Below are 72,089 nucleotides of genomic sequence, written 5' to 3'. Positions count from 1 at the left end.
GCCACCATTTCAAAATTGCTTTGTGAGGAAGAAATTTGAGACTGGAGGGAAAAAGGTGGGAAAATGTGGTGGCGGTGGACCTCGTGGCGGTGGATTGTGGGGTAATGGGTATATGGGTTATTCGGTTGATGGTTGGCAGGCAGAAGAGCAGTAGGTAGAGAAAAGAAATTGGTTTTTACATATAGCACAACATTTGTACATAAAGACCTTTCTTCGAGCATTGCTTATGGTTGACCTGATTTTTTCTACAATGAATAGTAGTAGTATTCGTGAGAAAAGTAGCTGTGATAGAAATTAGAAAATATATTCATTTGATGGCTCCTCTGGTTAAGAAAGATTTATTTATTAGAAATATTATTTTGTTATGAAATGCGTGGACAGGACGAGGATCGAGTTATACTAAAAATATTCCAAATCCATTCAAACCGGAAACCGCCCTTGCGTTTTAAATTAGTTTCTCTGGAGGCATCCTGTTCTGGAAGTCGGTGTTAAAAAATTTAGTTTTCATTGAATTTTACCAAACTTCGCTGAAGTCTTTGTGGTGGGGGGGATTTATGAGCCGCCGCGGAGGATTGACAATTGGTGGTGCATTCACATGGCCACTGCCATTGGCATGAATGGGACCCAGGCGAGCAACAAGTGTGTACGGGCGCACCAACTGGTTATATACTTGCTCCCATGACCAAATTTGTTTAGTTGGTGGACGACAGTATTAATTAAATATTAAATCTACTTGCCTTGTTTCCCATTAAATATTATTATTTTTATTATTATGACATTATTATTATACAACCTAAAAATTGTTCAAGTTGGATGGCAGTTAGAGATCTTCAAAGCATGTTTGCTTTGTTTTCGTAGTCTAAAGCAGCACAATTTTTTTCCTATTTTTAAAATAAGTTCAGCATAAAATTTTTTGAAATAATTTTCAGAAATCGGTCTACCAATTTTCTCTTTGCATACTCCAGGGCTGTGTGTGTGTTTTTTTTAATGTGTATATAATTTTAGTTTTTTCAAACATGGCCTGGATATTGGGGGGTTAGAAAAAATGAAGGAAATAGCGGCACCTAATTTAAGCATGTTGTGTGTGTTTGTTTTTCTGAAACCTAATTTAGGTAAACAAAACCATAATCTTTATCAGTAACAGTTTGCGCATATCTTTATCGGATTTCATAATTAAGAAAATAAAAATCACACTCCTTTCATAGCCACGGAATGAAGGGGGGCTATAACCTATAAGTGTGGGTGGCTAGTATTTTGGTGGGCTTTCACAATAATAATTATTCTATTCAAGGAAATGCAAATTTTTATGAAAATCCTAGACCGCACCGAACTTTGAATTGAAGCTCCATTACTCCTCAATCAATCAATCAATCATTAGAAATGTGCTGGGTTTGGTTAATTCCCCTGTAACCTCTATCTAGTCTAGCTTTGTAAATCTGCTTGCTGGGGGGTCAGGCTTCTCGGATTTCACGTCCCGCAATTTGTGCTGTAGCTTAAATAAATAAATAATGGTTAAAACAATTCCGCTAATAAACCGGCGACAAGTTAAAAAAAGCCTGCCGCAACCGCAAAGCCAATGGAGCCAGCCAGCGTCCGATACTCTATTATTATATATATATATATATATTAGCATTTTAATATAAAAAAAATGGAAAAGCGGTCAAATAAAGAAAGAGGAGGCACGGCTACTTGTCTTTCTCTTGTCCCCTCCCTGTTTCTCTCCCTTCTCTTCAAAGACAACGCCGCGATTTCCGACATTCAATTCATTCCCACTGCAACTGCAAGAGTCTAGCTACCCGACCCAACCCGACTGGACCCAGTTCATAAAAGGCTTTCTCAATAAATTTTTTTTTTTTAAGTAATAAATTTATATTAGCTAAAAATCACCATCATTTTATGCTAGAATTCTGTTTTTGGCTCCAAATTGTAAGCCCAAATGAGGAAATAGGCATAAAATCAATTCTACTTCTTTTTTTAAACGTGCATTAATTAATATAACAAACTTTTTTATCTATTCAATTCAACAAATTTGAACAAAATAACACAATCTTTTTGCTATCATTATGTTTAATTTGGTTCGAGAGAGGAGTGGTACTAATGCCATTACTGAGGGGCGTGCGTGATTTGGTTTGGTGGCGGTGGAGGAATGGGGCAGCAGCGTACGGGGGGAGGTGTGATTGCGGGAAGCGTGACTGACGTGCACGGGAGTGCGGCGGACAAGGGAAAGGTAAGAGGCAGAGCTGAGCTGAGCTGGGTGGGGGCTGGACAGAGGACAGCCTGCCCTCTGTGCACGTGGACGTACAATTCAATTTAGCAGCTGCAGTACTGCAAAAGTGGATATGAACTCCAACCGAACAAGTACAACTGCATTTATTTATTTCCCCTTCTCCTCCTTTTCAAAATCAAAACACGAGAGCCATTTTGTTCACCTCTTTTAGCGGGCGGAGTGATGATCACATTCACTATTTTTTTTAAAGTGATAAATAATCGAACAAGAGATCATTTTTAATTATCGTTTCGTTATTTATCATCTTCATAAAAATAGTAAAGGTGATCATCACCCCGTTAAAGGGGTGAACAAAATTACACTCTCAAAACATTCCATATTTATTAATTATAGCTATTCAATCAAAACATAATAATAATAATAATAATTAAATTTGGAGATAAATTTCAAGTGTAGTCATGTTGTCATTTTTTGAAATAGTATAATTCTTCTTTGATTTTAATATCAATACAATAGTATTTAAAAAGGATAAAATAGTGTCTATTTCCACTACTTATAATAAAGATCACATCTTGAAACTATTAAGACCTAAAAGAATGTGAAATTTTTTAGAGATACTTAGAATATTTAAGATACTACTAGAAAATTCAAAAGGTCTTTAAAATATATTCTAGAAAATTATAAGGTATTGAAATGCTTTTAGCAAGTTGAAAAAATCCTTGCATATATATTAGACAAGTAGCGTGTGACACAACATTAGCTACACATTCTTTTCGTGATTGTCGTCTTATAAATAGACGAATATTTGGTTTGTAAAGGGATTCGAGAAAGGTGGAATACTTTGAAGGTTAATATAATAGCCTTTTTCAAAACATCCTCGAGTGTTTCTGTTGTGATTCTCTTCTATGAACTTTCGACTTAACACTACATTTTGGAGAAATAAGATCAGAGTTACAATTTTTATAGTAAAGGAATTGAGAAACTTAAGTTTCATGCAATCGTTGAAAAACTAAACTTGTGACGTAGTATATGTATGCGCCACACACATAGATAGAAAGGAATAACAATAGGGTTGTATATAATCCCGATTAGTTCTTCACAACCCTATTCCAATTCAACAACTACCAAAACTTCAATTTTTATCAAATCATTGATGCACTAGAAAAAAAAAATGAGATGAAAGAGAAAATAAGGAAAAGGTGAGAAGAAAGAAAGTAGATGAATGGGAAATAATCGTTTCATGTGATTTGTTAATAATATGAGATGTTTGTATTAATTTTAAAAATATAGTAGTGTTATTTGGTGACTTTTCCCTAAATTTAAGTATATTTATGTCTTCTTGACATTTGGTGTCTAACCAACACTTTCATACGTGACTATCATCATCCTTAAAATTTTAGGAAAAATTATAGTTAAATCCACATATACCTTTAATATTCATATTCATAAATATAAAAAAATTATAAGTTCAATACATCCTATTTAGCAAAAAGATAGATCTTTCTCATTTACACGCACATATATAACTCTACTTCATAGTTGTTGTAATATACTCTCTCTGAGGTATCCTTCGAGGGGCATTTGGGAGAGTTTTTTCGAAAAAGCTAGCTCGAGCCTATGAGAGTATCTTTTTTTCAGAAGGGTCTTTGGGGGCCTTATTTCCTGAAAATCCAAGTACCTTTTCGAATACCCTTCGAGAAATAGTTCCCCCAAGGCTTAGGTAGCCTTTTCAAGACCCTTCGAGGGTAGCTTTCTTGAAGCCTTGGCCCAAGGTCTTCCCGAAGCTTAACCTAGTAACGGTTGAACACCTTTATTTGAAGAGTCATGTCACGTACTGTCGTGGATGTGTGCCACGTGTCCTAATCCTTCGAGGGATATAAATACCCCCTGGCCTTTCCCCTAGATTTGAAGACCTTTTTTCTAACTTTCTGTGCACACCTCCTTTAAAGAGTTCGTATTTTTCCAAAGGCACCATCTGCATTGTACTACATCTGCATAACCTCTTCTACACCATGACTATATATGATTTAGGTATTAAAGGGTTTACACAGGAGAGATCTCCATGTGCTTTTTAACTGTCTTCTACCTTGCAGATCAAAAGATTGGAAGACCAAAAGCTTTCCCGAAGACCCCATCGGGAAAGACCCCTTCATAATTCCTTTGGAAGACCCTTCTGTAACTACAAAAGCCCCGAAGATCCTTCCAGAGCCACATTTCCACAAGATCTTGTCGAATGACCTTCTCCAAGCAGACTTTGCTCTTTCGCCTAACCCTACTAACTTTATGTTGAGTTTCCTCAAAACAAATAAGTTTCAATTGTTATATTATGACTATAACAATAGTTTTTTTTTTTTTTTTTACGTGTGTGTTGCATGAAAATCCATTTAAAAATGTACTTTATTTAGTTTTTCATTTGCATCTATAATTATGTATGTTCATGTTATTTTGTTCTATGTTGCATAGGCTCAAGATAATAAGTTAGGAACCTTCCAAGAGGCACTTAAGGCACCAATTGAGAAAACTTTTAGAGACATGTCGACACAGTTACAAGTGACATTATAGGGTAGAAATTTACATTCTTTTTCATGCATAAATTTTATATAAATGCTTTTGGGAATTCCTCAGTTAAAAGGTTTATTTTATGACTTGGATTTATCTCTTATAATATTCAAATATTCCAAGTGAGGTAATTGATTCTAAGGAAAATGAAGTTTTCGAAGCTTTGTTAGAAAGTTTCATATATATTTTTTGGTATGTATGTTTTATGGATGCTATGTATATTTTATGTGATATATTAGGACCATATATAAGTTTTATTTTGGTAATATTAAATTGTCTTGAGCATGCTAAACCTATTATATGAGGTAAGTTTTTGTTGAAGACATATCATTTTAGCTTGGAGAAAATAGATAACCTTTACGTTCATATTGGAATTATAGTGATTTAAAATTTAATTTTAAAGATTTATGGTTGTGACACGTGAATAGTTTTTTTTTTTTTTAATATAGCTAAATTCGGCATTTCAAAACAAATCAAATTTTAGACTTTTTAATATGAATTATGCATTAAATTGAGTTTAATTTGTGAAAATGAGTATACATACAAAAACCCTACAATTAAACCAAGTAAAAGAGGTTAGTTTGGAAAGACAAGGCAATTAGAGTTAAATCTTTTTAAGTGTTGTTTAGAAGAACAATCTCTAGTGTATTTAGAAAATATAAATAACAAAAATTGAAAAACAAATGAATGAAAGTTTTGAAAATAAGAAAGAATTCGTAAAGGTTGAGATATTTAATAATAACCTCATTATTTTCTATCAACCATTCTCTTTTTGAACGATAACTTCTTTTTTTGCACAAAATATATATTTTAATCTTCATAGTATGTTTTTTTTTTAGATATTCAATTTTTTTGTTATTTTAAATACACACTTAAACTTATAATTTTGAGTTAATTGCACTCCCTAAATTTTGTTGTTGTTGTAATTAATTATATCATTGAACTATATAATTTCGAGTCAATTACATATTCTAACAAATTTATTGAGAATATCGAATTCAAGGGTGTAATTAAAATAATAAAAAATTTAGTTGTACAATTTAGTCAAAATTATATATAGTTTATGTGTTTTTGAAATAACAAAAAATTTAAATATTTAAATAAACATATATAAATATAAGGACTAAAATATATATTTAGCCTCTTTCTCTTTCTCATTTTCTCACAACGGGAGCAGCAATAATAGGGTTCCTCCATCTATCTCCTTCTCTTTAATCTTTAATTGAAACCCAAACAGGATTCAATCCTGAATAAGAATGACAATGTACCAATAAATGGATCTAATTTACTTATTAAAAATTAAAATAATTATAAAAAGTTTAAAATTTTAAATTATAAAGATAAAATTTATTTGAATATTTACTAAAATAAGCCCTAATTAATCATTTAAAATTGACATAAATTTTAAAAGAATCATATTTAATTAAGAATAGAGACATGAGCTATATTTTAAATACTTAGTAAATAAATAACCCATATATATATATATATGGCAGCCAAGTTTGTAACGTCAATCACAACATCCATGCACCTTTTTGCATCACCAAGCTGCAAGTAGCATCTGCAGTGAAGCATATATTCTTACATAATATAATTTCTATACCAAAATGGCTGTAATTAATGATGAGATTAATATTTTTATTATAAGAGATATGAATGAATCACCACAAAAGAAAATTTGTCCTTTAAAAGTAAATAAATATAATTATTAGAGATAAAATTAATAAATGTCTTGAAATATTTATTATATGTCTCAAAATTATGTAATATATGTCTCTATAATAATAATAAAAAGCTAAACGTACGATGAGAGATGTAAGCAAATATGGCACATATATAGCACAGATATGGCAAATTAGACAGATACATCTACCCTTGTTTGTTTAATTTACGTTAAGTTATGGTTTATTATTATTATTATCACGTATTGAATGATTTAGAGACACATAATGCTATATTTAGAGATATTTATCAATTTTTGTCGCTAATTAATAATTATATGAAAGTATGATTTTCTACTTTATAAAAAACAAAAACTAATGTGGTGACTGTCTGTGGTCTCAATTTGTACACTGCATCAGCTACCAAGCTGGCGGCATATATTCAAAGACACTATTATATTATTGCTCATGAATCTCCATGAGTCAACTGGGTTTGCTGCCCTTAATTACTCCTCTAATATATAATGTATATACTCTTCAAACTTGTAGATTGATTCCTAATTATAAACTACTTTACATATATATTCCATTTCACTCAAATCCAAGTTACAAAAGGCATGCATGGCTACCAAAACTTCATTTCCCACCAAGTTGGTTTGTTCTTCTAATCCTTATTATGCCTAAAGCCATTGTATATATCTTTAAAGTTTTGTATAAAAATACCATTAAAATAATATGCATGATATTAATATATAGATGTAGAATGACGTGGTTGTAATATTAAACTTCAATTTCAAAGATAAAGAGTCAACACACACACATATAATATTAAACTTGGTGCAATTGGAACAATTATTATTTTAATTAAAAGACATTAATTGTACCCAAAAAAATTAATTTTCTATTTAAAGTATCACAAAGCTTTTGATCCTTAATTAGGCCCCAATCCTCGTAGATGTGTACGTGGAGGGCTGCAGAGCTAAAATTATATATTCTCTCTCCTTGATTTTCCAGATTCCTATTCTAAAGTTTGTTTTCCATTATATTATATATATATATATATATCCAGTTTAAGAGGAATACTATATTAACATTAGCAGATAAAGAAAGCAATTTATAGAATAAAGAATGTACTTTTGATTCTTCCATTCTCTCTAAGAAATTATTTCTATAGGAAAAGAAGACTCTCAACTGTAAAGAAGAACTTTTCACGCTGCTTAAAAGCTTGCTAGATGGACTTGGAATCATATCAGACAACCATAAGAATTCATCCATAAAGTTTATAAAATGATCAAGTAATTAATAATAAATCAAGCTTTAATTTAATTTACTCAAATCTATCATCAGTACGACTCTCAATGTGAGATTCGATATGTTATATGCTCGTTAATAATTAGCCTATCAAAACTAAGTTGAAGTCGATCTGGATTGATTAGATGATTTCAAATTGGTACCCACTGTTTGATCATTTCAATTAATTCATTTATGTCCAAGTTAATAGTGGATATATATGTAATGCTATATATGTAACTGATTGTAGCTTAAGTGCCAATAAATTAAGAAGCGATGGTGGTGCATTGGCATTTTGATTCCTATATATGTGGAGACAAATTTAGAGGGTCCAAAGGAGTTGTCAATGATAGTTAATTGACTATCAATTCGTTTAAAATAACCGTTTTCCTTCACACGATTAGAGAGAAAAAAAAAAAAAAACTTGGTGCTACGTACTTAGATTGTGATAATGAATGGCTTTCATGTTGTACTATTGTCATGGAAAGATTCACTTAAGTACGTAAGACAATGATTAGGTTCCAGGAAACTCTCTCAGGTCTCAATACTCAATATTCCCCTAGCTACCTACCAGAAGAAGACACCAAATAAGCCATTGGCAGCCAGAGAGCCCTTAAAAATTAAACACTTGCATATAAGACAAATTAAGTTAATTAATGGCTGTTAATCCTGTCACGTAGCTAGCTTTGTAATGTGTACACTGACACTTATATTCTTTCTTCTTCACTAGTTGGTGCAATTTGAATGGGCTGTTGGGAGAAAGACAAGGAGCTTCTTTGCAGCTTTTTCGACTACTTTGTTTGCTACCATTTGATGTCTTTCACTTAATTTTTCTGTGTTTGGAGATTGAAGCATCGCAGCAGTCAACTAATAAGGATCTAAACAATTAATATGGGTTGTAGGAATATCAATTAATCTAAATTTTCTTTTTTCTTTTTAACTTCCCATTTGATGAACAGAACAGTCACCATTTTGTTAAATGGCATCAGATTTCCTCGAAACATTTAGATAGCTAGCTTAATATACTCAATTTAGTTAACAAGTTTACAAAGCCCTATCGCTTCTGCATTGTTGGGTGATGCTGCCCTTAAGCTCACCCTGAAGAGAAATATCTAACTTGGGCTTTGATGCACACATGCTCTTTATGCCTCTCAAGTTTCATATACTCTTCTTAGAATAATGATATTTTTAAAAGTGCTTGATTTAGTCCGAACCCACCCAGTTAAAGAATAGCCGAATCGATATATTTTTGAAAAAAAAGAAGAAGAAAGAAATACACATTACATATATCAAAGGTTAAAAAACAATTATATCTATATTATATAAGTTGTGGAGTGGCCTGCTAGCTTCATTAATAGATGTATATACATGTTCCAAGCATGCATGGATGATATATATATATATACAATTATACAGTTATTTAGTGATAGTTACATGGTTAAAAAAAAAAAGAAAAAAAGCTTTCTATCTGCATGGAATATAGAAGAGACGAAACAAATTATATCGTAGTGATGGTAATCTATTGTTACAAAAAGAATTAAAAAATGTGACGAACAACAAAGCATGCGCGCACGCGCACACACATATATATATATATAGAAAAATAAAATGGAGATGGAAATAATGTAACAATACGATGAATTAACCTTAACTTATCGACAATTACAATGTCATTTGTTGTAAACCACACCAACAACCACTTAATTGGCCGGATAATTACTATGCAGAAAGAGGTTTTTCCCAGTCCCTTTGCTTGAGCAAATGGGAACTAAGATTCTGAGAGACGACCCAATTCCCATCCCCATCCCCATCCCCATCATCCCCATATAGATCAAAAGCACAACGAGATAACTGTTTTCCTTTTACACGTCCAAGAGAACAAAGAAATGGAATCGAGTTAGGATATTACAAGAATGTGAGGAAATTAAGAAAATGATATCATGGAAAGATAACGACAGCAAGTGTTTGGAAGAAAACAGTGTCAGAGAGTTTGATGATCGAATGGAACTTAATTTTCACGTTAATTCCAATGGTTTTTGTTGTGTGCATGCCGGCAGCAGAATCATTGGCTGGCTGGCTGGCTGCTTTGGCCGAATGATCACTATGCAAAACAACTTCATGTCAACTCTTTGCATATATACCAAGTTTGGATTTCGGAACAAGAGAGAAGAACAAACTCCAAATTTAATTCCCATTGGGCAACGTTGTTTTTCCCGTTGACCAAACAATTACATCATTTGTCGCTAATCAAGGCGACAATTTGTATTATTTTTTTTTGAATTGATTATTTGAGCACTAATTCATAGATAATCATGAAGCCGCCATGGATTGACCAAAGAACACAACAGATTTAAAAACAAAAAAATCGTTAGTGTTAATTATTGGTGCTTATAATAGCTTTCCTCTTGTAATTGACATCTAATTAAGATGCATGTATTTGTCCTCCTTTTTGGACTTTCCTTTGGTTAAATTAATGGAATCTTCAAGTGGGTGCGTAGTTTATCAGTTTAGACTTCAAGAGGTCAAAAAGGGCATCTTCAGCTGTTTCCAGAGAATATCTAACCAAGAAAATGGTAAACCATATTGTCTTTTTCATTGTTTACATATGAAAGATGTCACCTTGTATGTGTCGTCACCAGTGATATATATATGCTTGATTTTCAGATGCAATTAATCCTTTGCAAATTCTCTATATTTATTGAAATAATTAATATAAAACTTGACCAGCTATTTCTCATAATGTTAAATTTAGTTGTTCATGTTATAAGTTTGAGTTACCAAAAAAAACGAGAAAAGCGTTAACTCCTCATAGCATTAATTTTATTTTGGTCTTTCCGGTTTTCAATTTTATTTATTTATTTTTTTGGTTGGGTTTTCATTTTGGATTTGTTTTCCTAACTTCATGGCCCAAAGGTGTTTATTTGTTCCAGTAAAGTTTTGGGCCACTAAACTGGGCTGGCATCAGAAGAATATTCCCCAATGGGCCGACATATGGGCTTTGATAGGTTCTTGGGAGGGCTTGTGTTTGAAACAATCCGTCCACATGTTTAACATCACTCATTTAATTACCTCAATTACGAGGAAATAAAATACCATAAAAATTTATTTTGATTAGGAAAACTCAACCCAAAACACTAAATTAAAAAACATGATAAATTTGATGGAACTAAAATCCGTGCTTTGGGTTAAAAAAAGAAGAAGAAGAAAAGTGTAATAAAATAGTAAGTTCCATAAATTAAAATCCTATAAGTAAATAAATAATAATAAAATTGAATAAAAAATCTCAGTTGTAACGTGGGATGATGATCCTATCAAATTTGGGGTAACTTTCTTTTTTTTATTTGGGTCATTAAAGTGTAATTCAGGATTTTGTTTTTAATTAGCGATCTAATCTGCATTTTAGACTTGATCTTGACCACGTGATTAGATTCTAATGGTATCATCATAAAACCCAATAAAGATTCACGTAACAGCTCACTCCACTCTTCTCTTACCTTACAGCAAGCGATTAAAACTTAACTGTCGGACCATTGAGTGAGAGGGGAAATTAGTTTGACCATAATATGACATATATACGTCCTTAATCTGTAACGAAGAATTTCACCATCCAGCCTTTGACTCAAAAGAAAAACAGAAACCATCTATAGCTAGACATTGACCCAAACTTAATTTATTAATTTCACCATCATATCATATATATTAATTATGATTTATGATTGTACCCAGAAGAAGGCAGAAGCTACATTAACAATGCCAAACACAAGAGTTTTTCAATTTCCAAATGGCTCTATTGAATCTGGTCTAGTCTAGTCTAATCCAATCTAGCCCACAGCCCACATGACAACAGTAGTATTGCTAGTGCTATATATATATTATCATAACAATAGTACTGCTAGTTGATAAGTTTGAATTGAATGATTGGTTGGGGTGACTTTTATTAAATTATTATTATTATATGTGTTAGATGATAACTCTTTTATTTTTATGTTTATTTATGATAGAAAATATTTAATATTTTTTTAAGAGTAAAAAGGATAAGATCATCGGTCCCGATAACTTAAATTGCTTGCAAGGGACACGCGCATTAATTTTTATTCCAATCTTTGTATATGGGTCCATGAACCTTAATTAAATAATAATAAAATAAAGTAAAAAATCTTAACAAAAACTGAGGCATATTCCTGTCCTCTTTTAAGAGCATATATATATATATATATATTTTAAAGAGGGGGGGGGGGGTGTTTGGTATGAATATTTTCTCTTATTTTTCAATGTTTGGCTTGGCTCGTGGCTTGGCTTGGCTTGTGGCTTGGCGTGGCGTCTACTTTAAAAAAGAGATTGAAAATATAAAATGGATCATATAAATTAATATTAATTTTGCATTTATATACAAAATGTATGCGTTAAAATAGCTTGTTTACTTGTCATTTGGGGATCAGAATATTCTGCGTAATCCAAAGAACTAATAATACTTTATGTGTATCTATACGTTTAATTCCTTGTCTAAATAATTAAATTTTGATAAATATAAAATATTTTTATTTCTATCCAAAAAGTAGTTTGCCAAAATATATTGATAAACCAAAGCAAACATAATGGTGTTCCCTTCGGTATTGAAAATTAAATAAAATATATGTCTATATATATATAATTGTTATATTATTTACATCAAGTAATATAATAATTATTCGACGTAAACAATTTGAGAGAAAAGATGTAGACTTTATAGGAGTGGTGAGACTCACACACCATTTCTTTATTAGCTCGTGTCGAATAACATATTAACTTTATATATATATATATATAAAGTTGAGTTAATAAAACTATAACTTATATGTTGTATTGTGGTGGTCAATGTTTATGTGCCTTCAGAGAGGGAGGGGGGGAAACAAATTAATTAGAAGATGAGTTAGGTCAAGGTGGGGGAAAGTCCATTTGCATGTCAATGGCGAATTGAATGAACAGCTAAAAGGTCACAGGTTAGTTATGACTAGATGTTGTACATTTCTTCCCCTAATTACTTGTTTAATCTCTTCTTTTTCTCTCTACTCCATATTTCTTCATGTCAAAGCTATAAATTCAAGTACATATATATTGCTTTCCATCAAACAGAGAGAGAACGCTCCATTATAATGATCACGCTCAAGCATTAATCAACCTTTTGCACCCTTCGTCAAGAACATTTGCTAGGTGCTATAAAGGCTGATGCTGCCACCTATACTTCATGGGATGGATAAGGTTTAATTTCTTAAAAGTTACTTACAACTTATAAGTGTGTGATTTATAATTTACTTGGTTACCAAGTTTTGATGACTTTATATTATAGCTACACAATAATAATAATAATATTATTATTATATATGTTATAACTTAATTATTATATTGAATAATAAACTTTAAAGTTTTAGAGTCTTAAAATTTAGTATTTTTAAGTTATTTGGTGGTTTGTCGTAAGATTCAGAGATATAAGGATTAAAATTAAAGATCTTGTCTTAAATATTTTTTAATAGAATTCTCTTAAATATTTTAGATAATAAATGTACTAATACCCATAGAGTTCAAAACCAACACATTATTTTATTGGTCGCTTTGAAATTGTTTTTTAAAGAAAGAAAAGTTAAAGGGGGCAACCCCTTTTCTTTTTGAACATTTATTCCCAAATACAGTTGAGCCATGCTGTTGACAGGTCCTGTGAACATTTTTATAACCAAGATGTAATAATCAATGAATTTTGATGTAGCGGCAAGGAAGCAAGCACAAGGGATTAAGGATTGAGAAATAAAATTAGGGCAAATGGCAAAAACAAAATTTATTTTTTTTTTGCAAATTTACAAATTTATCCAAATTTTTTAATTTTAGTAAATATATCCCACTTGACTCAATTGAGTGCAATTTTATCTAACACTTGAAATTAATTACTGATGTGGCACGACTCTTGTTAATAAAAAAAAATATATGAGTGAAATTTACATATATATATATATATAAAAATAAAATTATTCATATGGGTCTCACTCATATGTGTACATATGGATCTCACTTATATTTTTTTTTATGATAAGTGACTTATCATGTTAGCAATAACACACGCTTCTCAAATTAATTTTAGCTGTTGAATAAAATTATATTTAATTATGATATAATTATCAAAATTAAAATATTTGGATAAATTTATGAAAAGATTTAACCTTTTTTTTTGGGTTGGTACTATTTGCCCATAAAATTATTAGGATGATGTTCCTTGCCGTTGCTGAGTCACAGCTTCCTTCAAATAAATAACAGTCCATGTAACAATGACTCCTCTTAACTAACCCATACGTGTCACAGTGACCAAAAGAAAAAAATAAAAATAAAAAATTGACTCACCTTATTTGCTTGCAGACAAGTGTACCATTTTAGGATACATCATCCTTCAACGCGCTATCAAAAAAAAAAATAATAATAATAATAATTATAAATTGAGCGTATACAGTGCTTGTGTAACCGTATATTATTGTTAGGATAATTATTAAATAAACCTATTTAAAGTGTGTTGTAATATTTAGAATAAATTTCACATACTATCCTTTAATTTAGTAAAATTGCACAAATCACTTGCGTATTTTAAAAAATGCATGGCACAGACTTGCATTTAATTTCATGGTTACATCCATGTCACTCTCCCTCTAATTAAGCACCATTAACTTTTTTCTAAATTCTCAAAATATCTCTTATTTCTCTATTGTAATTTTAGAAAAATAAATAAAAAAAAAATTACAAGTGATGGCTATTATCGGGTAAAGAAAAACCCCAATTTAAACTTTTGAACTAAAAAACTAGATCTAGGTTTTTTCTTTGAACGACCAAAACCTAATGAACCTATAAATTAAAAAAAAAATTCAAATCTACGTTTCAATTTTGAAAGATAAACCCAGAAAAGTTTGAAACCTATTTATGGGTTTCCCTATCTCCTTTAAAAGGAAAAAACCCACCTAGATATATGTTTCTACTTAGAAAATTCAAAATTTTATTTCAAGACAAAGAGATAGAAGAGAAAAAAAAAAGAAAAAGAAGAACCATGTCTCACATGAGTTTGTTGCGCTCAAGGTCGGCCCTGGGCATAGGCAGTCTATGCCCATTTTAATTTTCAAATTTTAAGTTAATTAACAAAATAAAATTAATTAAAAATAATAAATTTAAAAATAAAAGAGACGTCGGGGCCTATGCCTATTTTAAACCAATATAAAATTTTAATTAATCTCAATATCTCACATTTCTTTTATCAATAATTAATCCCATGAGTATCAATATAATTTTTAATTAATCTAAATTTCTCACATTCCTTTATTAATAATCAATTCCATTGCGTCTGGTAGTAGCACCCATCCCTTCACAACTATTCCATGCATTTTTAATTAATCTCAATCTCTTTCTTATATGATTGTATCACAACTATTTTCATGCATCTAGGAGTGGTCACAACTCCATCGTCTTCCTCAGTTCCACTCCTTCTCAATTTTTTATCCATCCATTATCATTGCATCTGTCATCAATTTGCACAAGTATAGGTCTTCAATCCAATTGATTTCATAATTATGCATTCTCTTTAGTGATTCCATTTTCGTTCTCATCATCTCGTTGTGTGATTTATCAGTTATATCTTTTGATTTTTTTTTATTAGCTCTTAAATTACCAATTAATTTTGTATTTATATTTCAATATTTGTGATCTCTCTCTTATTAGTGAATTTACACTAATGGATTGACGATTATGTCTATTGAAAAATATATGTTAGAATAAATTAATAATAATAGTTTAATTATTGATTTTTCATCTAAAACTACTAAAAAAGTAAATTTAAAGTAAAATATTGTGAATTTTATATAATAATTTTTTTATTTATATTAATTTTATTTTTAAATATAATCAGAGAGGGCCCCATAAAAAATTTAGCTTAGGGCCTCTATAATCTCAGGGCCGGCCCTGTTGCGTTGCATCTTTCTCCATGGACTCTTTTGAGTTCTTGCATGTTGGCCATCATTTTTTTCCCATTTATTTTTTCTTTCTAACTAGCATTGTGATAGGTAGCAATGGCGATGGTTCTAGAGAAAAAAACAATGAATAAATCAAATTTTATAGAAATTGAAATGGGTTTCTAGATTTGATTTTTCGATAAATTAATCTTTGGAAACACAAACCAGTGGAGAAAGAGAGAGAGAGAGAGAGATCGATCTATTATCAACCAAACTTCAAGGGTCATTTCGACTGATGGAAATGATAAAGGAATAAGATGATATGATCATTGAAAAACCACTAAAGAAGAGAGAAAAAGATAAATGAGAGAGAGATAGAGAAGAAATTGTTTAAATTCAAGGGTAAAATAATTAATTTTTATACTTAATTAACTTTAGGGAAGGTCTATACCATTTTTGAAAACTCAAGGATGGTTTGTAATTTCACTAAACTTGAGGGGTGGCCTGTGAAATTTACCCTAATATTAAAGTTAAAAGTGTTGGCCAAAAAATAACTAAGAAGGGAGATGAATTGAGTTTTATAAAAATTTAAGAATTTTTCTACCAAACATTTGATTAAATGAGTTTGGTTTAAAATATGTTTTGCTGATGAATATAGATTGATTTGTAAGAATATAATCCAAAATCAAGTACAAATATATAAAAGTTCGACTTTAAGAGTCTATATCAGCTCTCTTCAATCTAAAACTTAAAAGTGTCACCATGTAGGGACGGAGCCACCTGAGGCCCAGTGCTGGCAGTTGCCCCCACTGGGCTAATTTTTTTTTTTAAAAAAATATTTTTTATAATGATTTATTATTAAAAATAAAAAATATATATTATATTTACTACTAGAAATTTAAAAAAATAAGTATTGAAGAAAGCAAGTATATAATGGCCAGTAGTAACTATCACAGTATTTTTTACAATTTGTTCATAATTTTATTTTTTTACAATGATGATGCAAATAAAACTAAATATTGAAGAAAATTATGAAGCAAAGAAAGCAAGCATAGAGGAAATTTATATTGAAGAAAATGAGCAAATTAACAAAGTAAGTATTGAGCAAATTGATGTTACACAACTTCCTACGAATCCCGAGTTAAGAACTACAATAATGAATTACAATATTAATTTTTAAGATCAAATTAGAAGAGTCTACTTGTAAAGAAGTCTGTGTCAACCTCAAAATCAAGACGATTCATTCCAATTTGGTTCAATGAATTTGGTAATTAGTTGGAATATAATATAAGTAAAGATGTCGCATTTTACTTATAGTGTTATCTTTTTAAAACAAATAATGTAAAATAAGGAAATAGTAATTCTTTCATGAAAGAGTGGTTCAGTCATTTAAAAAAAAAAAAAAGATAGACTTTAAGTTTATGTTAGAGATGCTAATAGTGCACACAATTAAATTCAAAATAACTGTGAAAACTTAATAAATCAAGAGCAAAATATTGAGATAGTTTTCTTCAGACAATTAGGACAAATATTGTGTGATTATCAATTTCATCTAAATGCATCAATTTATTATGTTCGACTTCTTCTACGATAAAAACTAACCTTTCGTGATTATAACGAGTCTAAATATTCAAATAATTAATGTAATTTTTTTGAACAATTGCAATTTCTAAGTATAAAAAGCCATAAAAAATAATTGTAAAAAAAAATTATTTTAATATTATCACTATTATCTTATTTTTAAAATTATATTTTTTATATTTAACTTCGCCCCCACTAGACCAAAATCCTGACTCCACTCCTGTCACCATGAATCAATAATAATGATTCTAACCTTTGTTCATGAGCTACAACCTTGTTACAAATCCCTTAGAGCACTCACTCACAAAATTACTCTCACACTTAAATGAGTTAAATATACTAAATGACTTACAATCCTTACAATAATAAGAGATGAAGGAAGAAACAACAATGGTAAAGAACATTTTGAACAAATGATTTCAATGTTAATAGGTGAGACTCTTTTATAACTCTTGTCTTTACCTTCTAGCCTTTACCTTCTAGCCATTAAAGACACCAAGAGATGAGAACGTTTGAATTTGTGAAAAGTTTGTAACTTTCAACTTCGTAAAGAAAAAAAGGTCTTGCAAGTTAATCTTAACTTATTTAAGAATAAGTCAACAATGGGCAAGTCAAGCACAATTAATGTCAAACAACAAAGAAGAAAGTTCAAGTTTGTAGTCTATAAAATCTCAACAGACTTTTAGATGGGATTTTTGAATAGTTGAGTTGAATTTGTTTGAAAAATAGATAAGCAAGTTAGCAACAACTAATGATTTCTATCGAAGTAGATAGAGAATAATTTTTTAGAGCTAGCAATTTTTATCTTGCAACAAAGGAGAGAAAAATCTGGAGGCAAAATAGTAACACAAACTGTTAATGACTAATTCAATGAAAGGCATTAATGCCTGAGGATGATTTTTAGATTTGTCTTCTAAGTCAAATGGGGAATTATTTTTTTTATTTTTTTTATGCACAATAATAATATATAACTATTAAGTATATGTAAGATAAAGTGAAAAATGTGCTTAAGAAACATGGTTAGTATCACACTTTCTAAAATTAATTTTTAATTTTGACAATTTTTGGTTGAGCAAAATGAAGCTCTGGTCGACTAAGCTACTTTCTCAAAAGAGTCATGTTCTATTCTAGATGACTTTAGTCGATCAAATTTAAAATTTGGTTGATTTTAAAAAATTGTCCTAAATTATACTAGAAGATTTTGGTTGACTAGACTAAAATTCCAAAACTTTAAAAATATATTGCCTAACTTTGTTTGACTATATCTATGTAGCATTGATCAACTAAACTGGTGAATTAAAAAGTAGAGGACACATTGCCCATCTTTGACTGACTATATCTATATCTTTAATTGATTGGACATAACTGAAAAATCTTATTTTGCATTCTGTAACAATTTGATCGACCAAACTTTCACCGTGATCAACCAAATCAATTACCTTCTTTGAAAGGCAATTATTGGACATCTTTGGTCGATCACAATAAAATTTTGGTCAACTAAATTTTATGAGATTGTTCAAAAGTTACAAGTTTTTGTTTGGAAAACTTCTCAAGATATTAAAAAAAAAAAAAAACTACATTTATTTTGATTGTTTCAATTCTTCAAAAGCTTCAAAGAATTTTTAGTTTTTCAGATACATATTTAGAATTGAAAAACTTACTTAATGTTCAGTAATCAAAATGATCAATTTGTTTATGTATTATATGTCAATGATTAGTTTAATACCCATATTGTTTTGGATCAGTTCAATACTTAAAATCTCAAAGTTGTTCTAACTTAATATCCATGGTTAGTTAAACTAATAGTTCATCAAAAAGGGTATGAAATTAACCCATTTTTAATAGTTCAAGTATTAAACTAGCACAAATTTTTAATTGTATGAAAAGTTAGATTATTTATAGCTAAATATTTTTACCATCCTAAGAATTATTTATATGAAAATTGCTTTTGTTTGAATAATTTTAATTGATTTAAAAATAATTGTAAATTCTATTTTTACTTCTTCTTACAATAGAACTTGTAAATAATTGTTTCTTTTTCACAGTTAAATAAAAAATATGTCAATTTTAAATTATAGAGATATAAAATTATTTTCAAACATACAATGTGCTAATTTTATACTAAACTTGGAAGAGGATTGCAAGTTTAATAGATTGGGTGGTTTTATGTACATGACGAGTTGGTTTGTGCTTTGGGAGAAGGCAAATATCTTATTGTTGTTTGTGGTGGTCTCTTACGGAATGGTCGGGTGAATTGAATGGTTAAAATTTTAGCAATTAAAAATTTTGTTATATAATTTTATACAAATTAAGTTTGTGTAGATATGTATATGTGATTTTGAATTTAATAATGAATGTAAACCACAAGATATAACAAAAATAAATAGAATGAGACAATAAGCAATTTATAGTAGTTTAGTATTTTCATACACACCTATTCTATTCTACCAAGTTCTAACCATCTTTGGAGTTTCACTAAACTAATTTTACCAACATTTTCTCTTTATATCACATTGAAAACTAGATATACTCATAGATTTCAATGCGTTCTAGGCAATCACCAATACTAAAGTTTTCTCCCTAACTTACATTGAAAACTAGATATGAATTAGATTTCAATAGTTCTAAGCAACAAATACAATTCACAATAAAAGTTTATGTAAATACAAATATTTATCTACACTTAAACACAAATGAATGAATAATTAAGAACAAATATACAAGGCAATAATATTTAAATAAATAAATTAGTAACCTCAATTTTTTATGGAGAGATTCGTAGTAGACTTGAAGCGTTTTTCTCTACTTACCTTGTGACTTTTCGATGGATGTACAATGAAGTTTTGAAGGGTATTCGATTGTTTGAAAATTTGCTTGAGAGTGTTTGAGAGCTTGTGGGATGTTTTGTATGTGCAAAATATACAATTGATTATCTTCAAAACGAGCCCCATGTAATTATAGGCGTTGTTGGAGCACTGTTGCAACGATTAAAAATTTGATCATTAGGCTGAGAGTTATTTGAACAAGACTTGACTTTCAAGGGTGAAAGTCGACTTTCTCAAGCACTGCTTTGGCAATTTTTGTAATGGTAAAAAATATGACTGTTGGGGCATCAGAAGTTGAATTTTGGCATACCAAGAGTCGACTTTCAGTCTAGATTTTGAAAAAATATTTTTATATGAATCTTGAAAAATAATTTTAATGAAAAATACCACTTTTGAGAATGCACATACTATGTCAAAATATTTTACAAATTAATCAAAAATAATTAGAGACTAAAATTTGTATATTGTTGAAAATACTATTTTTGTTAATTATCAAAACGCTATAATTTGTGTATTATTAGAAATACCCTTTTTGTTAATCATCAAAACTTAATTAAAAGTTAAATAAAGCAAGTTGGCTCAACAATTTGGTTTAAAAAATGCTTTTTAAACTATACAAATTGTCTGTGTAATTTATGTTGGTCCCTTAAGGTATGACCACTCAAGAAGGGTGAATTGAATGATTATTTTTTTTTAATTTTAATAAATATTTTTGATTAATGATTTTATTAGAATATATATATTTGATAAATATAATAAATGATATTTGAGATTGATAATAAATATAACCCACAAAATATAGCAATAATAAATAAAATGAGACAGTTGGTAATTTTAAGTAGTTCGATGTCTCCACACATACCTAGTCCATTCTCTTAAGATCTAACTACCCTTGGGATTCCAATAAACCAATCTCACTAATATTTTCACACTATCTCACTTTGAAAACTAGATTCACTACACTAAAGTTTCCACTCTAACTTATTTTGAAAATTAGATTCACATAGATTTTAATGATTCTAGGAAACCTATACAATCCATAACGATAGTTTAAAAGTTTATAAATAATTATCCACACTTGGACACAAATAAATAAGGAATTAAGAACAAATTATATAAGGCAAATGAAATATAAATAAAATAAATAAATTTATAACCTCAAATGGAGAAGTTCGAATTTGTCGTATAAGATTTGAAGAACTTTTCTCCTCTTACCTTGTAGCTCTTCGGTAGATGTGCAATAATGTTTCGAGCATCTCGGATTAATTGGATGTTTTGCTTGAGAGTCTTTGAGAGCTTTCAGGTGCTTTGAATATGCAATGAAAGCACTTAGATATCTCAAAAATGAGTTTGGAGGTATTTATAGGAATTCTGAAAAATATTATTCAAAACGGTCAAATTTACTATTTACAATGATCGAATTTACTGTTTACAACGGTCGAATTATTGTAGCGCATTATAGCGTACTAAAGCAAACTGTAGCGCACTGTAGAGTACTGTAACAACAGTAAAAAAAAATTAATTTTTGTTTGAATTTTTACTTACTTGAAAAATAATTTTAATGGAAAATACTAATTTTAATAATACATATATTATGCCAAAATATTTTATAAATTAATAAAAAATAATTAGATACAAAATATTATTTTTATTAATTACCAAAATTTAATTGAAAATTAAATAGAACAAATTGGCTCAACAATTTAAACTTGTGATGTTCTCATTATTTAGTTGTGGAAAAAGAAGCAAATATTTACAAGTTTTGTCTTAAAGAAAAAACATAAATAAAATATAAAATTATTTTCAAATCAATTAAAATGATTCTAACAAAATCAATTTTCATCTAAATAATTCTAAGTAGAACTCTTTGTTTGATCTTGACATTTGATTGAAGGATCCACATGCAACTTGAAGCATTGCCTTTTGATCTTTCTTATGGGCATCCATTGGCAAATTTAGCCATGGGACTTGAGGAAATGGATAGAGGGCTTGTGTTCCACCCTTGGTAATTTATTTACTTCCTCATGTGTTTGATAGGACTGAGGAGCTAAAGAGCAAATTGATATGGAAAAAGCCCATGAGTCAGATATATGACTAAGATGAGGTGAACCAAGCTACAAAGTTGGGTTAGCCTTGCTGAAGATGGGCACAATGGGCAACATCATGATGGGCTTTATAAGTGAATAAAGGCAAGTCAAATGGCACAATTGGGGCACAGATGGAGTAAGTTGGATTAGGTTAGGCCTTATAAGTAGATAGAGATAAAGAATAGAGTGGATGAGGAGTTGGGCCACATTAGACCACACTAGGCTAGGTGGTAGGACTAAGCTAGGATAGATGCAAGATTCAAACTAAGGGAATGCGGTGATAACCCAAATGGTATAGGTGATACAGGTAAAGGCAGTCGAGTTAACAAGAGGATAGGATTTTGTGGCATGCGATAAAGATGGCACAAGGAGTAGCATGGTGTGCTTATTAGGGATAAATACTTTAAGAAGATGTAAGCAACATGAAAATGCTGCATAGGCACATAGCAAATAGGGATATGTGATAAGGACACGATAAGGTCATATGACTAGGTGTTTGAGTAGATGCAACTAACCAATCAAGAAGGTGTGATAATGCATGGTGATTGGATGCAACTAATAGAACACAGAGAAGTGATTGTACATGCAAACTTGGTGCTACAGGCAAATCACATGAAGGTGATTTGGTAAAACTACATAGCATAAGAAGATCAATCTCCATATTCAACACAATGAAAGACTAATTTGGAGGACTGCCATATGGTCAAGATAAGGAATAGTTCTTATTCTTAGAGTTGCCACATGGTTAGAGGAGAGAAGACTTATCAAAAAGATGCCACATGGAACTTGACAGTGTGACATATGGCGGGATGCAATTGGATCCACTGCATGAAAGCCTTGGAGATGAGATTTCGAGAGATTCTATCCTATCCAAGTTATTGGAGAAGTATAAAAAGATATACATTGTAGGAGTTGTAAATAGGGATCAAGAAAGGGGTTTTAATATTTCATACACATAGTTGAGAACTATAAATATGTGTGTTCTCCTCATTTGTATTCATTCCATCCATATAATCAAAATAGCGTCTTAAAGCTTTATCTTAAGATTTCTTTTGTTCTTTCTTTATTCTCGTAAGTTCTCAAGTGATAATGATTCTAGTTATGAGAAGATCTCGAGATGGGAATTGGTCTAGAAGAAGGCTAACTTAGCCATCACCAGACAGGTGATTGTGAGCTAAGACTAACACGATTGGCTTGGTGTATTCTAAGGTCACAACTTGGTATCATAGCGAATTCCATGACAAACACCTAGGAGGAAAACATGTTAATGGAGACTCAAAAAGAAATTGACTAGTTTAGTCCCAAGGTGGGAAAAGATGAGCAATTCAAGCAAGGCTCACAAGGAGGATGTTGGATCGACATAAGGTTAGTCACTTAAATTGATACTACTACTTTCTTATTAGTACACTAGTGTCATGATAGTGTAAGAAACATGCTAACATTAACAATGGAAGTGCCAGATCAATACATGGGAAGAGTTCAACTCTAAACTCATGAAATAGTTTTATCCTGACAACATGGTGTATGAGGAAAGGGTGAGATTGAAGTGCTTGGAGCACAAGTTGTCTATTAGGGATTGCATCACATTGTATACCCTTGCAGCTTTATAGATTCCTAGCTTAACTGATGATGAACTTTAAAGTTGGGTGAAGTGGAACTCCAAAGGCAAAAGGTGAAGACTATGAATGAGTCCATTCAAGTAGCCAAGTCTTAATAAATTTTTAGAGGACTTCCTAAGAGAAGTCTAGATAGGCTTTAAAGGCCTGCTCATCCAAATGTAGGGAAATCAGATGGAAGGTTTCTCACAAGAGTAAAATGAATAGGAAGGCAGTAAAATGGTCAGGAAGACTATGAAGAAAAGAAGTCGTCATTTGTTCCTCATAAGGGGTACTATGTTTCTCAAGGACCACATTTGGTCAAAGATCATCCCAAGTTGGGAAGTTTCTAGCCATGGAGAAAGAGTTCAAGAAGAGGTCTAAGGTTCACATAGATGAGTTAGAGGGACTTGTGTGGTGGGGTGTGATAACCTTTCTCAAAACCCTAAAGGTGAAGAAAACTTCTAGAGAACTGATGTTTCTTCCAACTAACATCAATGGGAGATCTAGCCAAGTAATGGTAGATATAGGGGTGAGCCACAACTTTGTCATTCTAGAAGAGACGCAACGCTTAGGGATGAGAGTCACCTCGAGATGAGAGATGATGAAGGCATTAAATGAAGCTACTAAAACCTTGGTGGGTATGGCAATAAGTGTCACCATGAAGATAAGCTTGTGGAAATGAACAATGGACTTCACAATGCATATAATGGGATAAGTTAAGATGATATCAGGTATGGATATGTTATGCAAGGTAAACCTTATCCTAATACCTTAATTGAATTGCTTCTACATTTGGAGAAAGGTAGTACATGCCTAATTCTTGTAAAGGCCAAGCACATGGAGATGCAGAATGCTTTAGCACTATAATTAGTAGAAGATATGATGAGAGACACCATTTCCTCAAAGTTAAGAAAGATTGGTGACTTAGGGGGTTGGGTCAAAGGAGAAACTTCATATCTTGCAACTAAAGATGTGCAAGAGAAGCACAAGATTGTGGCAGTGTAACCCTCATTACATGAAGTGGATCTAGGTGTTAAAGCTAAATAGTGAGTAGGATCAAGAAGGAGGGGAGTCGTAAGGTTGGGCCCAAAGCGGTGCTGACGATGGTAATGAAGATTTCTAGAGTTGATAGGGGAAGAGTGTTTTACCTCACTAATTCATTTATTGCCTCATGTGTTTGATATTGTTGAGAAGATGACGAGCAAGTCGATATAGGACAAGGCCCATGGTCGAGTAAGACCAAGATTAAGAAAACTAAGCTACAGAGTGGGGCTAACCTTGTTGAAGATGGCAAAATGGGCAACATTAGAGCCACATTGGGCTTTATAGCCTAATGGGGGCAAGTTAGGCAGCACAATTGGGTCACATGTGGAGTTTGATAAAGAGTAGTAGTGGATAAGAAGTCATGCCACATTGGACCACCTAGGCTAAGTGGTAGGACTAGGTTATGTTGGATGGAAGACTCAAACCAAGAGATCGTAATGATAGCCCAAATGGCATGAACAATGTGGCAAGGATAATCGGGCTAACATGAGGTTGGGATTTGTTGGTCCCTTAGGGTATGACCACTCAAGAGGGGGGGTGAATTGAGTGATTAAAATTTTTCTCAATTTTAATAAATATTCTTGATTAATGATTTTATTAAAAAATATATATTTGATAAATATAATAAATTATATTTGAGATTAATAATAAATGTAAGTTACAAAATATAACAAAAATAAATTCAATGAGGCACAAGACAATTTATAGTGGTTCGGTATCTTCACATACATTTAGTCCACTCTCTCAAATGTTTAACCACCCTTGGGGTTCCATAAAATAATTTCACCAAAATTTTCACACTAGCTCACCTTGAAAACTAGATACACACCTAGATTACAATGGGTTCTAGGTAACCACTCCACCAAGGTTTTCTCCCTAGCTTACATTGGAAACTAGATTCACTTAGATTTTAACGAATCTAGGAAACCTATACAATTCTCAATAATAATTTAAAATTTTACAAATAATTTATCCACACTTGGACACAAATAGGTAACTAAGAACAAATTATATAAGGTAATAATATTTAAATAAATAAATAAATTTGTAATCTCAAATGGAGAAGTTTGTATTTGTCGTAAAAGACTTGAAAAACTTTTTTTCTCTTGGCTTGTGGCTCTTCGATAGATGAACAATGAATCTTTGAAAGTCTTGGAATGGTTAGAAATTAATTTGAGAGCTTTTAGGAGTTTTGGATATGCAATATGTGCAATGAATACTCAAAAAATGAGTTTGAGGGTATTTGTAAGCATTTTAGCCACTAAAGAAAGGGTTAATATGAAGTTTGGAATTCAAAAAATGTTTAAACTTTCTCAAATAATAAGAAAACATGTCTCACATTTAATTCAAAATAAATTTACTTTTTATATGAGAAATCAAGATTTGAAAATTCAAATATAAGCTTTTAAGACATAAATGATTAAAACAAGAAAACATGTTTAAAAGCAATTTCCTTTAATTCAAAATAAATTTACTTTTTGCATGAGTAAGAGAAAATATGTCTAAAACCAATTCTTTTTAATTCAAAATAAATTTATTTTTTCTATGAGAAAGAGAAAACATGTCTAAAAGTAATTTTTCTTTAATTCAAAATAAATATACTTTTTGCATAAGTAATAAAACCATTTATCAATGAATGAAAATTCAAACATAAACTTTTGAGACATAAATAATCAAAATAAGGAAACATGTTTAAAGACAATCCATCTTTAATTCAAAATAAATTTACTCTTTGTACCTACTTTTAATTCAAAATAAATTTATTTTTTTATATGAGAAAAAAATATATTTATATCATAAAAATATTTTTGTTAATCATCAAAACTTAATTAATATGAGCAAGTTGGCTCAACATGATTCAATGGCATGAGTCAAAGATAGTGCAAGGAGCGGCATGACATGCTTACTAGGGAGAAATACTCTAAAGAGGTGTTGGTGACGTGAAGATGCCACACAAGTGCATGGTAGGTAAGGGTTAATGGCAGAGAAATGATGGGGTCATGTGATTAGGTGTGTTGAGTAGATGTAGCTAACCAATCATAAAGGTGTGACAAGGCATGGTGACTAGATATAGATGATTGAGCATAGGGGTGTGACTAGACATGTTGACTAGGTGCAATATATGAATCACACAAAAGTGATTAGGTAAACCTACATAGCACGAGAAGATCAATCTCCACGTCAATAGAAGAGAGGACCTATTTGAAGGGCTACAACATGGCCAAGATAAGGAAGAGTACTTATCCTTAGAGCTGTCACATGGGGAGATGAGAGAAGACTTATCAAAAAGGTGCCAATGGTGAGACGTAAAAGGACCATTTCCCTAAAAGTGTGACAAGGGGTGAGATGCAATTGGATTTACTACATGGAAGCCTTGAGATGAGATTTTGAGAGATTTTATCCTATCTCGATTGTTAAAGAAGAATAAGAAGATGTACATTGTAGGAGTTATAGATAAAGAACATGAGGAGTAATACACATAACTAGGAGCTGTAAATAGGTGTGTTCGCCTCATTTGTATTCATGCCATTCCATATGTTCAAAATAGAGTCTCAAAATTTTCTCTTAAGCTTTTTTGCCTTCTTTCTTTACTTTCTTCAGTTCTTAGGTGGTGGTGATTCTAGCGACAAGAAGATCTCAAGGTCAGAATAAGTCCAAAAGAAGGCTAACTAAACCATTATCAGACAAGTGATTGTGAGCTAAGGTTGACACGGTTGGCTTGGTGAATTTCAAGGTCATAAGATGTAGCCTCCTTTTTTTTTTTTATTATTGCATTTTTTAATAGGTGATTTCAAGCTCAACACAATGTTGATCTCTAGTTTGATGTCATTAATGTCAAAGATGGGTTAGCTTTTATGTTATGGCTTGAGCTTGAATGATAGATGGTTGGCCCAGACTTCAAGCTTTTTGTTTTTTTTTCTTAGTGTATAGGTAGTGCTTTGTTATGTTTACTTGTGTATCTACCTTTAGTGGGTAGCCCTCTTCTTTTTTTTTTTTTCCTTTCAATTTTTGGTTTGGGTTCTTTTGGTTATTTTTTTTTAACCTAAAGAAACTCATCATGGTCGTCTTTTCGGTTGGGCAAACCCTGTTGGCATTGCTCTGGGTGGTTTCTTGAGAAGCCTGTTAACCATGCTCTTTGTCTCCTGGACTTCCCCGAGCCTCATTGATTTTGCTATTTGACTCTATTTCATGTTAGTTTGTAGGTTGATCACCTAATTCCATATTATTGCTTCACATGGCCTACGTTTGTAGGGGGATCATGGCCCTCCTTCCTAGGCTTGTTGCTTTTTTGCTTCTTTGCCCTTTAACTTTTATCTTAATGTTAACCTTATAAAAAAAAAAAATTAGAATAATAAAATTTTATCATTAAATAATAAAAAATCCATATAAGTAAAAATTTATGCAAGTTTAATACTTGAATTATAAAAATAGGTTAATTCTAATGACTGCTATTATTAAGTTAAACTATCATATTGGTGTAATATCCACTTTTCATTAAATTTATTGTTAATTTTATAGAAATTTGCTTAAATCATTTGTAGAGACACATCTTAAAGTTAGATTTTTATTAAAAAAGAATTAAATTAGTCAGTACACTTCATAGAGGTATGGAAAAGTATGACAAAGTTGCACCCATGTAAATGACATTTAGGCCCCATTTGGTCTCGAGGGGAGGGGAGGTGAGAGGATTGAGGTGAAATGATGTGAATTTGATTATATAGAAGTGTTGTAGAAGATTAAAGTTGAGTTGAATTAGTATATTAAGTAATTAAAAATGACATAAAAATAAACTAATTGTATATATAATTTATTATTATATATAAAGTATGTTTTAACAAATCTTTGTATAATTTGATCAAATTGAGTTGAACTAATATGTTAAATGATTAAAAAGATTAGTCATTTAAAAATCTTAAAAATAATATTTTAATAAATTATTGAAAAAATCACAAAAAGTATATTTAATAAATTATGATCAAATTGAGTTGGGTATTTCCCCCCCCCCCAAAAAAAAAAATAATTATGGAAAATATATTATTAAAAAATACATTTTAATAAATTTGTGTATACTTTATAATCACAGAAGAAATTTGGTTTCAAATTAATTTTATAGGAAAATAGAGAAAATTAAAATTATATGTATGAGTTCTCCTAAAATGATAAAATGGGCCTCAACCTTACCAAAATTTAGTAAAATAATGAAATTGAGTTGAGAAATTGAAAATAATACTAAACACACAATTCAATTTAAATCTTAGCTTTCAGCTCCATGTCACAAAATAGTATTAGACTCAAATTTAAATATTTTTCAACAAAATTATATTTAAATAATAGATTTAGAATTTTAAATTTGAAATGATATTGATAGGACCAAATTGAGCATGATGATGGAACGTTACGTTACGTTAATAATAAATTTAAGTTTGGATAAAATTTTTATAATATTATTACCTTTCATGCGTCATGAATCATGATACCAAGAAAACAATGGCTTACAAGTTCATTTATATATATTTTTTATAATTTGAGAAAATTATAAAAATCTATTTCTTGATATTTTTAATTTATAGCATTAAAAAATAAATAAAAAATAAATTTATTTCGTTGTTGGAGATTCATGCATATGCAGGCTCCATGGCTTTCATTTTTCGAGCAAAATTAATTAATTAATTAATTATTTTTTTCTATTAAGGAAAGAATTTAGCTATTGAAAGATGTGACAAAATTGCAATGAATAAGGAGGATTAATTAAAGAGTTAATTTGAATTAGGCGTGATTTTAAATATATTAATTTTTAAATCCGATGGATTTGTCCCTTAATTTCGAGATGACATCAAAGATTGATGGTAAGATATGGGAGCGGTGGCACACTTCCTCGAAAAAAGGCCCTTAATTTGTGCTGAATTTACTGGCATACCACATGCGTTGTTTGATAATAATTAATTAATATATATATATTTATTTAAAAGGTGTGGTTATCAATGTCACGGGACAAGCAAGGAAGGAAGGAAGGAAGGAAGGAAGGAAAGCACAAAATATGGCAGCAAAATCATTAATATTTTTTTATGGTTTGTTTTTTTGTATTTTTCTTTCTTTCTTTCACATCTTTTCATATTGCTTTGTCTGGGTTTGGTGAGAACAAAATATACCCATTGCCATCAAAAGGGGGAGGGGGAGGGGGAGGGGGAAGGGTTCTAGTCTATTTTAAAATATTTAATTTGGAACAAATAAAGTATATAATATAATTAATTATACGTGCGTCTCACCCAACCATGCACCTTTACATACAAATTGGCAAATGGATTTTTATTATTATTATTATTATTATTAATAGTAGTAGGAGAAAAAGAAGGTTTTCATGTGAGAGAAATGAGTGGTTATCTTCATGGCATGGGATGGCTTGGCTTGGCTGGGCGACCTAATTTTCCCCAATTCCCAACTACAATTACAACTACAACTACAACAAGTAGTATTTATTTATTTATTTTATTGATTTATTTATACAGCCGGATTCCAACCATTTTCATAACAAAATTAGATAATCCCATCATCTGCTTTAGCAATTAATAATTTTGTCTGCAAAATCAGCAACCCCCCAAATATTTTAATTGATTTTCAATCTCCCACTGCCATTACATTTTTAAACAAACAAACAATCAGGCTCAGGACAATCTGAGAAAAGTTAGCACCTAAATTATTAACTTAACCCACCACCAAAACCCATTTCCCATTTTCTCAGCACACGGAAACAAACAAACAAAATTCTTCCTTTCCTTTTCTTCCCAATCTCTCTCTCTGCCTCTCTCTCTCTCTCTCTCTCTCTGCAAGGAAAATAATAAATTTTTTATTTTTACAAAAAAATTTAATCTCCATTATATTACACCTCCATCTCAGTTTTGCTTTCTTTCTCTAAAATCAAGAATTTTTGAAAATGAATAGTCTCTCTTCTGTTCTGTTTTAGTTTGAATCTTTACTTTACCTTTTTCTGTTCTATCGAGACTGTTAAGCATCTCCAGCTTCAAAATCAAGGTGTTTTTAAATTTTTATTTTTAATTTTTTCCTTTCAGTTTCATTTTTATCTTTGTTCATTTTTCTGGGTTTTGGGTTTTGAGGTGTGCTGCTGTATTATCTCTCCTCTCAACATCCTGCTTTTGTTTTCACAGATTTCCGGAGTTTTCAGCTGTCTGGGTCTCCGGGAAAAAATGGGTTCTTGGTGAGAAAATCCCGGAATTTTTTTGTCTTTTTAGTATGGAAGCAAGGGAAGGTATGAACAGTGGCGCTGTTACAGTGGTGGGATCAGATGCTCCATCGGAGTACCACGTGGCACCTCGGGCCGAAAACCCGACTCCGGCCACTGGATCAACTTCGGCGGCCACCAACGAAGCCGGCGTGCAGCCGCCGGCGGTGGCTGCTCCGTTAACTGTGAAGAAGAAGAGGGGGAGGCCGAGGAAGTACGGACCTGACGGGACGATAGCGATGGCACTGTCGCCGAAGCCGTCGGCGACGCCGCCGGTGATCGACTTCTCCGCCGGGAAGCGGGGAAAAATGCGGCCGGTGGGCTCAGCCAGCAAGCAACAGATGTACAAGATGGACATGGAGAGTCTGGGTGCTCAAAGTACACTTCTTTTTATGCTCTTTAAAGTTGATTTTACTTCTGTATGCATAGTGATGGTTTCTGTTTTAGACTTGTGGATTTTGGTTGTTTCGGTTAACTTGATTTGGTTGAGAAATTGATGTTTGGTGTGTGAAAATTGTGTGTGGTATTGATGTGGGGCCTGTGACTAGATGCCCCAAGTTGGATCCTGAAATAGGGACTTGTGGTTTCTGGTGTGGAATGGATCTTCATTATATGTGTCTGTCGTTTAGCACTTCTCACCTCTTTAGGAATATCAGAACAAGAGGGGCAAAAGGGCTAAACATGGAAGGTCCCATGTTGGATTACCTGGTGAGGACCAGTGCTGTTGGAAATGAGGAAATCTTTTAGATCATTTAAAGATCTTCATCTTTGTTTTCCCATGATACCATCTGGTGTTTTTGTGATCTTGGATAATGAGCAACTTTGTCGAACATTCATGATAATGGCCTTTGCAAGAGTTTCATCAAAAAGAAAAATATGTCTGCTTTTGCCCCTCCCCGTTTTACCCTTTCTGCTAAGCCGCGAGTGGCTAAGAAGTTTTGTGGAAGAGCATTGGATTTACGGTTTTCCATCTTATTTTTCCACTCTGTTATCAGTTGTTCCGTTCATTTTTGTGATCACTGTGGTGATTAACAAGTATGTCAACTTTTTTATTGATACCTGTCTAATAAAATTTCTCTACTTCTGCTAAGTTGGTCTTAAAAGTTCCAGCCTTAGCTATCAGCATCCTGCACTTGAATGTTAGGAATTTATGGTGTTCTATTGCCCTTGATTTTAACAAATAATAATATTGTTCCAATAAACTAGCTAAATTTTCTTTGAATTTAGAATTGATATGAATAGGCTATAGCAAAATGGAATTATTGGGTGTCCCCGAGAGCTGCCATTTCTCTGCACTACATCTTGAATATATAAAAAAATTTCACTAATTTCCTTATGTTTTGATTTCTCTTCTCCCTGAAGCTCATAGGTATTCATCTTTACTTTCTAGGCATCAGAACGATTAACAGAAACTAGATATCAAATTGTTGTTAGTTAAATTGCTCCATTTCTTGTTTTCCTGTAGGTGTAGTTTTTACTGTTATAAATAAATTCAAAATGCTGTTTATCAAACTTTTAATGATGACTCTTCATTTATTTTCCAATGATTTTTACCATTCAAGGATAACTTCATTCATAATGGTACAAGTTGTTTTCTGTTTTTCCCAAGTAAACTTTTTCCCATTTATTTAGGGTTTTGTTGAAATTGATGCATGAATGCATAACCTGAAGTTGAGCAGGTGCTGCCTCATGTACTTTGGCACTTTTGCTTGAATGGAAACAATTAATTTATACAAACCAATATCATCAATACCATAGAATAGATTCTATTCATACCATCTTTATTGATCTCTCTGTCTTTTTGGATGATTGATCCAAGATATCTTAATCGAATAATTTATATTTTTTGTATGACTTTATCTTCAAGTTTTATCATACCATCATCCACTCTTATATTTACACTAAACTTTAGATTCCATATATTTAGTTTTCAATTTGCTTAACTTAAAATCTCTAGATTCTAGAGTGTTCCTCCATAACTCGAGTTTAGTATTCACCATTTTTTCATCCACTAGCACAATGTCATCTGCAAATAGTGTACGCCAACGCAATTTTGTTTGGATATGTTTAGCGAGTTCATCCATTGCTAAGGCAAATGGGTGAGAGCTAAAAGTAGATCCTTGTTGTAATTCAATTATAATTGGAAAAGCTTCAATATCTCATGTTCAAAGCATATTTTTGCTTTGTGATATCTTTTATAACCTATATATAAGCAATTCATACTCATTTCTTCCCTAAAATCCTCCATAGGAGTATTTTAAGCACTTTGTCAAAAGCTTTCTAAATCTATAAACAGCATGTGTAAATCATTTTGTTTATCTCTATACCTTTGCATTCTGTCCCTTAGCAAGGATCTAGCTTTCATTGTTGACCTATCAAGCAAGAAACCAAATTGGTTTTCAGACACCGTAGTTTCTCTTCTAATTTTTGTTCAAACACTCTCTCCAAAAGTCTCAGCATGGCTCATTAGCTTGATTCTGATATAATTTTCACAACTTTGAACATCTCCTTTATTCTTGTAGATAGGCCCTAAGTGCTCTTCATCCACTCATCCATCGTCTCTTTTGACTCAAGGATCACATTAAATAATTTTGTAAACCAAAAAATGCCTTCTTCTCCCTTGCGGCAACATGCTTCTATATTATTTGGTTCCACTACTTTACTACTTTTCATCCTTTTCAATGGTTGTTTTATATCATTCGGACATATGTGTCCATAAAACACGTACATTTTATCTTACTGAGATTTACTGAGGTGCCACAACATAACACTTGTTTCTCTACCTTCATTGAATAGTTTTGAGAAATACTCTTTCCTTCTCTCCTTGACCACCTCCTCCTCATTTACTCGTACTTTCTAGTCTTCGATTTTTATGCATTTCACTCGGCTCAAATCTCTCCCCCCCTCCCCCGCGCCCCCTCCTCTCTCTTGCCATAGCTAGTTTATTTGTATCTCTTTTCCATCTTTTGTATCAAGTTGTTGGTATAATTTTTTATAGACTTTTGACTTTGCTTCACTATTTGCCTTTTTTGCTTCTTTTTTGGCCAACCTATACCTCTTTAGCTTTTCTTCATTACAGCATTTATATAAATTCTTATAGCAAGTTCTTTTAGTTTTAATTTTTTGTTCTACATCTTCATTCTGCCACCTAGAGTCTCTTTGATTTGGGACTTTCATATTTGTTGTTCAAATGGAATGAGCTTGTATAATTTCTTGGTTCTCTCTTTCAATTTGGAACTTTTCAGGGAAATTGACTTTTCTATAAATATATAGGGTTATTTTGTGCATAGCCAAGGTCATACCTCTAGTTTCTTACATGGATTTTGTTCTTGATTAGTAATCTAGTTTTTCTTCCCCTATGGTGGACATGGGAGCAAATTCACATTATACAGCATTTAATACCTGCAGTTATTTTGTTGTTAGTGATTTGTGTGTTTGACTGTATCGTTGTTACTATTGTACCATTCAGCATCTAATAGTTTGGAACTCATGAAATTTTATGCTTGGTTGCTGTAAGTTTTGATTTGATTTCCTTTGAGTTTCTCTTTGATGGTTCATAACCTGTACATCTCATGTTGGATATTTGCTTGTCCTATTTTTTAACTGGCATATTTGTGTTTTCATTTCTACCTAATTATATGTATTATCTCAATTAATCATTCATCAAAACATCTATGAAGTTTTGAGTATGCTAGTTTAATTGAGTTTCGAAAAGAAAGAATCAATTAAACTCTACAGGGAAATAAAGTTTGACGTAAGGATGAAACATAGAGCTCTCTATGCATGCAGGTAAATGCTGACTCAAGAAACAATTGATTGTGATTCTTGTAATAGTTTTGCAAATGTTTCATTCAACATATTTACTAATTAGTAGAGCACAATTTATTTATTGTATAAGCATGTAGTCGTGTTAACTGTGTTGTAAGTTTTTCATAAATGCTGGTGGTCATTGTTAGTTTTGCATGACTCAGGAAAAGGGGGTTTCACGGTTCACCATGAAACTTATGAAATATAGTATCCTTCACTCAATTTTTGTCCTTAATTCTTAAGTAACATGTCTTTTTTTTTTCAGGAGATGTACTATCTAATGAAAATAATTTTGACTTTTGTGTTTATATGACATGAGAAGTATGAATGACACCACATGATATTGACATGACATGGACATGATGCCAACACAATATCCTAAAGAACAAAGTGTATATGTTATTTTATAAATGTTATATATATCGATATTTGATTCAGATATATTAAGACATGCAAAACAAACCAATTAAAAAAATCATGTATTCTGTAACTCAATAGTCTACATATTACTAAAAAACACAGTTGCTTTTCATCATAATGAACAAGTAAAAATCAACAAATGGTTAAATGAGAGACTATTGTATTAAGGGTTTTGCTATCCTGCACCCTTAGGGCACAGGATAAGAGCATTTATTACAATGGACGGTGTGCCCTAACCATCTTCCAATGGTTGCATTTGTTCTAATAAATGCAAAAATACGTGCACAGGATAAAAAATCATTATGTCACATTAACTCATAATTCATTATAATGTATCTAAAACTAACACCATATAGACTTGTGGAATAACTTTTTGTTATTGCAATAATACGTGCATTTATTGGCAACACAGTTATTAGATTTTCAATGATTGGGTATTCCTCTATAAGCTAAAATGTCGCTAGCATGCATCTAAAACAAAAAACCAAATGCACATATATGGAATTGCTTTTCTGTATTGCAGTAATAGATGTATTTGTTGTTATATAGTTTCAACAATCATGTTCTCTTTCTAAAAAAAGTACCTGATTTGGTAGTTTATAAAACATTAACACCAAATTTCATGATTGCTTTAAAAGATATGGAAAGAAAACATCAGAAGGTAGGTTCTAAAACAGTTGTTGCCTGAGGAAGAGCCCCAAGGGAGGGGGGGCACTTGAATAAGAACAAACTCTCTCTATGTGTCTCTAAGAAGTTTCATAAGATTAGGTTTGAGCCTTTTATTTGAACATCTGTGTCTTAGGCATGCCACAAGCATGATCTTTGGACATGAAAATTATAAAAGTTTCGGCGACATATCCTTGGCTTGTTGCATGTGTGTCTGTCGTTCAACGTGTCTAACATGCATGCATAACCAGTATGGGGTGTCTCTGCTTCCAAGTTTGTTATTGTGCCATCTTGAGAGGAAATATTGTTTACGCTTACCCTAGACATCCTTTTACTGAGACACATGCACGCATAACCAGTATGAGGTGTCTGTGCTTCCAAGTTTGTTACTGTTCCATCTTGAGAGGAAATATTGTATATGCTTGCCCTACGCATCCTTTTACCCACTGTTGTCACATCCAGCCCCCAGTGAAGAGTGCCTGCAAAACAAAAAAATAAATGAAATATTAAATGGTGCTCCTGAATCATCTAAATCATTTTAAATGTAAAGAAATATTTCCTCTAAATTCTTCCACCCCCCCAAACACACACACACACATTATATAAATTTCATTACTCAATGGGAAGTTTTATAATTAGTTGCTGATCTTAAATTTTTTCTGTAGGTGAATGGGTTTCATGCTCCGTTGGTGCTAATTTCACACCCCATGTGATCACTGTCAATACTGGAGAGGTAAGCATTAGGAAACTTGGTGGTTTTCTGAAGGTTTCCCTGTATCTTTGTGAATACTGCGCCAAAATCTCCTAGATTTATTTCTCTAATGGTTTAGGTTTTGAATGTTGATTGAAGTAAGGATGAAATTTCTACGATTTGCTTTGACCTAAATGCTATTTGGAAACAATTTCTGAAAAAAAAAAGTAGGTGAAAAGTGCGTAAATATGGCAGTAATTCCTTAATGGATCTTAGATTTGAAGTGTTGTCATGGACTAGTGAGAGCAATATTCAAATTATGTAACACTGTTATCGAACCTTTTATGTAAGCAAGAGGCTGAAAGGATAGGCAAGACAAAATGGCCATGATGGCCATTTATTAAGATTTTTTGTTCTTCACAAAAAGGCTTGATATACAATCAAAGCTGACTGCCTGCAGTAGTTATCAGCATTTTTGTCAAGGAAGTAGAGGAACAATTGTATTATCAGGATCACTTCCTTTTGATCTGAAATCTTGACCATAATTGTTCATAAACTTGTATTGTGATTTTTATTGTGGTGAATGACAAGTTTAGTTTGGATTACTACCATAATGGTTTTCTTTCTGGTTTTTTAGGATGTTACCATGAAGGTGATATCATTTTCTCAGCAAGGGCCTCGAGCTATATGTATTCTTTCTGCAAGTGGTGTAATTTCAAGTGTCACGCTCCGCCAGCCTGATTCTTCTGGCGGTACATTGACATATGAGGTGTGCAACTAATCCTTTCGCAGAATAAATCTTGGTTACTTGTGCTTTATTTTATTTTCAGAGAATCCTTAAACTTTGTGAAGACATTACAGCATAATGTAGAATTGAACTTGCCTAGTTTTTGGATGACAAATCAACTATATGTATACTGTTACTATCTTATGTCAGTGACTGACCTGAGAAACTCTAAGCATAGTCTAAATCTTTTTGGTGAGATTTTTTTTGTCAAATATTCTGGATATATTAACAGCTGCACTCGTACACTTTTCTCAAGTCACATGCCCTGCTACATTTAGACAGCTTTCCTATTTACCTGCTACATGTGTAAATCTCTCTCACCACCAACCCTAACTTGGTTAGCGTAAGGTGGAGTTGATGGTGATGTGTAATCTCTCCCCTCCCCCCCCCCCCCCCCCCCCCTCTCTCTCTCTCTCTCTCTCTGACACACACATACACACACTGGCCCAAACTCTATTTTTGGTTGCTGTTCCTGATATATTAATGGCTGCACTTGTACACATATGTCCTCTTGGCAAATGCGCTGTTACATTTATTAGAGTGCTTTCCTATTTGGTTGCTACATGAGTAACTTCTCTCTCTCTCTCTCTCTCTCTCTCTCTCTCCCTCTCCCGCGCGCGCACTTTGAAGAGGAATAATTATTAAATTTTAGATTTTATCTTTTATTTATTCTGTTAAGATAATTATAGTTAGGTTAATTATGTCTTAGTTAGGATTAGATTTTAGCCTTTAAATAGGTGTATGCTAATAAAAAATTAGCTGCCCCTTTTGTTATTGAATACAAAAATTTGTTGATTCTCTCTCCCTCTCTCTCTCTCTCTCTCTCACACACACACACACACATTAAAGCCCAAAATTCTTTTTTTTTCTTAAATTCATGTGGCTTTCTGAATAGAGTTAGTCCTGTCAATCAATGTCTTTAGTCTTGCTATTATTAGTTAGCATCCTGGAAGTATAGCTTTGATCTGATGGCTAGACTTTTATTTCTATCCATGAGGGTGCAAGAGTGATTGACCAAATAATTATTGTGCTACTTCAGTACCTTCTTTTCCTCTCCTATAACTACTTTGTGGGCTGCCAAATGATCCAAGTAATGTAGGGTCAGAATAGGGTAAATTGAATGAATTTGATCCCCTGTAGCTACATGCTTGTTTTCTTGTTTCCATTTTCAAACTTTTGGAAATAGGAAATTGAGTACCCTTTTTTGTGCCTATGAATATAGGTACATGTTTCTGAGTTGACGAAGGATTTCACTTGCCTTGAGGACTTGTTTTAACTTTTAATCACCTCCACTGCCCCTTCATTACCATTTCCCACTGCCACAACAAATTCATCCATCACATTTACCAAAATGTCTAACTGTTTCGTTTTTTTTTGGTTTGGTTATTGAACATTGTTTCTGTTTGTTTCTGACAACCATTTTCAGAAAGAAAAACGGAAATATAAGACTGATAATCTTACAAAATAGGCAAAAAAACTCTTTGAATTGGTACTATATATTATTAGGTTAGGGTGGCACCTATAGGCACAATTAAGATGATTTGGAGATGTGAGAGGATAACTAATAGACGCACATTTGAGGTGACTGGATGAAGTGAGGCAAAAGAGAGAGTGAGGCTAAAGAGAACTTGCCGTGGAGCTGTTAAACATAGTATAGGATACAATGGCCTTACAAGAGATATGGCCATGTCACTAGTATTGTGGCGATTATCTTTTTGGGAAATTAAATGCTTTAAACTTGGAAATGTGTTTTTGTATCTTTGCACTGTAGCTTTTCTCAGTTTGTATGAATTTTATGAGTGTGCCTGAAATTACCACTTTTGGTAATTTTGAAGTCAGAGAGGTCTTGAAGCCTTCATAGCTATGTATGTAAATTTAATTGAGATTGCTTTTTAGAGAATTTGGAAGCTTTGGAGCTCCTTTTTGATTGCATCATAAACTTGGTTAATCCCCTAGATAACATTCAAAGATTCCTATAAAATCCACCTTTAGGAATAAAAAGCTTCTAAGATCTAAGACATCTAATTTTTCCTTTAAAATGCTAATTATGCTATTTCATCCAACTCCATCATTTCCTAAGTAGTAAAGCTGTTGAAAGTAAGGTAATAACTAAAATTACAATCGGCAGGTGCTAAAGCAGCACCATAATGGTCCTCCAAGTTTGAGTTTTCTGGAAATGCAAGAATTCTATAATTCTAGAATCCCATAAATATCAACTAAATACTTTGTTAACAGTAATGAACATCACTAAATGCTTTGTCATATCTACTCCTACCAGATTTTCTGTGGTCTTCCTTTACTTCTTTCATTGCAAACTTCTCTATTTTTTTCAAGTGCATCTATTAGTCTTTTCCTCACATATTTAAATTATTTTAATTACATCTCGTGAATCTTATTTTAATAGGTCTCACTTCAACTTAATTATTGATAGTTTCACTTAATTTTATTTTTTCTTATATAGTCATCCAGCCTAACATTCTTAACTTGATTATGATCATATTTTGCTCATGTTTTATTAATCACCCAACATGTCACATGGCAAAACTGGTCTAGCCATTTGATAGAACTTTCTTTTTAGCTAATGATATATATTATAGTACGTTAAAAATGATGTAATATATTAAAAGATTAGGAATAAGGGCAAAGGTAAGGTCCCTGCAGCCAGCGGTCACCCACCAGTATTTGTGATCCACAGTTTTGTGGGATTGCCCATCATCCAGTCCCATGGATATTTGGTCTTCTTTAACTGGGTTTGAGTAATAGGATTCTGCATATTGATTATAGAGCAGATATCAGGAAGGCATGGCCATTTCCCTAATAACAATCAGTTAACTTGTGAGGAAGGGAACATTTTGCTTCTAAAGATTGACCAGATAAACCTGTGCCAATTCGTTGGGGATGATTCAATTGCCTGCCTTTGCAAACGATTTTTTGTAAAGCTTTTAGACATTTGATTTAGAAGGCCTGTTATACTTAAATTTTATGCTCATCTGGAGCTCAATATGTTCCAATCCTTGTTAATTATGCCTTAATAATTTAATTACTTTAGTCCGTTGCTTAATTTTCTCTATGGAATTGACTTAGGTAGTTGCTACCATTTAGAGTCAATGTTGATGTTTCCTTTACCTGTCTGGAAATTGCTGTAAAAAAGGTGCAATGCCAAAATGTGAATGATGGCAGCCACATGGCATAATGTCATTGTAGTTGTTCTGACTACTAAATACATAGTATTCTGCTTGCTGGATTAAACATTTTGGATAATCAGTGTGTATTTTGTCTGGTGCCTTAAAAATTTACTTTTTGATACAATGACAAAAAAAGTTCGGATTAATCTCACTATTGCAGTTACATGTTTTAGTGAGGTTCATATTTCCTGCCATGTCAATCCATGTTCTTTTGGGGTTTTCGCTTCCTTTGTTGCCCATCCTGCTAAAAAATCAAGGTTATTGGTGAATCAGCAATGATTGTCATTGATTAGTGTCCTTGCAGTGCTTGGCAAAATTTTTAACTCCTTTCTTCATAATTTATTTCAGTTATTAGACTTTTTTCTTAAGATTATATTTTATAATTGTTGTTTGAATAACCCTATTAAAATCATGTTCAGTTTTTACTTTGGTTCTAAGTATATTCATCACTGTTATTTTCCACGTCATTGACTTCGCACCTTATCTTCCTATTGTGTTTTTCTTGTAGGGTCGATTTGAGATACTCTCCCTCACTGGATCATTTATGCCAGCTGAGACTGGAGGAATAAGGAACCGATCTGGTGGCATGAGCGTTTCTTTGGCAAGCCCAGATGGACGAGTACTTGGGGGTGGAGTTGCCGGTCTATTAGTGGCTGCCAGCCCTGTGCAGGTATTTGCCATTTTGTCCCCTTTTCTTGCTTGCTGCCGTGATCTTTTAGGTGATAAAGATTATGATGTTCGTCACCGTCTGTTTTATTAAATCAGATCGTCGTAGGCAGTTTTCTGGCTGGGAACCAGCATGAACAAAAACCTAAGAAACAGAAAACGGAGACCATCGCAACTACCACAGCTACACCCACTGCTGCAATCCCAATCTCTAGTGCGGAGATGGAAGAGACATACGCTGCGCCACCACCAGCATCAATCACACCGAAGCCAAATCTCTCAACATCTGTTTCCTTTCGCGGAGATAGCTGGAGTCCGTTGCCACCAGACTCGAGGAACAAGCCGGCTGATATCAACGTGACCCTTCCTGGGTAGTCAAATCCTGCTGATGATGCAATTCTTCTATTCTAAATGAGCTTTGTTACTGACCAGTGACCACATTGGCTATTAAACTACAGATGCGTTTTAGTTGGCCGTTGTCTGTGTCTGTGAACTTTGTAGCTGTTGATTTATGCTCTGATGGGATGGGGTTTGTGTTTTCTCTCCGAGTTACATAATTGGATTAGTAGTAGTAGCACACTAGGTAGGCTTTTCTCTAGTTTCTCCTCTCCTCTTCTCTTCTGCTGTTGTCTTGTAGAATATTGTTATTGGTGTATCAATATCATAACCCCTGGAGTTGCCCTTTTCTCCTGCTGCAACGTGATTCAAATATTCATAATATTTTCTACCCTTTGCTCTTGCTGGTTACTTGAATCTTCTCGTCCTTGTAATATGACGGGTTCCTTCTTCTAAGTCAGCATTATGCAGTGAAAGCTGGGGCCTAGTTTACGTGCGGGATGTCTCACCTTCTTCTGTTTGGTGTATTTATGCTTGTGTATACATATTTAATATGTAATATCTTCCATTCTTTTGGGGGAGTATTCAATTTACTATTCAACTTCAAACCCTCACTATATCTTATACAAAAAACATGTCTTATGGAGGTATTGCATAGAATAACTAACATAAATGATGTCGTAGGAGCATTTTTGTAACAAACTATTTTTCTGTACTTTTTTAATATGTAAATAATAATAACGAGTCACATCACTATGAATATATTGCGCTCACAACTAGGAACTACTTGTCAAGAGAGTGCAACTAATAAATAATGAGTTGTACATACTAATAATATGGCACAGAAGACTTGAAATCAGAGTGATTTCCTGTTCATATTATCCGTTAATATTAAGAAAAGGAAATGGAGGAACATCTCATCTCAGGAATCAGTTTTGCTTAAACAGAAAAGTTTTATTCCTTTATCACAGCACAGTGGAATTTCTTTAGCACCTCTTCAAGATAACAACGGGGACTGACTGACTGGAAATTCCATGTTTTGAACTTGGAAGCTTTTACTTTCTTCCAGAATAGACTCAACTAACAAGGATCTCCAACTGAAATCTATACTTTTAAGTAGCTTCTGGAAGAACACGGCTGCTGCTCTTAACTTTTAAAAAAGCTAGCCTTGCCTTATCCAGTCAAAACTGTACATATAACGAAGGACATAAAACTAGCCTTCCCTGGGTACTTCTGTTCCTGATTCTCTGTGCAGCCACTTCTTGGGCACTCCTCAACTTCTCTTCTCCGTCGCCCGTCAGTCATCAAATCCCAGTACTTTTGGGTTTTCATACGGTCATCGTTTTGTGTTTCTAGTGTCAAACGCTGTGTTTGTGATTCTCGCCGGAGTCATAAACCATCTGCCGATGTATTGGAAGGTTTCCTACCAGTTCTTGATTTTGTTTATGGAGTAGAGGAACAAGCTGGAGAGAAAAGTGATTATGAGGATCGAAGCAGCAATCACAGTTATGGTGATGACGATGATAATGCTGTTGATGATGGGTGTTATTATGGGGTAGATGGGAATGAGGAAGATGACGATATACAGAGCAGATCTGCGGAGTACTTCATTGCTAAGGTCATTAAAGGATGGAAGGAAGAACTGTGGGAGAATCTTCAAAACTAGGATGAGGATTGATTAATGAAGAATTTCTTGATAAAATTTCTTTCTTATTCATTCATAAGAGAGCTATACAATATATAGAAGAAAGTAAAAAAAAAAAACACATAAAATCAACAACTCAATATAAGGATGTCAAATATATTGTTTTCTCCTTTCTTGTGTGAACTTAATAGCAGTTAAATTAAAGAGATATAGAATAATATAAAACATGAATCAATCAATTACAAGAACACAAAAAATTTACGTAAAAAACTCCATCAATGCAAAAAGTAAAAACCACATGATAGGAGTCCATCCAAAACTTTTACTATCAAATAAATAATGAGAATATATGAAAATCTTCTCTAATTATCAATAACTAAAGGCACATAACAATATCTCTTTAAAAATAATAACTCTTGAAACCAAATAATTGAAATAAAAAATATAAAAGATTTCACCAAATAGAAACTTGGCAACTACTACAGAAACCTGTTAACAGAGAGTTCCAAAATTGATTTCCACCGTTTAGATTGTAGATCCATGTGCTGTGAACATGCAGACCAAATTTTAGCTAAATTAGATCACGGATCGAACCCCAAACAGTCTCTTGATCAAAATTAGACTGCACATCTTTTTCAAAATTCTGCACTTTTCTTCTCAGTTTTTTCTTAGTGTGTTGGCTGCCACATTAGAAAAGGTTAAAACCCTTTAATATTTGATACTTTTTAGAACAAATATGCCCCTAAGTCTTCCATATAGGCCTAACACACATGGACTTTACTTTACCTAATTAATGATTAAATAGAAACTAATGGGCCATCTCCACAAAGGAGGAAACCAACACAAAAGAGAGACTATTCTAAACATGGACAGAATTCTAATTAGAAAGAAAGTACTAATCTATTCTAAATATAGATAGAGTTCTAATTATAAAGAAATTATCAATTCAGGGAAAAACAAATAAAAGAAAATACAAAATTAAAGAGATAGATTCATTAACTAAAGTGAATTTAGAATAGAAAATCTATGAGTAATTTTAGGAATCGTAACACTATCTCCCAAGTTAGTGAGTGAATGTCTTTTATTCTCAACTTGTTTATAATTTTTTGAAACATTTAAGTAGGTAGCCCTTTAGTTAGAATATCTACTAGTTAATTTCTTGATGACACATGGGAAGTTGTGATAAGTCCACTAACTAACTTCTCTAAGTGTCTATCAACCTCAATGTACTTGGTACAATCATGTTGGATTGGATTATGAACTATACTAATAGTTGATTTGTTGTCAAAGTATAATCGCATCGGTCCACTCACTTTAATTCTTAAATCCTTTAAAATAATCCTAAGCCACAAAAGCTCACAAATCCCATGTGCTATGGCTTAAAATTGTACTTCAACACTCGATTTTGCCATAACACTTTGTTTCTTGCTTCACCAGATAATAAGATTTTCATATAAAGGTGCAATAGCTAGAAGCAAACCTATTGTTTGTTAAGAATCATGCATAATCTGAAGGATCATATCGAGGATACATAGCATGCAACGGAAGCGTTTTTAAATAAAAACTTTCCTCGTATTGATTAGAATCTAGGAAACTTACTTTTCCTACGGATTACCGGACGGAATGAAGCGACATGCGGAGGATGGGCGGGAGCTTCTTCTCGTGGTGGAGACGACGGCTGTCCTGCAATCCTTCGGCTCCTTCGCATCAGAACTTGAAGGCTCTCTTTCGATCTTCCAAGGTATGACTCAAAACTCGTGGCCTCTTTTGGTGAAGAAGAGTAAAAGAACCTTAGATGAAAAACAACCAAAGAGAGAATATATATAGGGAGAACCCTAGGGTTAAAACCCTAGTGGGCCAAACCCTAGTGGGCCAAGTCCATTTAATTAATTTTCTAATTGGGTTAGCCCAATTAATTAATTAAAAACTAATGAACTACTATTTTATTCTAGCCTAATTAATTATGGACCATTCTGAATAAAATAATTCTCTCTCAATGTAATTCACCCAACAAGCCAAATGTATTAAATAATACATGAGTTATATTGAGCTACCCCGGGGACCAAAAGACAAATTATTCATGGCTACTAAAATGACCAAAATATCCCTACTACCTAGTAGCTATATTTTGTCATTCTAAGTGTTCCAACTATCACCATATGGTAACACTGACCCCACTAATAATTTTGCATATGCCATGTCTTTGACCTACTAGTGTAATGACGAAAATACCCCTCTGCGTAACACCCATCATTTAGAAAGGAATAATGTACTAACACCTCTCTAAATGATTTCTACCATCCTTAGATCACTAGTCCAATAATCCGTGACTACTCGAATGTACTTGCTTATCACTGGGAGCTACCCAGAAGCACACACTCTTAAGTCACGTTCCCAGGGCCTTGGATTATTTGATTATTCTTGGACAATCACAAGGGGGTGAATCACAGAAACTATCTTGTATTAGTCTGTCTTAGCTAATTAGAAACCATACTCCCAACTCAAAAGGTTATTGATCTTTGATAGACCTCACCTACAGTGAATCTAAGAATATAGCTCTAGGTTCACTAGACCACCAACTAATACTCAAGTATTAGGGTACTCGTCCACGTAGTAGCAGTGATAGACCAGCTCCATGATAATTAGTACTTTGTCATTAGCTTCTATCACAGGTCCACTCTACGCATTCCAAATGCGCTTGTACAATTAGAGTAAACGGACTGTTTACTGGCTAAGGCAAGCCATCCTCCATTAGGATCTATTGTACAATGATCTTATCATGATAGAATGTCCAGTTCTATCAAAAGATCAAGAGTAATATTTTCTTGCTTATTAAGTACCCATGATTCATGCCTAACTGTGAAGAACGACCCATCACATGAATCACTTACTTAATAGCATGGACACTTTTCCAACAATTAAATGCAAATAATATATGTGCCACAAACTGACTAAAAGAAACATCATTACCATAAATTAAACAAAACGTGTCTTTAGGGCATACATTTCCAACATAATCAACATTGATGTATGCTTCTACTAGCAACTCATTCCCTTTTTGAAACAAAACTCCTATTCTAAAAGTAGCTTTCAAGTAATGGAGAATCCTCTAAACTATCTATAGATGTTCCTTTCTCAATCACGCATATAGTGGCTAACCACACTTACTACATAGGTTATATTAGGTTGAGTATGTGAAAGGTAGACTAACTTCCCAACCAACCTTTGGTAACATCCTTTATCAACTGCTTCTCCTTTCTTTTCTCGGTCTAACCTGTGATTTGGATCAAGAGGAATATTTGAAGCCTTACTTCCTAGAACACTAGTTTCCTTAAACAAGTCTAGTACAGACTTCCGTTGTGATACAAATATTTCTTGTTTGGAATATGCTACTTCAATCCCAAGGAAGTATCTTAGCTTGCTCAATTCTTTGATTTCAAACTCTCGGGCTAGTTGGCTTTCAATCTCTTTCCCTCATCTTTATCACTCCTAGTGACAATGATGTCATCAACATACACTAATAAGATAGTAATCTTTACCTCCTTCAAGTGTTTGATGAATAAAGTGTGATCACCTTAACTTTGTCTATAGCCAAATCTCATCATAGCTTTTGCAAGTCTTCCAAATCAAGCTCTTGGTGATTATTTTAACCCATACAAGGCTTTCTTCAACTTGCAGACTTTATTAGGACCAAACTCTTCATCAAATCCCGGTTCGGGGGGGGGGGGGGGTTCCATGTATACTTTTGTTTTTTAAATCTCCATGGAGAAATGCGTTCTTCACATCAAATTGCTAAAGCTCCCATTCTATGTAAACAACAAAGGATAAAATAATTTGTATTGTATTCATATTTGTTACTAAAGTAAAGGTATCTTGATAGTCCACTCCATAAGTTTGCATATAGCCCTTCGCAATTATCTTTGCTTTGTACCTCTCGAGAGTTTTATCTGCTTTAAACTTCACGATAGAGACCCATTTGCAAATAATTACCATTTTCTCTTTTGGACGTGTGACTATATCCCAAGTCTTATTCTTCTCCATGGCCTTTATCTCTTCCTTCATCGCACATGTCCGATGCCTATCTCCTAAAGCCTCATGTAATGTTTTTGGAATTTCAAATGAGTTCAAGGTAGAAAGAGAGCTTTTGTGTTGGGTGGAGAGACAATATGAGGAAATGAAGTTAGATAATGGACGTTGGGTGCACTTTTGTGTCCCTTTTCTCAAGGCAATGGAAAGGTTAATATCACTTTTTGAGGTGAGTTGGTTATCATATGAAACAAACTCATTGTGATAATTATGACTCAAAATTTATGTTTATTTGTGATTTGGTCTCCTAATTTGATTGTGATTATGACTTTGAATTTGACTGTGATTATGATGTCAAATTCGATTTTATGTGAGATTTATCTCATCTGGAGGAATATCCTTATGAATCATCTTCTAATCAAGATATGGTTTCATGTGTACATCTACAAATGATTTTAGGTTTATAAATAGGTGTCTAATATTCTGAAATTAGTTACAGTTATATCACTTTTGTATTACCAATATTTGGTTAGTGATATTTTATTTTTTCTGCTCGTGATTTTTCTCGATTTGGGTTTTCCATGTTAAATTCTGTGTTCGTGTGTGGTTGATTGGTTTGATTGTTATATGTTGTCGATCTGATTTCGTAACACTCATTAATGCCAAAAATAGAAATACTTAAAGTTCTTTCATTACCTGTGCTCAAGTTAGGTTCATGGCTCTATTTTCGTACTTGTGAGGGCTATACTCTCCTTGAATATAGCTTTAGCAATTTTTGGTTTTTCAATTATGCAACAAACTTAAGGTGCAAGGTTGAAATTTTTGCTAGAGAGGTAATGGTTTCATTGGATTAAGCTGGAATGGTTTCAATTATTGCTATAGGTTCAGTGGAATTAGCTACGACTGTGGGTTTAAGGGAATTAGTTGTGGTTTTAATTCTTTCAAGAAAAGATGTAGAACCTGAACACACGTCTACCTTGAATAATCTCTCCCCCTAAAGATGAGTGGGAATGGGCTTATAGAAAGGTTCAACTTCATGGAATATAACATAAATATAGAAAAAAGTACGTTGGTTGGAAGGGTCACAACACTTGTACCACATTTGTGTAGAAGAGTAGCAAATGAAGACGCATTTTTTTATTCAAGGATCTAACTTGGATCGATTTGTTTTATAAATAAGTAATGCAATCAAAGACTTCAAGGGAAAGATTTTGAATAAAAACAAAGTTAAGGAAGTACTCAAGTAGTGTGGATATTTCCCAAGACTCTAGAAGAAAAAAGCTAGTTGATGAGATAAGCAACTATCAAGACTGTGACCCCAAAGAAATTTTGGGACATTAGACTAAAATAAAAGGGCACGGGATTATTTTAGGAGGTGACGATTTTTTTGTTCAACAACCCCATTTTGTTGGGGTGTTTCAACTCAGAATTGGACGATACCCTTTCTCTAAAAAAATGTGGAAAGGATTTGATTAAAATAATTATTTACATTATCAGAATGATTTTTTTTCCCCAAATTGTGTGACGACCATGTTGTGGAATTGAGGAAATAGAATACTAACTTTTGATTTTTCTTTCATGAGATAGCCAAATTGTCTTAATACAATCATCTATAAAAGAGATAAATCACATAGTCCAATTAACATTAAGAATTTTCAAAAGCCCCCAAATATCCAAAAATATTAAGAAAAAAGTTTATTACACTTTATTTATTTTGTAGGGAAAGAAACACGATGATGTTTTGTAAATTGACAAACATTTTAATTGTAAAACCCAATTAGCTTAAGAGGGGATGACTTAAACTTTCACTCTTTTAAAAAAAAATAACTTAAAGCTGAAAATAAAAATAAATTGCAAGATAACAACACACCAAGATTTATAGTTTCGACTATGCCTATTCCACTACCTTGGCCTCCTCACCAAGATTTTAGTCGACCAAACTTACTTTTGGTAGCTACCATTTTTTGTCTCTAACCATTCTCACAAAGTAGTTGGAATAATAATTTTAATGCACAAAATGTCTGAAAAACATTTATCTATTTTTAATGTTCTAATTGTATTCTAAAAAGTAGAAACAGTTTGCATTAAATACTCTGTAACAACTATAAATTCAAAAATCACCACATATTACTCGATTATAAACTGTAGTTTAATCAACTAAGTTTCGTAAATAGCGAGTGTATAAAGATTGTACTCGACTATCTTCCATATTTACTTGATTACAAAATCATTGTACCCAATTAAAAATATTATGATAGAAAGTTGTAAAGCTTTACTCCATTAAAAAGCTTTATTTAGTTGAGTATAACCAAACTCTTACTCGATTACATCAAATTACTAGAGACTTAGCAAATTTCCAAACAAACAAATACTCGATTACAAAATTAATTTACTTGAGTACATTTAGATGCTCACTCAATTACAATTTTTAAGTACTTGATTATTTTTGGTTTGACAGAAACTTGTATTATTTACTCGATTACAAATGTGTTTACTCGAGTATAAACCTATACTTACTAGAATACAATTTTACTTGTAATCGATTATATACTATGGAGAGTTAACTTATACAATTATAATGAGATTTTACTCGATTGAACTTTAGATATTCTAAGCTTAAATCGATTATGCTTATTTCAAGTGAAAGTGAAACTCGAGTACATCAAAGTTTTTGCAGATTAACAGATAAATACTCGATTACAAATAACTTTATACTCGATTAAGAGAAATGATTCAAAGACTCAATAACTTAGATTAATACTTTTACTCAAGTAATCGAGATTGTACTCAATTATTTTTCTCTTATACTCGAATAATATTTCTATCCACTCGATTATTATTATTTTTGGAATACTTGAATGCTTACAAGTCTTACTCGATTTATTCTTCTTCTATCTTTTATCTCTAATATATTGTTTTGTTCATCATCATCAATAATTATTCTCATTTTCTCATCACATTAAAACTCAACTATTAATGTATTAACCCTGTTTTAATCGGCCAAACCAACTAAGAAAAAGCATAAATCGAGAAAAGTAAAGAACATAAGAACACAAAGCTTTTACGTGTTCGGATTAATAGATCCTACTCACGGTAAAGGCTCCACCTTTAGTCAATCCACTAATAGCTTTCGATTACAACCGGATTACAAGATCACAACAATAACAAAAACGTATTGCAAATACATAAACTGAGATCAGAAAAGAAAATACAAGAACAAGTATAGAATCTGTTCTACCGATCTCAAGATCGTGCCAAGAATCTGATCTTATCAGTTACACCAAATCTCTCACGCCTCAGGTGATTCAACAACAGAGATTAAAGCAATACAACCTTACCGTGTGATCTTACCAACAAATCGAAGTCAATCAAACAAGAGAATGATTTACAAGCGAGAAAGAGTCTCACTTCAAGAGCGCCGAATATAAGGTTTCACAATGAGAGAAATAGAAGATCTGATTGCAATTAGGGCATGAAGCTGCCCTTATATACTAGTAGGCAACCAGCTGGGCTTAAGCAAAACGCATGGGCCGCATGACAAATGGGCTTGGCTCATAAAATAGATCTCGACCCAATGGCTATTTGGCCCACAAAAATAATCAGTAGATCAATCATATATACATTTAAACTGTTAGCTAAATGAACATAAAATGAAACCCAAATATATATAACAAAATGCATACAAACAACACATTTCAATTATATGAAAAATACATTTTGAATCATAAATCCTAACATCAACAATAACATAACTCTGACAATAATGAAAATCAATAACAAGAATATCTTCAAATAAGGAAGGAAACATATGCTTTAACAAAAGGAAAGAAGGGTGTTCGAGATGAAGATGATATGCTCAAACCTTTTTATTTGAGGATGCCAAAGAAGGTGGTGGTCGATAGGAGGTTGGTTTGTTCCCATTTATGCCACAGCTGAATAAGTCTTCATGTAGCGACCCATAAATCGTAGTTTAATTTAATTAGTAGTTTAATGTATTAATTTAGTATAAAGATTAATATGTTGTTAAGCATCATAATAATAATAATGGTAAGTATAAGAATAATAATATTTAACCATAGTTAATATATATATATATATTATGGAATGTATAAGGAATTGAGAGATTAAATATAGTTGTGGGAATGTATTGAAGGTGGTGTGAGGTGCTAGAGTGCCCATTTGCATAGCAGGCTCAAATGAGGGAGAAGTTGGCTAGGACGGCAGGCGCGCGTGAGATGTGCTGGCTGATGCGAGATCGAGCCTTGGGGGTGGTGCTGTCTGCTGGTTTTGCTGAAAATTAATTCCAACTAGCTTAAAGCACCAAAACGACGCCGTATGGAGCAGGAGGGGGCAACCCACGTGGCTGCCCCTCCACCAAGCTTTTCTCATTTTCAATTAAAGCCACAATTCCAGCCTTTAATGATTGCTCGGCAGCCTCAATTAATGCCTAAATTGGAGTCGTTTTGAAGCAAAAATAAGAAGGAAATTGGGCAACAACAGAACACACGGGAGCAGCGAAGAAGTGAGGAAAAATTGGAAGTTTATAAGGAAAATTCGATCTTTTTCTCATTCTAAGGATATCAGGTAATTTAAGAAGCTGAGTAATAAATTTTGTACGGTTAAAATTTTATTTAGAACTCAATTTTATTAATTTTGACGAAATTACACAATATTGCAGTTTGTATAATTTTTGTCGCGTTTGAATAGAAAAGCCCAAGGATATCTTCGAGGCAAGTTTCCTACTCCCTCTACGAAATTCCTTCCATTGTGAATTTATTTACCCTCCATTCGTTCGTTTCGGTCCGTTTATTAATTAGGGAGTTATGAGCTTTTTTTGTGTAAATTAAATTTAATAAGCTATCTTTGAGAAATTTATTTGCTGGTTGCCTACGGGGTTTTTTGTTACCCCCACGCCTTTGGGAATGATACCGAACTCATTTTGGGATTAGGTTCTTAGATGTTCGGATATAATTATGGATTCTTTGACTGCGAGTAGACTAGAGCTGTTGAGTAGTAGGGGCAACGGTCGGCTGTTTGGTGACATTGAAGTGACTATTATACGGTCTTTCTTAAGCCGACGACCGGACACTCCTAGCCACTGAAAGTCGACCAGTGTTAGGCATTGCTGACCAGCTTTGCCATTATATGATTTACTACATGACTTGATATCCTCTATTACTGTTTCATGGTTCTGGTATACGCATGGGTACAGGACGCATGTTGGGGTTTTCATGTCCTGTTTATGCTTGGACACGGACATCCTAGTATTGTTGGATTGCATCTGGCACAGGCATATGCATCGCGTGTGGTTTTCTATGTGGGCGAAGCATTTTCCTGATGCCTGGATGTATAGGCGCCAGTGTATCTAGTTGATACTTACTACGCCTTGCATCTTATATGTGCATTGCATGGTTACTATATGTTCAGCAGTCTCGGACGGGAGAACCGTTGAGGGAGCCTGGGGTTCAGTTATTCAGAGGCTCGGGTGTTGGGAGCACTGATCGGAGGAAGTGCGCACAGATTTGTTAAAGACTTATGTTGCCTTTCAAGGCAGCAACAAGTTGGTATGGGACTTGGGTGCCGGATGTCTTGTGTGGGCTCCAAGGACCGATATGTGATTTCATTATGCTATACTATTGTGTTGTAGCGTCTCATGGCTTATGTGTATCTGTGGGACTATGTTTGGGGAGTTCACTCCTTCTATTTGACTTATTGCCTTTCTTTTTTTATAAACTTGCCGAGTCTTGCGACTCACCTTACTTTCTATTATTCTAGGTAAGCGAAAAACTAAAGTTGAGGGCGAGGATTGCAGTACTTAGCAGTCGCGTTAGTATGATGTACAGTTAGTTTCCCCTTCGTTGTCTCTAATATTTTGATAGGATTTTTGTCTCTTTATTTTTTACTGTGCCGGGTCGTTCTTTGTATTTTCTATTTGTTGGTACAGGTGTTTATATGTATTTATATACCGTGGGACCGTTATACCAGCAGGGTACTTGCGTGCATGCATGTAGATAGCTTTGCTTTCGCTGTTTTATTTCTTGTGTATGCATGCTCGGGGTAATTCTCCGTCTTGTGTTTCATTCTTTTCCCTTCCATAAGCGCTCTCGTTCAGGTAGTCCGGGTGGTTGGGATATCCGAGCGGGGGTGTTTACACTTCAAGGTAGTGCAACCTATCACATTTTCTAGCAAATCCAATTGTTTTCCCTAAGACTAGGGTTTGAAAAACACAATGAGAATAAAAAAAAAAAAAAATTTGCAATGAAGTTCTTTGGTGATATTGTGAATAGAATTGAGATTGGTGGTAGTTTTGGGACATGTAGGACATTATTTAAGGGAATCGTGGGGGTTAGATGAAGATTATCTTAGTTGGCGATGACAATGGAAAAAATGTTTGCTACCATAATTTCTTGATTTCCCAAAGTGGATTTATAGAATAAAAAAGAATAGCATTATGAGTTATGTGATCAATTACACTCGAATCAACAACCCACGAACTCAAATGTGTAGCATTTGAAGCTTTAGCAAATTCGATTAAGAGACATCGACTTAGGCAAGAGAGCAAAAACTTAAAACTTATTTCGAGTGACTCCAGGAGGTGTCACAACCTTTTTCATTTTCTCTTGGTTGAACTCCTTGAAATCTTCTTTGTTTTGAGTTAGTCCTGACGAGGTCTCTTCCTTGTTGGTCATGTTGGCTTGACCCTGTACATGACCTTTAAATCCTCTAGTTTGAGCCAAAACTTGTGCCTTCTCATGCAGCTTGAAATAATTATCTTAACTATGACGTGATTTATTGCAATAAGTACATCATAGTACATCTTTATTGGACTTTTTTTTTAGAGTCAGGTCGAGTGTTGTCACCAGTCCTCTATCCCTCATTCTTTTTGTCTCCAACCTTTTGAGACACCATCACTAAAGCTTTAGATGTATCGATTCCAACAAGACACCTCATTGACCTTCCTCAACTCTAACAATGAAAAAAATTTCACAAAGGATTGGGATTAGGTCCTTACCAAGGATTTGTACTCTAATTTGGTCATATTCTACGTTCAACCCTGTTAGGCATTCGATTGCTCTATCATGCTCCATGACCTCCTGGAAAATTTGAATATCATCATTACATTTCATCTTTAAGTCTCGGTACTAGTCAATTTCCAGCCAGAAACCTGCCATCCTATTGTAGTAGTCAGTGACATGCATGCCTTTTAACTCAGAAACTAGAGCAATATCCTTCTTGGAATAGGTTTATTACAATGTTCCCCGTATCCTTCTTGTGGTTGAGAGGAACATCACATTCCAGCTAAGCTCCAATTTCATGGAGTTCTATGGCCATGACATAATCTATAGAATCCCCTTCATCCTTTGTCTTGATCATGGATCTTTGGTGCTTAGACCAGTGCCAGATAGGTGGTCCATCTATCCTCGCCCCTTGAGAAAGTTTTAGACAATTTGACTTGCAAATAGTTTGTTCCATCAAGGCGGTAGAACGAATTCAAGCTTTGGAGTTTACTGCCTGATCCGTTAAGGCAGTAACAATAAAAGGTTCACTTATAGGGGCAGAGGGTACATTAGGTGCAAAGGTGTCCGTGGAGATTATCAACATCTTAAGACAAGAGGGTTTTAAGGCTGAAAGGTGCGGGACCATTACAATGAAAGGCAAGAAGGAGAACGATTACAACAAGAATGTAAGACAATTAAGGCCAACAAAAAGAAGCCTAGAAGAAAGGCTGTGATCTCATGAAGAATATCTTGATTCTTGATAAAATTTCTTTCTTATTTATTGACAAAAGAGTTGTACATCATATAAAAACAAGCTTATTCTAAACGTGGATAAAATTCTAATTACAAGAAAAGTATCAATCTGCTCTAAATATGGACAAAATTCTAATTACAAGGAAAGTATCAATATAGCAAAACACAGATAAAAAAAAAAAAAAATACAGAATTAAAGAGATAGATTCCTAAACAAAAACAATTTCGAGTTTGAAATAGAAAATCTAGGAATAACTTCGGAGTAATTTCAAGAATCGTAAGAATTGGTATTAAGTGGTGTCATATCCATCCCATACGGGTTGGCCTGATGAGAAAAGGTTAGCTTCCTAATCAAGGTTCAAACCTTCTTGAAATGAATAATACACAGAATTCTGTGCGCATACCAATGCAGGTGTTTTGTGAATTATATTACCCAGCACACCCGGCTAGAACTGCTATTGGCCATTGATACAAATGCAGAAAGAATTACGTATTTCTATGTTGATAAGATGGAACTGTTGATGGTGCTCGTACAGATTCTTAAGGAAAAGACAAAATGATTTATATTTGGGTATGCTTGATAAGCTTTCAGACAGTTACAAGGCACATATAATAATGAAGGCCAAGTCAAGTAGGCTTCTCATAGGAATTCTGGTCCCTGAACTCTGAAATGGCACTTCTTATCGTTTCAGCCACATGGGGCTGCACAAAGAGGGTTGTATTATCCAAGATGTGTATGATGAACTTCTGTGAAGTGGGCAGTGAATTGTTCAAGTTGATGATAAATTGCGCCATGGGGACATCGCTGCAAGAAGGCAGAGCAGATTGTTATTTACTGACACAGGAATGGTTTGGAAGAAAAGCAAACATCTGGTGCCGCATGCTTAAAGACCTATAAAACTACTACAAATGACAAGCCTTGTTCATCATGTCATCAAGAATCAAATCTTAGTTTCCTTCCCTTATTTGTCATTTCAACAAGAAGCAAACCAAGCACATCCAAATACCTATATCACCTATCATCGATGCAGCCTCTAAAGGCAATTAGCACCTTAGCAGGTCCTTCATGAAGATAATTTAGTTCTAGAAACACAGAAACAGGGTCAGACTGCTTGCTCACCAAAAGGAAAAAATAGTTGTCTGCAGCAAATAGTAAAATTATGCTTTTAATTAACGGATGATTCTAACTTTCCATCCAAGGCAGCATTCACAGACACATAGACACAGATTGATTGATCTAAAAAGGGTTGGTCAGTGTATCAATTCTACAACAAACTTTAGAACTTATCAATTTTATATCAATTCTAAAATACCGTTAAAACTTACATAAGTAATACTCTTTTGATGTACTAAATAATGATTTTTCTTCTCCGTTTTCATACTTAACCATGCACATAATGACAAAATTTAATTCTGTACATGGTCAAGTTGTGGAAAACATTCAAAAAGGAATAATAACATTCCTTTTTAGAAATTTATTTTTGATATTTTCCAATTCATGGTATAAAGTTAAAAAATTATAGAATTGAGTTTTCTATTTTCTAGTTGGAGATTCAACCATTCATTAAAAATTGCTGTTGTAAATTAGAAAATATTTTCTATAACTAAACAGGCCCTATAATTTTTAAATTTTGTTGTAAAATTGATACACTGGCCAAAGTTTAGTATTTTTTTGGTAATTAACCAATCTCAAAAGGCCAAGATCCTTGACCTTACAGCATATATGTTGGTGATCATATAATTCTTTGACAAGTACAAGATAAAAAAATTAAAAATAGAACATGTACAGATAGAAAGATAAACTAATTGTTTTAACAGTCTGGATTAAGCATGAATCTGTAGTATAAGAATATTGTTCCATTGGCAAGTATTAAGTCTACTTTAATAATTCTCAAGTTCCAACAGTGACACGCCTTCAAGTTACTTATTGATATCATCAAGTACATTTAATTTTTCTTCCAGAACCTAGTTTTATTTTTTTTAAATGAACAGAGTCCTGCATGACGCAAGAAGGGCAATCTACCAATTTAGCACTTGGTGAGCTGTCCACATAAATGTTCACTAAAGTATTCCCATACGTAGATTCAAAAAAAGGAAGTAGTTGACTCTATGAGATAAACACACACATCAGGATAGTAGCAGACCTAAATAGTAAAGAAGGATGAGGTGGAAAAACAAATTTACCATGAAATGAACAGTCCTTTGATAGCATTAACCATGAGTTGTTTGCAACTTAGCAGTACACCCTGCAACATAAAAACAGATAAAACAAAACAAAAAAAAAAGACTATTGACAACCAAGTAATATAAAACAGGAAACAAGTGGAGCTAAACCATAAACACTCTACAAGCATGATGTTGACACCTTAAAGTTGATGTTTTCATTATCAAATAGCCAATGCAACTAATTTCATCATAGGTGCTACTCAAACTATTTCTTGTTTGCACATAAAATGGTAGTGCTGTTCCATGGCTGAGCACCTTTTTTTGCCAACACCACCTTACAAAAATTGAATTAGAAACATTTGCATAAATCTATCATCATTAATGTTGTTTCTTGGCACGTAATAAGAAAGTAAGATGCATCACCAATATCAGCCATGTCTTTCACCATGCTGTCTATCCTGCTTATACATAACTCTATTCTTGCTATCACAATCAGCTCTCCGACCTTGAAATGATTGGTATGTTCAATAAAAGCAAGGTCAATAGAAAGATTGGCAGCAAGAATGCAATGAATCAGAATGACAATTGAAAAGGCATTGAAATTCAAGGGATGTATCAAATAATCCGACTATGAGAGCAAAATGGGGATGGAAACCACTGCACTAGAGGGGCCTTCCTTGAGTTCCTTTCAAAAGTGTTTGGTTCGAGAGAGAGAATGGAAAATTTAGGTTAGTTTAACAAAGTTAGTAATGGAAGGGTTTTTAATGTTAAACACAGATTCAGAAAATCAAACACCATTTTCAGTTTTCATTTTCATTTTCATTTTTCTTACAGCTCACAGCAAAATCAAACAACATTCACACTTTTCATTTTCTTTAACAGAAATGGAATGGAATGGACTGGAAAGAAAATGATATAATGAAATGGAATGAAATTTTTTTACATTGTTTTCAAATGGCCCCTTAGCGATTGTCATTACTTATTTTCCCAGAGAAGACATATGCCAAAATTGTGGGTCGGAGTGGATGATCTCTAACTTATTTATTAGCTTCATTGGATTTATTTTTATGGAATTATTGATTTGCAACTTTATAATTTTATGAGTTCTGTTGGATATGTAACCTGTATATCAATAGGCTATTTATTATAACAGTTGTATTTGATAGTTTCTCAGCAATTCTTAATATCACATGGCATCTCCTCTCGCCTAAAATTTTTTCACATTTTATTATACAAAAAGTTTATGATAAAAACCAACAATTTGTAATTTGAGTATTGAAACTTAAAAATTTTAAAACATCTCATTTGAAATTAATCTATCTAAATATATCTCATAAAACTTCTAATTTGAAGTAATTCATTTGAACTTTTTACAGTTAAAATTGTATTTTATAGATAAAAGAATTTGAAATAATTTCTTTTGAAATTAACCTATCCAATTATATGATTCGCCGGAGCCTGAGCTGGCCAAAGCCTGGCGAGCCCGGGCTCGGGCTCGGGCTCGGGCTCGAGTTCGAAGGAACAAAAGATTTCAGCAGTAAGACATTTCAGCTTTCTTAGGGTTTCTAAGGAACAAAACAGGATAAATTCTGTGTTGAATCAAACACAGTGTCCAACAATATTTAGGAACACTTGCACAAATGACGAGCAGTTGATTACACATAATAAATTGAAGATTAAAAGAGAAGTGTTACCAATGTGCAGAGTGGACGGATTGAAGAAGAAGACACCTCTCTCTCTCTCTCTCTCTGCGACGGCGAGGCAGCGAGAGGGGCGAGGCAACGGCGAGGCGGCGACGAGAAGGCGAGAGCGGTGGACACGCCGGCGGGCGGGCGGCGGCGACGGCGATGGGTCTCTAGTCTCTTCCTTCCACAATGCAATTCAAATGCAATTTCAAATGAATCAATTAGGGTTTGAACTGTAACAATATTATTTATATCATAAAAATTATAAACCAATTTCGCCTACTGTCTATTTCATTCAAACCCTTAGAGTTTTGGTTATTTTTCACGTAAACCCCTATCTATTTTACTTTTTAAGTATTTCATATTCTATAATTTCTTTTTTTTTTCAGAAAAAATAACAATAATCAAGGACGATGTTTATAACATATTAAAATGCTCAAGAGGAAAATTTAGGTGAATGACAAATATACATATAGATGGTGGATTATAATATATAGTTTGGTTGAATTAATCTTTTTCATTGATCAATTAATTTTTGTAATCTATATATATAGTTAAGAAGTATTAAATATATTTTTTATAATAAAACTAACAATAAATAGTTAGACTCAAAAAATAAGATATAATAAATATATAATATCTGAAAATTAATGTATGGTGTGTTTTGTAACATATAATATATAAAATAAAAAAGTTTTTATTCTTCACATTACTCAAAATATGTATAAATTTTCTTATCTTTTAAATAATTACTATATTTTCATGAAAATATTATTTATATATATATATTGATGTAATATTATATAATTCATAATATTCTTATTTAAAATGAATAATAATTCTAATCACCATTATGAATTATTATTAGCCGTTGGAGGTTTCAATAATAAAAACGGTCGACAGATTGCAACAAATAATCAATTGTTTACCAAATGCGTTTTCGAAAAAAATCACTACAACAAATAGTAAAAATCATTGTAACAACAGTAAAATTACTATAGTTACAGATTTTTTGATATAACATTTTTAATCAAATATAATATAATTTTTCAAATGCTATTAAAAAATTTATCACAAGATTTTTAGCATTGGATTGTATGAAAATAATTTTCATTTTTGTGCTTAATAGAACATATAAAGGTAATTTGAAACACCAAGTTAATAATCATTAACAAAATAATTTCATCATCAAAACTATATCAATAGCAAAACATCAGCCTCAAGCATGGCATTGTGCCTCAGTGGTCATGAAGCGCACAGCGTTACGCCTCATGCCTAGGCACACCGTTGATAATTATATATGTTGTAAACCAGTCTTAAGCAGTCTGATTTCGAGGTGGCTTTCGAAGTCCATATGGATGCATGAGACAGGGCCATTGGTGGGGTACTTATGCCCGGACATTCGGTTACCTTTGAAAGCCAAAAATTGAATGATGCTAAGTAGCATTATTTAACACTTGAGGAGGAGATGTTGACAGTGGTGCACTATTTGCAGTTGTGGCATGTTCATTTACTTGGGACTACATCTGTGGTGTGAACTAATAATCTTGCTAGGACATACTTGACACTCAAAAGAAATTGACTGCCAAGTAGGCCCATTGGCAACAACTTCTATCTGAGTATGATTTCATGTGGGAGCAAAAATCTGGAGCAATCAACAAAGTGGCAGATGTACTGTGTCATAAGCAAGCGGAAGTAGTGGTGCTAGCCACTAGTTAGATTAGTGTAGACTTTATTGATAAGATTTGAAAGCATACTGGCACTAATGAACTATAATAGAAATTGTAGCAATAGGTTGTTGAGGGAATGGTATGTCGGTTTTGGACAGAAGATGACTTGTTGCACACCTAAGAAAATAGGTCATGTGTTCCTTGTGGTGGTGGGCTGAGACAGTTTCTATTGAGAGATACCCATAACACGACATGGGAAAGATATCCAGCCATGGAAATGATATGTGTGTTGTTGTCCTGAAGCTATTGCTGGCCAAAGATGGAAGATGACATAGAGGCCTATGTCAAGACCTGTCGTGTATGTCAACAAGACAAGGTCGAACGGGGGAAAGAAGTGGGTTTACTACAGCCTCTCCCAATCCCCGATGATCCATGGGTGTCAATTTCCATGGACTTCATTTCTGATTTTCCTAAGGTGGATGGGAATGACATGATCATGGTAGTTGTTGATTGGTTCTCGAAATATGCAGTCTTTATTCCTTCACAGAATGCCTGCAACACAGGGAATTTTCAAACACGAGAAAAAGTACATTGGGCTGTGTTATGTGCCTAGGGTTTAGCCTAGGGTTTGGATTGGAATTTGAAAGAATTCGAGAGAATTAAGACCAAGAACAGAAGGATTGGAGAGAGAATTGGACAAAAATGGGGAAGATAATAGACAAAAATGAGGGAGAGTTATAGACAAAACAGAGAGTGAGGGAATTAAAGAGAAAAACTAGAGGGAATTTGAGAGAGAATTGATGAGAGGGAAAGCTAAAATTCAATTATCATTCAAAAACATACATTTTCTAACTACCTTAGCCTATTTATAGGTTATTCCAACCTATCTAACTGAGAAATACAACTATTATCAGCAATCTAGAGTACAATATAGTAATGCATGTAAACTAACTACTATTATATTTACTAATTTATCCTTGGGGATCCTTGGGGTTGTGATAGGTTGCTAGAAGATGGTAGTAACTGTGATGCTAGATTTATAGTTTGGTTTTGGACCACTTTGTTTAATTTGATGGGTTTGGAGTTTAAAGTTTTTAACTGTTAATCATTTACAAATTGATGGGCAAATCGAGCAGATAAATGCACTATTGGAAGAGTATCCAAGGCATTAAGAGACTATCAGCCACAATATTGGGTGAGTTTACTGGACATTGTGCAATTTTGTTACAATATACACAAATCTCCTGCAATTGATTAAACATATTTGAGTTGGTAATAGGTTAAAAGCTTTTGACACCACATGAAGTGGTCAGTACTAAATCATGAGGGGTCAAATGTCCTATGGCCTATCAGTTTGTCAAAGGGAAACGGGATTTGCTTGATGGGCACTCACAGCTTAAACAAGGTTGCTAAGCGAATAAAGAAATATGTTGATCAAGGGAAACATCCATTAAGGTTTATTGTGGGTGACAAGGTTTGGCTAAAACTTACGTTGCAAATTTTAAAACATATCACCAATAAGAAGGTGCATCAAGGATTGATTCCAAAATATAATGGGTCATTTGAGGTGATGAAAAGGGTTGGAAAGGTTACTTACTGACTTACATTATCAGAGAAGATGGAGATTCATCCAACTTTCCAAATAAGCTTCATAAAGCCTTACTATGAAAATAGAGATCTTACAAGATTGCAAGCTAAGAGGGCTCCTCCAACAATTCGAGTGCAGCATGATCGAAAAATTGAGACAATTCTTGATCATCACACATTGAGGAAAGCAAGAAGAATAGAAAGGTCTAATATCTAGCAAAGTGGAAGGATGCTTTAGATGGGAAACCGAGTTGGCAAAGTGATACAGCCTTGTGGCAGTATCTTAAAGTTTCATTTGGAGTTTAGATTATGGGATTTAAACATCTTTGAATAACAAAAAGCTTATAAATTATCAATATCTATTGGTCTTTTTTTCCCATTGTTTGCTCTCACCAGCAAACAGAAAGGAAGGCCATTTAGCTATGTTTTCTTAAAATAGCTTTTAAGTTATGGTACTTTTAAGCTAATAAAATGTCAAGCAGAAAAAAAAAAACATTCCCCAACACACATCTATTATTCCGGTTTATCTCTCTTTTTTTTGTTTTCTATATATCCATTCAATTGAATCATCTCTATTTTATCCATCGCTATTTGAATTCTTCATCTATTTGAATATATGTTTTCCCTATTATTTGTTTCAACGTCTCTATCAACATCCAACAAATTTAACACATCTAAACCCCAACAAAACACATGAGATCCAACAATAAATTTGTTCACAACAAAAATCACGCACCTAATAGGATCTGAAAAGTCTGGAGTGGCAAAGATCGATTCACAGCATGGTCATAGCGCCAATGTTGGAGCAGGGACGTTGCACGCCGCAAATGACAAGGTGAGAGAATAAAGTGAGGAAACAGCGAGGCCTCAACAGCTTCTCGATCTTGTATCAACTGGATTAGCGGTAAATGACAGGAGATCTGGGACAAGGGACGCCACTTTTCGCTTTCAGGTTTTTGCAAAAGGGAAATTTTATTCTTAACCACAAATTTACTCTCTTCAACCACTTTTCAATATCCCTAAAATAATCTCAAGTAAAAATTTAATTTTACCGTTTATCTTTAATGCCCAACCACCCATACTAGGCAATCACCTGATATCGCACTTTTTTCCATTGACCAAACTCTGTAATTTTCTCTCACCCGTCGTCCGTCGCAATTACTTATTATTTTATACTCGTCATCGAAAATTGAAAAACTATTTTCTCTTCAAGGTTACTCATTTCTCTTGTTTCACACCCATCATTACTCAACCATTTTCTCTCAAAATATCAACAAGTCGAAGTTAGCCATGGATTACTACACTCAAATGTTGATGACGAATTGGGGAGAGTTTGACGAAGAAGATAACAACTACTCAAAAAAATAACATCACACACAAGTAACTATAAATCTTGTATGTATTAGTGTGTGTTTGTAAGGATTTGGGAAGTTGAAAACTCAAAAGAATCCCTGGTTTTCCGAATTAGTGTGTATGTAAATATTATATGTATTAGTGAATTTTTTGAATTCTAGAATTCGAGAAATGCATGTATTTTTGAATACCAGGGTTCGGGAAGCACGGTGTTTCCCAAATCTTGAGATTCGAGAAACACCGTGCTTCCCGAACCCTGGGATTTGGGAAGTTGGGTTTTTGGATTTTTAATTGATGTTTTATTTTATTCATTTTTTTTCTTATATCTCAGAAAAATTGATTTTGCAATTCATCAATCATTTGATATTATTTAACAGTTAACTACTAATGAGGTATAATAGATTTTTAATAAATTTTTTAAAATTATTATTTTAATTAGAGAAAAAATATATCTAAATATTTTTTTTCTATTAGCTCTTTGATACTAGAGAAACACTAATTAGATGGGCTAAAAAAGTTGAAAAAGGAAATGGAATTGTTATTGTGAACACAATGGAAAGTATAAACCATCAAAAGATAAAGAAGAAGTAGGAAAATTAAAATGCAAATACACAAGATCAAAAAAATATCATTATCCATTTGAATTACTTGCCACTGCAAAGTGATAAATTTGTCCATCTAACAATTATAAGCATGACATGCAATATAGATTTAATAAATTTTTATCAATAAATATAAATATTAATTATAAAATTATCAATTACTTATAAATCATGTACACTTACATCTTGAACATATCTAATTAAAAGTTCGAGAATAACTTATTAAATAAATATTAGACTCTTGATTACTTTTAACCATAATAATAATAATATATATATATTCTATACATATTGCACCTGGCAGGTGCAATATTGTATAATATTTCAATGTGTAATATTATATGTATTATGATAATAATTGGAAATTGAGAGCCTCTGAACTCCAGAGTTCGGAGGCTCCCAGCGTCTCCGAACTTCAAGGTTCAGAGGTAATATATATATTATGTATAATATTGCAAAGTGTGATATATATATTATGTATCATAATATTCATAATATATTATATATTATGATACAGGTGCAATATGTATAATATATGTGTAATATTGAAATGTGTAATATATTATATTATTATATAAAGTGAAAATTGAGAGCCTCTGAACTCTACGGTTCGGAGGTTCCCAACACCTCCGAACTTTAGGGTTCGGAGGCAACTAGCGCTTCTGAACCCTGAAGTTCGAAAGCGCAAGTCGCCTCCGAACTCCATGGTTTGAAGGCGCTAGGGGTGGCGGTGGCCGATCCAAACTCCAGTGTTTTGAGGCCGCCACCTCCTCCGAACCTAGCAGGCACTGCCACCGCCACCTTCATCTTCTCGTCGACGTAGTAGGACGTTGGCGAGATGAAGAAGGCTGGTGAGATGAAGGAGCTTCACTTCTTCTACCACGTACCATACCTACAAAATAACACAAAAATATTAAAGAAAATTATTAACACTATAATTACAATAAAAAAAATTATTAACACTATAATTACGATAAAAAAAATTATTAACACGAAGCACCCTGACCCATCACACCTCCGAACCCTAGAGTTCGGAGGCACAGGTTGTCTCTGACTGGGTTCAGGGGTGATGCTGTCTCCGGGTTCGGTGGCGGTGACCGATCCGAACCCAAGGTTCGGAGGTTGCAGCCACTGCCTCCGAACCCAAGCGGCCATTGCATTCGCCTTTCAAACCACCTTGCTGAGAGGTGCACTCTCCGCCTCCAGCCTCCAAGTTCAAACCAATCGTAAAATGTACAAATTACCTATAATTATTTGGTGAGATGAGGCAGACCAGGCGCAGAGCAGAGACGCGACGGCTGTAGGGAAGGCGATAGCGGCGAGTGAGGGTTGCAGAGAAGCAAAGGTTGTAGAAAAGAGGACGACGACAAGTAGTTGTAGGGAAGGTGACGTGCGGGTGATGTATGGGATATATGAAGGTAATTTTGAAATATAAGTGACTGCAAAAAGTAATAATAATGGCTATGAAGAGTAATTATTAAATTTATTTTAATTATGGCTGTGAAGAGTAAAAACGTGGCTGCGAATAGAATTTCCCTTTGTAAAATGGAGGAAAAGGTTTAGAGTAAAAATTTTCAATTAACCCTAAATCCTAAACCTACTTTAAATTTCATATCTAACATTGTTATGTCCTTCGAGACACACCATATCTTATCAATACTGAAAAACAATACTGAAATATTTCAGAAATTAAAAAAATGGACCAATTCTTTTTTTGTTATTTCTCAACATTTCAATCTAAGAAATGTCGAAACTACACCATTTACATATTTTCGTGCATTAGAGATGAGAAGAAACTGCTATGCTCAAGGTCATGTATATAAGATTTTGAAGATAACAAAAATATTTTTATAATAGAAATATATTTTATTAACTTATTATGTTGAAAAGTTATGTTTTTCATGGTTATGTATCTTAAGTTGACTGATTTTTTAGCCTAAGTCGATTAAATCTAGATAGAACATTTAAATCTCATTGTAAGCCATTTAGGTCCATGAAAGTTATTCTTGAGTCAATCGAAGTTGGTCAAAATGTTGGCTTCTTAACTTAGGTCGACCTAGCCTTTGACGGAAGATGTGCGAATGGCTATTAGACAACTTTGATCCATCGAAGTTGTGCCTTAGATCGACCAAAATTCAACAATCATTTCTAAATATACTTATTTTTTACATCTCTTTTCGTTGCACGCTAGAAGGTATATTTTTCCAATTATGTTTTTACCTTATACCTCAAAATCATGGCTTGATTTCCTTATGCAAAAAGGTAAAATCTCTTTTTAAAGAAAATGACGTTGACTTCTCTTTCTACAAATTCTTGTCTCTAATTTGAGCTTTTTGTTTCAAAAAGATTATGCCTAATTTTGTTTTCAGGTTGTCTCTCTAACTTTTCCAAATTATCTTTTTTGTACTATGATTTCTCTCTAACTGTTGTTGGAAACTGAAAAAGGTTGAAAAGGTTTCAAATTTCAAAATTATTTTATGTCTCTTTATATAACATCTAGTTATCTAAAGATGCCTATATATAAAGAATGAGTATGAAGGCCTTAAGATAACAAAGAACAAACTGGTGATAGAGCATTCAAACAAGAGTGAGAAAGTCAAGTGCTAGAAGTGTGTTGGCTAGTGAAATTCTTAATCATTGGTGACTTATTTTGAAAGTGTCTTTGGTCGTAAGTTTATTGTTTTACTCACTTGTTGTGTGAGGGGTTTGTTTTGCTAATTGTGTGTTAATGGTTCTTACTTAAGCAATGAATTATATATTGGTTTTAGTTCCAATTAAAAGCTAGTATTATATTTTCTCTAGTGATACTCTCAAGCTTAGTCTTGGAAGAGAGTAGGCTCATAAAAAGTCGAACATAAATAAAAATATCTTGTGTTCTTTGTGATTGCTTGATTTTATTGTACTTATTCAAATTTCAATCAACACTTAACTAGATCACAAATTTAAAAGTTTTTAACAAGAGCCAAAATTATTAATTTTTGAAAAACCCAATTCCCCTTGTAAAAGCCCACCTCTTCAGGGCGTGTTATGCCTTAGGAAATTTGATCTTTTTTTTTTTTTATATCCCCGAAATTCCCTAAGACCTTATCTAGTGCTAGACGAGATGTTTACACTAGAAAATAAATACAAAGTGAAAGCTGAATCGAACCTACTCATGGCAATACATACATGAATATCTAGACATAATATTTATTACAAAGTCATTACATAAGCTTCTGAAAATAAAACAATTGTACATAATTCTTAAACTATTCATATTACATCATAACATGGCACATTTCCTTATTTCCTAACGTCTCACATCACTACACATCTCCAACCTTGGTATCATCACTGCAAGTCCCAACTAGAACGTTGAATGTTTTAGGGGCGAACCCAAGTTAGATGATGAACCATCTAAGTAAGGGTACATAATGTTATGTCATGAGTGTATGCAATGTCTTTCATCGTAGGTGTCAACTGCATCTCTCATGCTACCTACCATTTTAGCGGCCACCTCTTTCAAAACCGGGGTGTATGGGTGCACCCTTGGTAAGGCAACGGTGCCAGTTCGTACTCCTTACGGCCTCATATGCGTGTGATCAACAATATCAACGTGTATTTATGCATTTCATAGTCATGTCGTGGATGCATTCTACGTGATGGGTACATTTCATAGTATGTCAATATAACGTAAGCATTCTTAAAGATATAATCGTACTAAGCTTGAAACAGTACACTTACAGCTAAGTTGCCTCGAAAAACGTGTCGGCCTCGAAAATCGTGCCGAGTGGCTATTTCTCAATCTTCTTGCCCTCAAGGGTTCCTAAAACATTAATTTATTTTTAGAATATCATTTCACTACTTTTCCATAATTTCTAAAATTTTTCTTTATTTCTAAGCCTTATTTCTCCAAAAATTGCATAAAAATTATCTAGACTTTTATAAAGTCTAATTTCTCTCTACTAGAATTCCTTAAATAATATTTCTAAAATTTTGGAATTTTATTGAAATTTTCCAACTTAAATTCCTATTTTCCCCTTATTTCCATAATAACCAAATTCCCTAAATAAATAACTATTACATAATAATTATCTAAAATTTCATATTATTCAATTTCCCTTCACTAATATTTCTTAAATAATACTTCTAACATTCTGAAATTTTCTTGAAATTTTTCAAATTAAAATTCTATTTTTTTTCTTTATTTCCATAATAGAAAAACCACTTAAATAATTAATAAAATTAGCATTTTTCAGAAAATTCTTCACAAAATAAGACATAAACAATATTCCAGACTTAAATAAAATTTTTGCAAAATTTTATTTCTTTTATTTTTATTTTTCTTTTATTTCTTTTCTTTTCTTTTCTCTTTTTTTTTTTTTTTTTCTGTCGGGCGTGTGAAGGCCACATGCCTTCTTCCTACTCGCGGGCGCGTGGCTACACGCACCCGACTGGGGGCTTCTTCTCTGACAAGCATCCTCGCCGCCGGCCGGCAATCCAACCTCGAAACTCAATTTTTCTCCTCCTATCATCTAAATCTTGATATTACGAACACAATGGTACAAAAATCAATAAAAAAAGAGGTCGAACTTACCTCGAATCGGCCGAAATACCCCTCGGCCCCGGCGAAGCTTCAAAACTCCGGCGTGCTCGATTCCTCCTTCTTCACAACTCCGTTGGCCACCAAAGTTACCAGAAATGTTGCCCACGACTCAAAGACCAAGACCCTGCTCTCAAATCTCTCAAACACTCTCCCAATCGACCGATCTAAGCCTTGAAATTTTCGGATGAGAAGCTTCATTCGACCTCGACTATTTATAGCCAAAACTCCGCCGCGAAACGTCCCATCGAAGCACCCACATGCCATAGCAGCTATTACCGACGCCCTTGGGAGCATTTAAAGCTCCCCTTACCCCCTATCGGCCGGTTGCAGGCGCGGCCATGCTTGGTCGTGCGCCTGCCCAGATTTTTAGCGATTTTTTTTATATATAGATATATATATATCATATATACATATATATACATACATACATACTAATTTACATAGCTATATATGTACGTACATACATACATACTAGATTATATATACAGCAAGCTATATACATACTAAATTATATACAACAACACACACAAAAATCCTATTTAACCACTAAATAAAATAATTTATATTTATCTTAAAATTCTATAATTTCTTTAGGGTCTTAAAAACACAGAATTTTGATTTATAATTCACGATAACTAAGGGTATTACACACCTAATCTTGGATATTTTTTCTGGGCAACAGAAACACTTCTAAGCACTAATTACACAAATGTGACTTAACTATTGAGTTAGGGATTTATGGGATGGTTTGAAAATTTTAAGAGTGAAGGCATAAAAATACTCGTGTATTTTACCAAAAAAGTCGTGTGGCACTCCAAACCTTCAAAATGTTTCATTAAACACCTCCATTTTAAAAAAATGGAACAATTAAACAAGTAAGAACATATGCTAGTGAGCACGTTTAGTAGGGCTCTTGTTTCGAGTGAAGATATAAAAATACCCATGTATTTTACCATAAAAGTTTTGTGGCATCCTAAACTTTCAAAACGTTCTATTAGACAACTCTATTCCAAAAAATTGAAACTATTAAACAACTTTTAATTTTTTATTAAATAATTAAATTTGTAATTTAAAAATAGAAAACTAATGTTACATTTTGTTTTAAAAATATTTTCTTTTTTTTCAACTCTAATTTTATAACTAACATTGTATATTTTAAAAATTAATAGCATTTATTTTCAAAAAAAATTAAAAAAATATTTTTCTAGTTTATTAGTCTGCATGGATGTCACATTCTTGTTATGTTTTTTTATATTATTTTAATAATATAAAATTTCATTGTGGTTTGTTTGTGAAAAATAGTTTAAAAACTTTTGGATTTTCAAAATGTAAAAACATATATGCTTGAAAATGGAAATTATTCTTTTTCCTAGAGATGTTTCAATATTTTCAAATTTATCATTTGGGATTCATGATATATTCTTCTAAATGTGTGTTTGATTGCATTATCTAAAATTTAATTCTAGGTAATATTGCCTAGAAAACAAAAATCACTCCACTCCCTTGAAAAATGAATTCTATGGAAAGAAACTTTAAATGCTTGTACAATTCATATTTTTTCATAGAAAAATTAAGAGTGTTTGATTGTTTTCCATAGAAAATGTGTAATAATTATATATTTTCCATGATAAATGTGTGTAATCAAACACACTCTAAAATCAACTAACTTGTGTATGTCAAGATTCCAAGGAAATTCTTTTTAAATCATACACTTCTTTTAAAAAATCAAGGTAAAATTGTCGACTTCTTAAAGTAACCTATTGATTGTTTTATGCTTTTGAAATATAAGTTTTTTCAAAGTAAAAAAAATGTCGAATTCCTTAAAGAAATAATTTGACTATTTTGTTCATGCTTATTCAACATAGAACTATCATAGAGGTAGCATATTCTTTCTCCAACTTTCACCTTGTGCTCTTATGTCAAGTTTCATTGTAATGGAACATTTTGGATTTTCTTGAAAACATTGAAACTTTAAAAAAGAATTTGGTTCCACATGTGTCTCAATTAAAGGAATTGTTAATTGTAAACCATTTTGAATAAAAAAATTAACAAATTCCACCTTGATTCAAGAATGGATTGATAGTGGATTTGATCAAAGACCCCTGCAACTCTCCCAACTACAATGGGAGCACATTGAGCAACGACAAAGCTTGTTCAAACTTTTGACTCAAGACAGACTCGACTAATACATGCCTCACCATGGGCAACATAAACCTCTATCAAAACTTTTATGAACAAGGCATCAGGACTAACACTAGAACTTTCATTAGACTAAAAAATTTCCTAAGGTTCCACCTTAAGACTGACAAATTTCCACCTCAAACTCTACATTATCAGTTTGTTCAGGTTCATCTAATTCTACAAGACTAAGCATACATCAACTTCTAGACTTACATCATTTCTTCAAACTTAATTTTCTTTCCTGTTCAATATTCAAAGACTTTACATTCCTTAAACTTCTCAAAAGCTTCACTTTTACGCTTAAGAAAGAATACCCAAAATCTCTCCAGAATATTTATCAACAAAGAAAGAAATATCAGGTCCTAGACAGAAAACATGGACATGGGAACAAACCCCAAAAGACAGAGAAAGCAACTTATAACCCATGGAAATCACCTATAACACAGGCATCTATGGGAACCTACAACCCATAACATGACACAGGATTTATAAAACACTCTAGGTTACTAATCTAATCGAGTCCAATCATGCCTAACATGCTTAACTCTAACTACTCTCTTATGACCAATGTGCCCTAGCCTTTTCATGCTTAGAGTCCAAAGATAAATTGCCCCTTCCCCACTCTCACATCCCTCTAAGAGATTTGTATTTTCTTCCTTATACTCTTTTTGCCTCGAATGACAGTTTCTCCTAAGATGACCTTCTTTCTTACAAAACCAATAGGTCACCAATTTTGAATTCTCTTTACCCTTATACTTAGACTCACCCTTTCCTCTAGAATAAAATTTCTTATTTGACTTATCCTTAACATATAAACCTTCAACCACTACAACAAAGTAAGCTTTTCTCTACGAATTTTTTTTCTACATAACAAATTTCGTAGCAAAATGTTAACATTTTGCTACGAAACTATTAAAATGTAGATAATTAAAAGGAGCTAAAAATTTCCCACCAAATATAGTTTTTGGCTACGAAAATTTTATCTATGCTATAAGTTTCGTAGTAAAAAAATTAATATTTTGCTACATAATTATTAAATCGTAGGTAATTTAGATGAGCCAAATTTTTTTTGCCACCAAATATAATTTTTCAATACGAAAGTTTTATGTACGATTCAAAATTACGTAGCAAAAAAATAAGATTTTGTTAAAAAATTATTAAATTGTAGTTAAAAGATAAGTTTAATATTTTCAAATAAAAAATAATAAAAATTAAAAA

General features: G+C 32.9%; 3 protein-coding genes across 6 annotated transcripts in view; 2 read left to right on the top strand and 1 right to left on the bottom strand.

The window, feature by feature from the left end:
- Nucleotides 1-251, top strand: part of LOC127787401 (ACT domain-containing protein ACR8-like) — a 3,298-nt gene extending 3,047 nt beyond the window's left edge. For both annotated transcript variants that reach the window (XM_052315427.1, XM_052315426.1), the window contains exon 7: nt 1-251. This exon is cut by the window's left edge and continues 567 nt beyond it. The gene's annotated coding sequence lies outside the window, so the exon portion shown is untranslated.
- Nucleotides 252-30,550: 30,299 nt separating this feature from the next.
- Nucleotides 30,551-41,982, top strand: LOC127786783 (AT-hook motif nuclear-localized protein 1-like). The gene is made up of 6 exons (XM_052314440.1): nt 30,551-30,854; nt 30,989-31,440; nt 36,621-36,688; nt 37,284-37,415; nt 41,127-41,288; nt 41,384-41,982. The coding sequence occupies exons 2-6, from the start codon at nt 31,074-31,076 to the stop codon at nt 41,657-41,659; spliced, it is 1,005 nt and encodes a 334-aa protein (XP_052170400.1). The 5' UTR covers nt 30,551-30,854; nt 30,989-31,073; the 3' UTR covers nt 41,660-41,982.
- Nucleotides 41,983-55,507: 13,525 nt separating this feature from the next.
- LOC127813855 (general transcription and DNA repair factor IIH subunit TFB5) lies at nt 55,508-63,097 on the bottom strand. 3 transcript variants are annotated; one of them, XM_052354945.1, is made up of 5 exons: nt 62,887-63,097; nt 58,903-59,074; nt 57,632-57,713; nt 57,227-57,288; nt 55,508-55,847 (listed from the first exon to the last, which is right to left on the bottom strand). In XM_052354945.1, the coding sequence occupies exons 4-5, from the start codon at nt 57,259-57,261 to the stop codon at nt 55,670-55,672; spliced, it is 213 nt and encodes a 70-aa protein (XP_052210905.1). In that variant the 5' UTR covers nt 57,262-57,288; nt 57,632-57,713; nt 58,903-59,074; nt 62,887-63,097; the 3' UTR covers nt 55,508-55,669. The 3 variants fall into 3 exon arrangements, with proteins under 3 accessions (XP_052210905.1, XP_052210904.1, XP_052210907.1); XM_052354944.1 differs by lacking the exon at nt 57,632-57,713 and having other exon boundaries at nt 62,887-63,085; XM_052354947.1 differs by lacking the exons at nt 57,632-57,713; nt 62,887-63,097 and having other exon boundaries at nt 58,903-59,126.
- Nucleotides 63,098-72,089: the final 8,992 nt, after the last annotated feature.

The sequence above is a fragment of the Diospyros lotus genome, chromosome 12 (assembly GCF_014633365.1).
Source record: "Diospyros lotus cultivar Yz01 chromosome 12, ASM1463336v1, whole genome shotgun sequence".
Classification (NCBI taxonomy): domain Eukaryota; kingdom Viridiplantae; phylum Streptophyta; class Magnoliopsida; order Ericales; family Ebenaceae; genus Diospyros; species Diospyros lotus.
Note: the sequence above shows the minus strand (reverse complement) of the source record. Positions and strands in the feature narration are given on the sequence as shown.

Bases quoted from the DNA above. Each gene is read 5' to 3' on its own strand.
- LOC127813855 (XM_052354945.1), bottom strand. From the start codon at position 57,261: ATGGTTAATGCTATCAAAGGACTGTTCATTTCATG. The intron at 55,848-57,226 runs GTAAATTTGTTT...GCCTTCTTGCAG, and splicing joins AAAGGACTGTTCATTTCATG to CGATGTCCCCATGGCGCAAT.
- LOC127786783 (XM_052314440.1), top strand. From the start codon at position 31,074: ATGGAAGCAAGGGAAGGTATGAACAGTGGCGCTGTTACAGTGGTGGGA. The intron at 36,689-37,283 runs GTAAGCATTAGG...CTGGTTTTTTAG, and splicing joins TCACTGTCAATACTGGAGAG to GATGTTACCATGAAGGTGAT. The intron at 37,416-41,126 runs GTGTGCAACTAA...TTTTTCTTGTAG, and splicing joins GCGGTACATTGACATATGAG to GGTCGATTTGAGATACTCTC.